Source organism: Gastrolobium bilobum, unplaced genomic scaffold (assembly GCF_033153095.1).
Source record: "Gastrolobium bilobum isolate Gb01-03AN ecotype WA unplaced genomic scaffold, APGP_CSIRO_Gbil_v1 utg11002, whole genome shotgun sequence".
Taxonomy (NCBI): Eukaryota; Viridiplantae; Streptophyta; class Magnoliopsida; order Fabales; family Fabaceae; genus Gastrolobium; species Gastrolobium bilobum.
Window position 1 is genome coordinate 21,394 of NW_026899111.1, and position 60,178 is coordinate 81,571.

General features: G+C 33.0%; 8 protein-coding genes and 1 pseudogene across 8 annotated transcripts in view; 4 read left to right on the forward strand and 5 right to left on the reverse strand.

Moving 5' to 3' along the window:
- The window catches only part of LOC133287306 (protein LIFEGUARD 1-like), a 1,892-nt gene extending 376 nt beyond the window's left edge, over nt 1-1,516 (forward strand). Inside the window, exons 3-7 of the mRNA XM_061484879.1 lie at nt 103-199; nt 510-692; nt 943-996; nt 1,109-1,266; nt 1,418-1,516. Of these exons, the coding sequence (XP_061340863.1) occupies nt 103-199; nt 510-692; nt 943-996; nt 1,109-1,266; nt 1,418-1,516 (591 nt within the window). The remainder of the gene's footprint in view (nt 1-102; nt 200-509; nt 693-942; nt 997-1,108; nt 1,267-1,417) is intronic.
- Nucleotides 1,517-4,483: 2,967 nt separating this feature from the next.
- Nucleotides 4,484-6,360, reverse strand: LOC133287307 (uncharacterized). Its single transcript, XM_061484881.1, has 4 exons — nt 6,352-6,360; nt 5,149-6,084; nt 4,885-5,028; nt 4,484-4,723 (listed from the first exon to the last, which is right to left on the reverse strand). Exons 1-4 carry the CDS (start codon nt 6,358-6,360, stop codon nt 4,484-4,486), a joined length of 1,329 nt encoding a protein of 442 aa, XP_061340865.1.
- Nucleotides 6,361-11,147: 4,787 nt separating this feature from the next.
- Nucleotides 11,148-11,744, forward strand: LOC133287308 (uncharacterized). Its single transcript, XM_061484882.1, has one exon. It carries the CDS (start codon nt 11,148-11,150, stop codon nt 11,742-11,744), a length of 597 nt encoding a protein of 198 aa, XP_061340866.1.
- A 4,527-nt stretch (nt 11,745-16,271) lies between these two features.
- Nucleotides 16,272-24,786, forward strand: LOC133287298 (AT-rich interactive domain-containing protein 4-like). Its single transcript, XM_061484869.1, has 16 exons — nt 16,272-16,412; nt 16,517-16,718; nt 17,160-17,348; nt 17,944-17,997; nt 18,156-18,244; nt 18,669-18,945; nt 19,182-19,238; nt 19,552-19,583; nt 19,874-20,009; nt 20,417-20,590; nt 21,571-22,212; nt 23,093-23,230; nt 23,483-23,581; nt 23,972-24,072; nt 24,188-24,278; nt 24,407-24,786. Exons 2-16 carry the CDS (start codon nt 16,581-16,583, stop codon nt 24,527-24,529), a joined length of 2,340 nt encoding a protein of 779 aa, XP_061340853.1. The 5' UTR covers nt 16,272-16,412; nt 16,517-16,580; the 3' UTR covers nt 24,530-24,786.
- An 8,945-nt stretch (nt 24,787-33,731) lies between these two features.
- On the forward strand, nt 33,732-34,393 carry LOC133287357 (protein SENESCENCE-ASSOCIATED GENE 21, mitochondrial-like). Its single transcript, XM_061484949.1, has 2 exons — nt 33,732-33,853; nt 34,018-34,393. Exons 1-2 carry the CDS (start codon nt 33,816-33,818, stop codon nt 34,253-34,255), a joined length of 276 nt encoding a protein of 91 aa, XP_061340933.1. The 5' UTR covers nt 33,732-33,815; the 3' UTR covers nt 34,256-34,393.
- Nucleotides 34,394-37,405: 3,012 nt separating this feature from the next.
- LOC133287309 (uncharacterized) lies at nt 37,406-38,086 on the reverse strand (annotated as a pseudogene).
- Nucleotides 38,087-39,686: 1,600 nt separating this feature from the next.
- Nucleotides 39,687-42,201, reverse strand: LOC133287302 (uncharacterized). Its single transcript, XM_061484876.1, has 5 exons — nt 41,850-42,201; nt 41,059-41,211; nt 40,820-40,961; nt 40,233-40,474; nt 39,687-40,096 (listed from the first exon to the last, which is right to left on the reverse strand). The coding sequence occupies exons 1-5, from the start codon at nt 42,165-42,167 to the stop codon at nt 39,890-39,892; spliced, it is 1,062 nt and encodes a 353-aa protein (XP_061340860.1). The 5' UTR covers nt 42,168-42,201; the 3' UTR covers nt 39,687-39,889.
- A 2,177-nt stretch (nt 42,202-44,378) lies between these two features.
- LOC133287301 (uncharacterized) lies at nt 44,379-47,382 on the reverse strand. Its single transcript, XM_061484875.1, has 3 exons — nt 46,690-47,382; nt 45,760-45,923; nt 44,379-45,637 (listed from the first exon to the last, which is right to left on the reverse strand). Exons 1-3 carry the CDS (start codon nt 47,294-47,296, stop codon nt 44,552-44,554), a joined length of 1,857 nt encoding a protein of 618 aa, XP_061340859.1. The 5' UTR covers nt 47,297-47,382; the 3' UTR covers nt 44,379-44,551.
- A 2,260-nt stretch (nt 47,383-49,642) lies between these two features.
- On the reverse strand, nt 49,643-50,943 carry LOC133287304 (protein LURP-one-related 11-like). The gene is made up of 3 exons (XM_061484877.1): nt 50,710-50,943; nt 50,377-50,607; nt 49,643-50,168 (listed from the first exon to the last, which is right to left on the reverse strand). The coding sequence occupies exons 1-3, from the start codon at nt 50,941-50,943 to the stop codon at nt 50,034-50,036; spliced, it is 600 nt and encodes a 199-aa protein (XP_061340861.1). The 3' UTR covers nt 49,643-50,033.
- Between the last annotated feature and the right edge of the window lie 9,235 nt (nt 50,944-60,178).

The window sequence follows — 60,178 nt, forward strand, 5'->3', positions numbered from 1 at the left end:
TAGCAAATTATATTATTTCCAGAGAAGAAATAATAGACCAATTCTCATTCCATGCTTGTTCCTTTTTGTGCCTTAACTTTATTCTATTAACTTTGTTTTTAGGCCAAAGAGAAAAAACTCAAAAAAGAAGAGGGGGCAAAAAAGAAAGAGGAGGTTGGCCTTGCTTATATGAAACTCTCCTATTTGCTTTATATATATGGTAATGTGACAAATAGAGGTGTACAAAAGAATAAAAAAATTGAATTTACATAGACATGTCCTGGCATCACTCCTTCTAAACGAGCAATTTTTATTAACATATGTTGTTATTAGTTCACTCTCCATCAGCTTGAACGATTTGGGCTTAAAGTTCATACTGAAGTAAAGTATGTAATAGCGAGTTTGACTCTCATGTAAGACTAATGATATAATTTTATGTTAACAAAGTTTAATTTTGTATCCACTAATAGTAACTTCTTCCCTTGTGCTTGTTATTATTTGATATCATGCTTACCCATGGGTTCTGGCAGATAAACTACCAGAAGTTTTAGACTTCTCCAAGGATCTTGCTAACCTCGAGCTAGCTGCAAAGGTTTTGTACTCCTCCAAGGCTCTTCACTTCATTATGGTGATGGAAATAGTATATTTGTTAGAACTAACATCTATGATTACGATCCAGGTCCAGTTGAAGTTTGTGGCAGAGGAGATGCAAGGTATAAACAAAGGATTAGAGAAAGTTGAACATGAACTATCAAACTCTGAAAATGATGGTCCTATATCATAAACTTCCTACAAGGTATAAGCCCAAGAGGGAAAATAGAGTGGCCTGATTATAGTTTATTTTTATTATGTTATGGTTCAATTGACGTATTTGAATAATTTGAAACATGTTGCAGTCTTGATCCCTTTACTCAAGTACCAGCAAAAGCATCCTCATAATTATATCTTTCTTGGACTCTTCAGTCTTCACCATCTCAATTAGCTTCACTGTTGGAGTGACATGTGCTAACTTGGATGGTTCGTATCATTCATTCATTTTGTGATTGATTATATATAGGATTCAAAATCAGTGGATTCTGTTTGTGGTTGATCTGATTATATGTCTATTGGAATGAATGAATGCTTGCAGGAAAAATTGTTCTTGAGGCATTGATTTTGACCTCGGCAGTTGCTTCTTCTCTCACTGGCTATGCCTTTTGGGCTTCCAAGAAGGGCAAGGATTTTAGCTACCTTGGTCCAATATTGTTCACCTGCCTCGTTACCCTCTTCCTCACTGGCATGATGCAGGTTAGGTTTCACTCTCTTATTTCATCATCATTATGATTATGATATCTCTAGTTGAGTGCACTGCACCATATATGTTGTATATATGTGTATATATTGATGCTTGCAAGTTGCAACTTTTCTCTTGCTTAAGACTTGTTGTCCTTTGGTGCAGATGTTCTTCCCTCTTGGACCAACAGCCCATGCTATATATGGTGGAATCGGTGCTATGATTTTCAATGGTTATATTGTCTATGACATGTTTATGATATGAATAGTTTATGATATAGGACCTTATATCATTGTAGGATATGAGGCTACTTGTAAAACAGGATAACTTTCAAATTTTGGCCTGCATGAATAGTTATCAATTTTTAATAACTTTTAGTTTTTAATTTCATTTATACAACTTTTTGATTTTTTTATCTTTGAAAACCAAGTTCTATTTAGATATGTATTCAAATATTTGGAATGAATTTTTTTTATACTTTTGAATCTGCCTGATTTTTTAAAAGAAATGTAAAATTTTAAATGATTTTTTTTTAAAATTTTCAACAAATTTGTGGGGTCTTAAACCTCCAGAAACTGAAACGTTTGTGGGGGTCTGAAACCTCCGGAAAATATTTCAACAAATTGCGGCGCTGCACATAAAGACCCTACAAAATATGTTATGGCGTAGGTAAAACTGGGGGTCAATGAAGATGCCACAAATGTATTTTGTGGAGGTCAAAGTCCCCCACAATATGAAAATATGACCCCCACAAAATGCTTGAATTTTTGTAGTGACTCTTCAAGTTGTTTCAAGCTATTCACATAGCAAATCCTGCAGTAATGGACACTATAAGAAAATTGGTATTTGGAAGGTGTAACTTAGACGGTTTCCCTTAAACCGCCTCTGATTAACACATAGAGGCAATTTTTCAGAGGTGGTTGAGGTGTAATCGCCTCTAAATGTAACAATTAGAGGCGGTTTTAATGTAACCACCTTCGAATGGTAAATGAGGGTGGTTATTTTAATCGCCTCTGGTACACATTTGGAGGTGATTTCATGTCAACTGCCTCCAAATGTACATTAGTGGTGGTTAAAATAACTGCCTCGAAAGCATATTTAGAGGCGATTCATGGTCTATCAGTTAGTGAGATTGAAAAAGAGGGAGATCTCTTTGGTCAGCCGTTAGATCGTTCTCAAATTTGGTCAGTGTGTTCATATCTTGTAATACTTTAACCTGACCGTTCAGATTTTTAAGTTTAATCATCTGGTGTTATTTACAAAATTTTCAAGGATGGTTATTGCACGTTGAAAAAAACCATCTCATCCCACATTGGATGACCCTTGTTCCCCCTTCTCCATTACCTTTTATATAGCAACCCGAACTAACACACACATATACAAAATTCAATAAACTATTTATATTCAACTAATAGAAATTATATTAACTTTTAAAAATAATTTTAAAAAAAAGTTATACTAACTAATCTTTGTCAAAAATTATATTAAAAATAAAAATTTAAAAATAATAATATAAAAATATAAAAATAAAAACAATATTAACTTTTAAAAAAAATAATTTTATTATTAAAAATTTAAAATTGATATAATTTTAACTATTTGGAGGCGGTTACACGTTATTTGAAGGCAATTAATATAACCGCCTCAGAATGACTTTTGCAGGCGGTTAAAATAACCGCATCAGATTGTCATTTGTAGGCGGTTAAAATAACCGTCTCAGATTGTCATGTAGAGGCGATTATTCCAATGGTTTGTGAAAATGGCTGCATTTTTTCTCGCGACGGTGGTAAACGAGGCGGTTCATGAACCGCCTAACTAGGTATTTAGAGACGGTTTAAACTACCTCAAAATCCAAATGTAACCGCCTCTGAAAATCAATTTTCTTGTAATGAGAGATGGCTCACCATCTATTCACATATATCAAACTTTGCTATTTCAAACGAAATTATTTTTTTTATATTTGCACTTGCACACATTGGCAACAATATAAGTCGGCCGGTGAATCAATTGAAACCTTAAGTCTGCGATATGAGGCCTTTGAGACTCATTTGGAGGAGAAAAGGATGCATCTACAAGCAACCACGGAGGCACAAATCATGGTTGGTTCCTTCTTCCCATCTTGGTGGGAAAATTCCATTGAGGAGATGGCTTTGAGCGATTTTGAGAATTTCAAGACTTCTTTGAAACATTTGAAGCTTAACTTGGTTGCTGTAGCACAAGAGAAGAAATTAAATTCACTTCAACCACATGGGGAATCAAGTACAAGATTGTATTAGTTCCATGATTCTTAACTGTGAATTTTGATCGTTATTGATAACATATATAGTTAAGTAGATGTTAATTGAAGTTCAATATATTAGTCTTTACATTACTATGCCGAAACAAAAATTTAGTGACAATTTCATAATGTGGGTTATTATTATCTGAGTAAAAAGTTTTCATTAATTCAGAGTGCTGGAATTTTTTGTTTACCTCTCCAAAACCCAAGTGATAAGCATAAAACAAATAATTAAGAAGGGAGTAGGCTTAAATATATTTCCTTTTTTGAAATCCTTAATTAGCTATCTCTATTAATACATATAGAGCCACCTAGCTATCCAAAAGTTTTGTTTATTAACTGTTAACAAATTTGTCTTTTACATCAATTTCCCCGTTCCTAAAATTTATTTATTACCAGAATACATTAATATTTTATAGTTACTTCCGGTTATTACAACCCATTTCTTTGAAGAACAACCGGGGAATTAGGATTCTTTAAAGAGAGTAAATAATTAGGATGTCAAAGGATCGATTAATAATTAACTTAGAAGAATCGATTGGTGATATGAAAAAGGATGTTCAATCAAGGGTTTAAATCCATAACATAAAAGAGAAATTGAGGGAAATCGAATATCCCTAGCTGCTTTTCTTAATTGGCTAGTTACTTACTCATTATATTTTCCCTTTATTTTTTAATTTAAATTTGATTCTTCTCTCTTGATTGATTTTCCAACTTAAGCGTAAATAGTGAATTAGGGATTGAAATTTAATCCTCATGGGAACGATACTCTTACTCATTACACTTTATTACTTGTACAACCGGTGCACTTGCCGTGATCGCGATAACAACACTTACATAAAAGAATGTTTACTTTATAATACAATATTCAAGGTTGGAATAATATGATTGATCACTAGATTGCATATGCAAAAAAAAAAGCTCTGCATTATTCAAGATGTAGATAAAAGGAATTATAATGTCAATGTATCTTGTGGTAGTCGTTCTGCCAAATAGATGTAGAATTGCCCCATAGCTCCGATGGTAAAATCATTTTTGTATCTTGATTCTAAGGTCAAAGTTTCACCATCATCAATCTTGACAGTACCTGGTTGTGGATAACAAACAGACATTCCAACAGCATAACCTTCCTCATTTCCTGCTTCCTTTCCCGTTCCATATTTTGGTGTTGAAGTACACAAAATCCTTCCATCCTAAATTAATCAAAAAACATAAATTTTAGAAGTGAAGACAAAATTCAATAAATGTCTTCGTACAATTGTATGGATTATTAAGAAAATTTATGACTTTAATACAAATCAAGCACACAAAAAAATCTATCATCACGAGAATGATGGCGAATATTGAACTTCACCTGTCCATATAAAGTTGCATCAACAACACCGGTATGCATGTGAGCAGTGCCGTAGATGAGATAACCGCCTTTTTCCATTGGAATGTTTGCTTTTTGGACATGAGGGGAATTGCTATTACCATTTTTCGGAATCATATATTCAACCTGTAACAAATTGACAAATATTTTATACTCACACGATCCCAACAAATTAATAGATTTTGGAATTCAATTCACATTGAAAAGTGTAGTTAAAAATTAAGTGTATATTCATAAGTTATTTACCTTGCACTCATGGATTGTTTTGGAGCCATTCGACCTGACCTTATCGGTGGAATCAAGTATATAAACCTTAACAGGGACTTGGAATTTGTCCCAATCAACCCACCTTATTTTGTATCTCAAGGCAAGTCTTCTAGTTGGGGCTTGAAATCCCTCTCTCAATTTGCATTGTAAATTGTCATCACAACAAAAGACCCCTCCCTTATAATCAGGGTCCAATGGTTTGCCATCAGGACCCTTTTTGGTACTAAGGAATTCCTTTGTGATATTTATAAGGTCACATCTGCATTCAGAACAACCTCTCCTGTCTTGTACGCCACGTGTATCAATGGCCATGATGTTGAAAAACCATTTGTCTTCAAACCCATTAGGAATTTCTGCCGGGTTACCCACTTCTATTGCAAAAGGATCTAGAATGTTTGAGGTTGTTCCTCGTGATTCACCTCCCAAGCCCCAATAATGTGGAAGAACACCACCTTGGCATGTGCCTTGGTTTCTCACGAAAATGGATCTTTCCTTAAGACTCTTAGTTGATTTTGGATCTTCAAAGTATCTTAAAGCAAACCAATGATGGAGGTAAGTTTCATACAAAGGTACAGGATTCCCTTTTTCATCAATTAGTTCAGCATCGAAACTCTTAATACCAACATGACCTCTTGGGAAATCAATATCTACCATTTGTTTCTCGATAATTGATCCTGGTCTCATTTCAAACTTTTTAGACACAAAAGTTGCTGACTTGATGTGTCTTTTGGGATCCTCATAGTATGACTCAATATAACCTTTTTTAGGTTCATTAATTAACAAATTAGTTTCCTTCAAAGATGTCCTGAGAAGAGTTTCGGGATCCAATACATAGGATGAGTTTGTTGTGCTCGATAGAAACACTAGTATTGATGAGGAAAGCATCAACGCTTTAAACATAAACCTCGTGTTCACCTGTACATACGTAAACCATTAATAATCATCACTCATTTTATTTAGAAATAAAGCTTCTATTCTAATGTTATTATTTCATGTAACTTTATAATTAATAAACAATTCAAGATTCAAACATATATATGCTCAAAAATTGGATGACAAGAATTGCATACAACACTAGAATAGGAGGAGGGAATGACCATTGTAGAGAGTTGGTCTTTTCCGAAATTCCAAGCAACTTTTGAAATTGTGAAATAGCGGTTAGAGATAATTTTGTGTACATACGGAGGTCATGTCCGCTAGTTTTATAGTAGAACCTGGCAATAGCATATCTGGCGTGACTTAATGCCAATTCCACAACAAGTTGTTTTTACCGGTTAGTGGTTTGGACAAATTTTTATGATCAACCTGGGCAGTGGCGGACCCAGAAAAATTTGTTTATGTCCGCACATTTAGTGGCGGGTGCTCCCAAATTTTTTTTGTAAAAAAAGTTTAAGTTAACGCTTAAACTCGCTCATAATCTAGTTGCTTCCATAACAAGCTGCAGGCAATATTTTGACCCATCATTTTTTCTCTTAAATCTTACCAATCCTCCAAAACAAATATGAAAATATACTTAAGTACATCCATACATCATCATTCTATTCTATTTTATAGTGGTGAATAAAAAAGTCAACACTATTTGTACAGAAGACAAGCAAAATCACACTGAAGGCCTTGTCTAGAAAGGAAACAAAGGAGATGAAGAGAGCGTGAGAATGGGTACATGGTAGGGGAGGAAGAGAGCGTTGCTACGTTATTTTAATCATCTCCGTACGTTGCTAACTAATATAAGAATAAATATCATTTTTGGTCTCCAACAAAAAATTCGGTACTCACTTTAGTCTATTATAAAAAAAAATAGTTACCTAGTCCTTATGAAATTTAAAGTGAACTCATTTTAGTCTTTTTGAGTAACTAATTTAGGTCTTTTTTGAATTAGTGAGGAACCACGATTTTAACTAAATTGATTCACTTTGAATTTCGTAGGGACCTCGAGACTAATTTTTGATAAGAGACTAAAGTGGGGACCATGTTTTTTATTAGAAACTTAAAATGATATTTACTCCTAATATAAATATTGAATCAACATACAAATAAATACCTACAAAGCTAAAAAAAAAAAAAAAAAAAAAAATCCAAAATTTTATGTGGGCACTTGCGGACATTTGCCCATGGCTGGGTCCGCCAGTGAACCTGGGTATGCGACAATGCAAGCCATTAAACAACTCTCTAGTTATTTATAGGAACAACAACTTGATGGCAGTTGATAATTTATCTCAACAATAATAATCTATCTAGCAATTTCCTTTTTATGCGAAAATTTGTTAGAGATTTTTTGTTTTCCTTTTTCATTTTCGTTTTTAATTTCTGTTAGAGGTTATCACATGCCTATTCTGTCTCTCTCTCTCTCTTTTTTGAATATTATTCTCTCCTTACTATCAAGAGAATAGATTGTACAAATAAACCTCGTTTATAAAAGGGAAATCATTTTCTTATGTTGTTGGATATTGCTTTCTCATGTTGTGAGATATCGAAATTCGTGCTATTTTTTTTAAACATGTGGTGGAACCTACCACTTATTGTGTCTATAGCATAAGAGATGTTATCCCATGTGAAATGAGAAAAGAGAAACCCTTTATAAAAAGGGTAATAATACTTTTGTGCTGACAGAATAACAATGCAATTTATTCATGCACCTCCTCTAGAACTTAATATCCTTGTTATGATCACTAATGTAATGAAGGTTGGAATCTTCCAGCTAGGTGATAGTTAGTTATTATTTTTTTATTTTATTTTTTGGGAGTTATTCCCTTACTTTAAAATATATATATATATATATATATATATATATATATATATTTTTTTTTTTTTTCAAACATTTCGTTAGGTAATTAAAATAAGGGTTCATTTTTTCTATAGTTACTGCTGATAAATTATCTGCAGTAAACCCAATACGACGTTGTTTTGGAACGAAAATTATGATGTTTTTGTAATTTTAATTTATTTCAGGGTTATTATAATATTTATAATTATAATTTTTTAATTTTTCAATACCAAAACAATGTCGTATTGAAAATAAAGAGATATTTTATTCTGTCTACTCTCATTTTGCCTACATTTGCCTACTCCTTTCATTACCGTTCGATTACAATCTAATCCAACGGTCCGTATTTGCGAAATAAAATAAACCCTTTTTTTCCTTTCTCTCTCCTCACTTCCTCCCACACCCCCCCCCCCCCCCCCCCCCCCCCCCTCTCTTCCTCTATCCATACTGGAGACATTTTTTTTCCTTCATTCTTTTCGACCAAATCGATGAACCCAATACTTACATGTGGAACACCGTGATCAGAGGCTATCGTAAAGCCCAATTTTAATCGAACGGAAAGTTGTCTCATATATATTTAGCTTCATGTATATAAATATATATAAACTAAATATAAACCCAATTTTTATACCAGTGATTAATGTTTAGTTTATATATGGACCGTTCGATTAATGTATAGCTCCATGTATATATATTTAGCTTCATGTAATTATTTCTCATATATAATGATCCAACACCGATTATTATACCAGCGATGAAGGAAAAAAAAATGTCTCCGGTATGGCGTAGAGGAAGAGAGAAAGGGTGTAGAAGGAAGTGAGGAGAAAGAAAGGAGAAAAAAATTTATTTTATTTCTTAAATATGGACCGTTGGATTAGATTGTAATCGAACGGTAATGAATGATAGGGGTACGCAAATGTAGGCAAAATGGGAGTAGGCAGAATAACCTTTCCCTTAATACATATAGAGCTACCTAGCTATCCGAAAGTTTTGTTAATTAACTATGGGATAAGTTATTCTACCTACCATTTTTTCTGTCTACCTTTGCCTACCACTCTCCAATACTGTTAGATCAGAATCTAAAGAAGTGAGAGAAAGATAAATGTTAATTAAGATTCTAATCTAACGGTCTTTTATAGTGATAGGCAAAGGTAGACAGAAAAAATGATAGGTTGAATAACTTATCACATTAACTATTAACAAACTTGTCTTTTACATCAATTTCCTTGTTCCTAAAATTCTTTTATTACCAGAATACGTTAATCTTTTATAGTTACTTCCTGTTACTACAACCCATTTTAATTTTTTACAAAATGTAATTAGTTTTCACAAAGAACAATAAAACTGCAGGAAATGGATCCTCTAATGTGCTAAAAAAACATGATATGGTTATGTGAGAAGATCACAACCATACAAAGGTAAATCAACGGTTATGATTTCGTAACTACCTATTTTATTATTATTTTTCTCTCCTCCTTTTTTACCATTAATCTACCTTCGTATGGTTATGATTTCCCACATTACATGGTCATGTGAATTTTCACATTAGAGGATCCAGATCCGTGCACCAGAATTATTTTAAGGCATAATTTATAGAAATTACAAAATGCATACCTGATTAAAGGATCTATCTATCCTTGATAAATTTAAGAGATGAAGGATCTGCAGTATTAATTCACTCGATTTCTATTTTAAGGCATAATAGAAATTGATAAATGCATATCTTTTGATGGAGAACGACTGAAACGCATAAAACACTTCCAAAATCCTATCCTGTTGATTCGAATGAAAAGTTGATGGACATAAAACTCTTCATTCTTAATTTGTATTGATGTAAACCGCCTCCATTAATTATTATAACAGAATTTTGACTGGTTTCATTATTATTGATATTAATTATAATGACAAAAATAGAAAGTTGATTGGCTCTATTAATATTAATAATGAAAATTTTATTGGCTCTATTTATTAATAGAAATAAGGACAAATCAATTAACTCAATATATTATGGTTGACTAGAGTAATGCACGTGAGTTTCCTCTAATTTGTGCAAATTTGTAAGGATGGCATAAAATTTAAAAGGGAAACAAGAGATTGTACTCAATGTAATTAAAATCGAGATATTACTTGATATCGGTTAAGGGGAAAAAGACATGTAAATCGTGGAATTGTAATATGTATCCTAACTAACATATTATTGTTATCAAGAAAAAAAAAAACATATTATTTAAAATTCAAAATTATATTCAAATATATAAAATAACCGATTGAAGTTATTAACTGCCAAAAATAATATGCAGCAATCCTATTGGAATTTAATTTTTTTTTAATATTTTCAATTCCTCAATTTAGAAGAGAATCTAAACGAAAATATTAGAGACAAGATTGAGAAATAAAAAGACAAATTTAAAATATTTTCGGTTCTGGACGAACATTAGTCTGGATCTCTATTCTGGTTATCTCCTTTGTTATCTCTATCCTTGGTGTATATATGGGGCTAGCTTCTGAACAGTTACCTTTATTATGGAAGTGGTGGATACCATCATGGCATCATGGTAGGCTCACTTATAACTCCATTACTTGTAATACTGGCTGACTCAATCAACTGCTAACTCCACTACGTGTAATACTCACTGACATGACAAACCGCCTATCCGGGTAAAATATATCCGGGTTCCGTGTCCTTTACTCTTACGAGCAAGTACGGCTCACTGTATGAACCCGGAACATTTTCTTTCAATAATTTTTTATTATCATAATGCCTTATTTAACGAAGAATTTTATAATATAGCAACGGATAATTAAAAATAAAATTAAAAATTAAAAAATACAATAATTAAAATTTTTAATTCATGTATCGAAAAAAATTTAATTCACAGTTCATGCGTGCTGCGGTGTGTAGTAGTTAGTACAGAACGAATGATAATACTTTTTTACTCATGTGAGATTAATATTTATTTGAGATAAGTTATATTATCTATCAAAAGATATCCTCTAAAATCAAAAGATATAATTTGATAATTAAAAAGAAAAAGGAAAAAAAAGGGGAGATTGAGCGAGGGGTAATAAAAGGGAAATCCTCCAAAAATCTTCGCACAGTAAAAGTATTCTCGGAACTTCCTTTTCTTTGGAACATTGTCTGTCTTTTCTCTTTCCTGTTTTTCTTTTCTCAGTCTTTTCTTTCTTTCTTGTTTTTTTTTGTCTTTTGATAACAATGGATTCTTCCAATGTAAGAAAGTCAAACATACGAAAGGGAAAGGTTGAGATCAAGAAAGTGGAAGAAAAAAGCAAAAACTGCGCGACCTTCTCGAAATGCAAACAAGTATGGTTGTGGCTACCCGATCCGGACTCCGTCATCCGCCGCTACCACGGTGGCGCCGAAGGAGGCGAAGAAGGGTATCACAACCGTGCTGCTAAAAGGAGGTTTCAAGAGGGTGTCGAAACCCTAAAGCTGAAATATGAGGCAACTGAAGCTAAGTTGAAAGAAGAGAATATGCATCATGAAGATACCACTGAGGGAAAAAAGAATGGTTTGGTATTCACTGAATGGTGGGATCTCTCCCTCGAGGATATGGGTTTTGAACAAGTTGAGGAATTCAAGAATTGCTTAGAAGATTTGAAGATAAAACTTGTTGCTGCAAGGGAAAAGAAGAAGAAGAAGGAGGTTGATAATTCACTTCCACCATTGCCAGTTGCACTTCAACCATTACCAGTTGCATCATCACCGATGCAAAGCTTATCAGATGTGTCTTTCTTGAATGAGGGTTTCAATGGGTATGGTGTATGGAACTGTGTCATATTCCAGACTTAAGGTTTCAAGTACTGATTCTTGCTTCTTCCTTTTATTGGCACGGGCATATTGGTTGGGATCGGGATCCAAATTCAAATACCCTCTTGCTAGATAGCGTTGAATGACAGTGTCAGGGTTTGGGTAGCCACAAACATTGAGGTTATTTCCATTCTCAGAGTTGATGAGTACCAATGCTGTTTCTGCCTCGCATAGAATGGATAGTTCAGTGACTTTGTTAAAAAGTCCTACTTTGTGTTTGGAGAAGATCACGCTTTCCTTATTCTTTTCTTTCACTTTCTTGATTTCAATCACGCTTTCTTGATTCTTTTGCTCCACTTTCTTGATTTCAATCTTTCTCTTGCGTGTGTTTGGCTTTAAATTTGTTGCCGTATTTGCTTCAAAAAGACCCATTATTGCAATCTAAGAAATTAAAGAGATCGAAGAGGAATGAGAGACTTAATTATATATAACGAGAGTTATTTTAAGGCATAATATATAGAAATTACAAAATGCATATATATATATACCTGATCAAAGGAACTAAATTCAATGATCGAGATGAAGGATCTGCGGTCTGCACAACGTTAATAGTATATACGTTGATGAAGAACGAACGACCGAAACACACGAAGCGAAGCACTCCCAAAATCCTATTGATTCGAGTGAAAAGTTGATGGGCGGGCATAAAACTCTTCCTAATTTAAGCTATTAGGATCGATTGATTTTATGGTAAAGAGTTTGCGTAACTTGTAAGTTATAGGTCCATGCCATTATTTTATAATTTTTCCCCCCTTAATTTGTATTGATGTAAACCGGTTCCATTAATTATTATATCTGACAATTGACTGGTTTCATTATTGTTGATATTGATTATAACGACAATAATAATAAGTTGATTGGCTCCATTAATATTAAAAATGAAAAATTTATTGTCTATAGTTTTTAATAAGAGAAGAAGAATTATAATAAGATTCTATCACAACGGATAAGAACTAAGACATACGATAAAATATTCTTAAAATTAAATTATATAGAAGTCAAGTTTACTATTACATTTGAAATAGCATAGATTACATCATAATCTAAACTGAAAACAAAATTATTCTATCAATCATTCCATCGATCTCCTTACGGTCAAAGTCTTTAATCATAGTGTTTTACCCTAATCCAAAGTTACACATACCGATATGTTTATTCTCTAGAAAGGTTAGCATAAAAACAAACACATGTGAGATAATCACAGTAATATTGAGGTTTTCAAACTATAATCAATCCAGCCATTTTAGTAAAAAATATCATTCTCTCAAATATGTTTATATTAAGAAAATAATATCATGAATAATAAAGATAAGCTCAGACCTTTGTGAGTTCTTCATTCAGACATACCAAACCTTTGTAGGTTCCACATACAAACATATTCAAACCTTTGTGGATTTCTGCATACAAATATATAAAGGAACGTGTCGTCTTAAACTAAAATGACTAATGTTCAAATTCTGTGAGCGGCCAAATTTTATGAGTTCTGTATGTGAAAGGTTCTATGTGGAAGAGCAAGTCATGATAAGGCTTCCCTTTCCCTATAACCATCTGATTCCCTTGTGGGTCATTCAAATTAGAATCATTCAGTAAAAGTTTACATATCCAATAATGTTTATTTGGTACCAAAGGAATTCTTTAGTTCTGTAGTCTTGAATTGATTCTCATCATTCTTATAATCATTATGTTCATATTCAACAAATACATAATAACAAAGATAGAAAATAAAACAAAAGAGAAGAATAAATCCATAAGAAAATAATTTGACAGAGTAACGACACATTCATGGCTTTAAAAAAAATAATTTTAAAATATCAACTTTAAATAGATAAAAAAAGCATCAACATAACTTTTTAAAATATCTAAAAATCAACTTTAGAAAATAAAAGGAGAGAATGAGTTACTTTTTCTCAATATTATCTTCTTATTTTATTTTTCTCTTCATGTTCTCCTGTTTCCTCTGCTCCTCTCTTTTCTCTTCTTGGTTTACTCTCTTTTCTCTTGAATTATGGCTCTCTGTTTCCTTTCTTTTCCTTATTCTGTCACTCTCTTCCTTCCTTTCTTTTCTTTTTTCTCAAATTCTCCTTTCTCTGTTCTCTGATTTTTGTTCCCTTTTGCTCTCTGTTTCCTTCTCTCTCTCTCTCTCTCTCTCTCTCTCATTTCCTCTCTTTCTCTTGCTATTTTTTTTTTCTTTTCCATTGTCAGATGGTTATTTATATGTATAGATAATATGCTAACTTAATCACTATGTAAATAAAAAAATTCTAACTAAACAATCATTATTTTTCAGATAAAATCTTACTAAGTATCGTCATCAGATAAAATTTTTGAGTCTCCTTAGAGTGCTTACACGTGTTAATGATATAATTTTCTATACACACATACGACATTAGGTGCCCCAATTAATTACACAACACCAATTAACACGCGATTTAAGTGTTCACTTGTGATACAACATGACGCATCTTGCACTAGCTCCAATTTTATTTAAATTGTGTTTTATGTGTCAATTTGTGAGACATAGTGGTGGCTTTTGCGCCAAACTCTCCTCACAAAGTTTTTTGCACCAACCTGGCGCTTTTTGGGAAGAGTGACCATTTTGTCACGTTTGGCAAAAAAATTTATCAGACTGTCACGTTAACAGTAAATTTTGTCGAAATGTCACGCGGCATATTTCGCTACACTGTGTAGCGAAATATGTTTGCAAGTAATTCGCTTCACAGTGTAGCGAAATATGCCATGTCAGAATGCACACAGCAAAAGATGACACGTGTCAAGCAGGCAGAATTCAAGCATAATTCGCTATACAGTGTAGCGAATTTCTGCTGCTTGACACATGTCATTTTTGCTGACTGTGCAGCCTGACATGGCATATTTCGCTACATTGTGTAGCGAATTACTTGCAAACATATTTCGCTACACAGTGTAGCGAAATATGCCGCGAGACATTTTGGCAAAATTTACTGTTGGCGTGGCAGTTTGGTAAATTTTTTTGCCAAACATGACAAAATGGTCACTGTTCCCGCTTTTTGTGCGGTACTGTTCACATGAACAGTGTCGTCAAACAATACATTTTTTCTTTTTGCATTTATTTATTTATTTATTTATTTATATATATATATATATATATATATATATATATCATAATCCGTAATTCTTAAGATTTCGAATTAATAAAATAAAGATTGTAACATTATTATAAACTCGAGAAAATCTAGTTGATTCGACAAAATATTTAACTGTTTGAAATTATTAACTGTCAAAAACAATATGCAGCAATCGTATCGGAATTTTTAAGTTTTTTAATATCTTCATTCCATAATTTAGAAGAGAATCTAATTAGCGAAAATTCAGAGACAGATTGAGAAATAAAGAGATAAATTTAAAGTATTTTCTTTGGATAATTGTTTATCATCACAATTTATATTTAACGGACACTTTTATAATATAACCATTATAATTAAAAATAAAAAATACGTTAATTAGAAAATTTTAATTTCCAATATTATTCGTTTGCTACAGTTGATCGCTCCTAGGTCTTTATAATTCCCCTCCCTCCCCTGAGACTAATATTTATTTGAAACAGGGTTATGTTACTTTTATTTCATTGGAGGGATTAAATTAATGGCTTGTAAGCAAAGTTAATCCTTGTACTCAAAGCATTTAATGTACTTGAAAAATAGAAATTATGGTAAAAAAATTAAATAACAGAGAATATAACCTGACTTTATTTATTCAGAATATTATGAACATTTTCTGCAATTTATATTTCGGAGAAAGAAATAATATAAGGAAAATATAATTTTTATATAATATAAGAGAGTTTCTCTCTATTGCACACTCATGGAGAAATATGCTAGCATTTTTTATTTTTATTTTTTATTTTCAAAAAATAATAGACTCCACTTGAACTTATATGTGCATTTAATTGAGCTTGATATATGAGAAAAATTGAGCCCATAATACAAACTAGTAAAGAAACAATTTACTTTCAGCATAATTTTGAAAAAAAAAATAGATATAAAAAAAGGTTATATTTATCTCATTCAAGATAACGCATTTTTCTACATACGCATAATCAAAATGGGTCCCACTTTTTTTTTTTTTCTTCAATCATCTGTGGGACCCTCTTATAATTATAGTTGACTAACATAACATAATTTATTTAAAAGGAGAAGGATATTGTAACAACCAAGTTGTATTACTATCAATCAATCTCATCGTTAGATCAATTATGTTGATCCAACGTATGTTAATACAATTTGTCTAATTCAAATATGATTTATTTATTTTTTATTCATTTTTTTAATTCTTTCTATTATTTGAATAAAATATATTAAAAATATATTGAATTCTTGTTACAATATCCTTTCTAAATTTAGAAAAAGATTTCCCTAAAAAGAATTGCAACGACGTCGTTTATTAGAAAACCCAGCAGGAGAAGTTCTTCATCTTTTTATTTGTTCAATCTTTAACCTCTAATCCCAATCCCAATCCCAATATCGCATTAGGGTTTTCAGATTTGCAATTCCTTTTAGTTTCTCTCGACCTCGCCACCATTGAACCACCTCTTTCTCTCCATAGTTAACTATGCAAGCCAACCTCGCAATTCCTCCCTAGTTTTCGCGAAAACCAGCGATTCTGAGCGAAACGGTATTGGAATGTTGTTTTCTTTGGTGGAGGATAGTAGGAACTTACCGTCGATCTCTAACTATCACAGTGTGAAATTTGCTTAAATTGTTTTTTTTTATTTGCAGAAGCTATTTTGGTTACACTTTGGTTTCGTCAGTCTCTGTCTGTGTGGTGCTGCTTTTAGCTTGAATGATGTTTCAGTTTCATCCTCAAGGAGTTCCCAAACAGACTTGTACTCTGCTTGCTGTTACCTGTGTTGAGCACAAGCCCCCACAGAATCAGCGCAAATACCCTTTCCCTGAGTTGGTTTCTGCGGGGCGTCTCGAGGTATATAGAATTAACAAATGTATAGCATTGTCATGCAGGTTTCAGGCTTAGGCGGCGGCGGCGGTTAGAAATTTATGTAATGTATGTATTGTGTGTCACTTAGTTGTTGTTGTTTTTTTTTTTTTTTTTTTAAAACAAAAAATCAATTCAATTCAAAAGCTTAATATTATATTTCCTTAATACGCACGTAAGAGCTCATTGGCTTTGAACTTTGAAACATGGACAATGTATTGGGTCACTTATCAGCGCTAAGAAATTTCATAATTTTAAAAAAGGTTATTAATAAAATAGAGGGGATCGAATTCGTGATCATTTAGTCACGTAGACTCTAATAAAAATAAATTTAACCCAAAAGATTACGTCAGGTGAAGGCCACATTAATAATTTTATATTATATTTCTCTAATAGGAAATAACATGATTTGAATCATTTTTAATGCAGGTTCAAACTCTATGCAATCCGGAAAAGGAACAGTTTCAGAAAGTTCTAGAGTCGTATCAACCGAATTTTGTTTACTTACAGGGAGAGCAGCTAGAGAATGGGGAAGTTGGTTCACTGGTTTGGCAAGGTGTGGAATTATCCACCACTGAAGCAATAGCAGAGCTCTTCGGTCCCACATTGCCGACGGCTGTATGTATTCTGGATATTTAGTCACTCTTTTGTTATTTATATGTATTTTCTGTTGATAGGGCTGTAGGTTACACATATTGTGATCAGTGAAGGGAGGGAGAGTATGTAAAATTGCTACTTTCTATCTTGTTAATTGCTGGGTTTTGTTTTGGTGGAAAGTACTAACTACTACGGACTGTGAGAGAAAGAAGGAGAACGTTAAGAAATAGGGTTGCATACTGTGAAGAATGTTAGAAACCATGGTCTGTATTCCCTAGATCAGTTGTATTACAAAATTTGTACTGATGTAATATTGAACCAGTCATTGTGATATTTAGGCCTAATTAACAACATAAAGTGTTGATGGTTGAATGATTCATTACACAATGAATTTAAGAATTCTAGAGTGTGGAGATCTTGTGATGTTTGGACACATTGCTCAAGAAATTTACTTGTGTTTCTCAAAATTTTATGGTATAATCTTGCCTGTTGAAATTTACAACCTTTTTAAATTTATATAATCTGTTTTGATCTTGTACCTCATTGGCATTTCCTCCTCTCAGTTGGCATTGTGGGTATGTTATTTTGTCTGATGTGATTTTATTAATTTCTGCAGGTTTATTTAGAAATCCCAGATGGAGAAAGTTTTGCAGAGGCTCTTCATCTTAAGGTACTTTTTGTTCTTGGGAAAACTTTCAGGTATCAAAGGAGAACAAACTATCATTATTGGGTGATGACAAAAGACCATGTCTCACACTCAAAAGAATCCCTTGTAATCTGATAATTTTGTGGGAGAAATTGGCTCATTCAAGCTGTTTTACTTTGCAGGGAATCCCATATGTTATATTTTGGAAGAATAATTTTTCTTGTTATGCTGCCTGCCATTTTCGTCAAGCATTTCTCTCAGTGGTGCAGAGGTATAATATTGTTTATCTGATTGCACGTTGCAAGCACGTGGTGCACGCACACTATGAAATGGTCTTTTATGTTCTAAATCTTATTGCATTCTGATACAATTCATATTGATGTATGATTATGTCATGTGTACACGTTTGATGATGCATCCATTTAGTGGGTCATCTATGAAAGGAATTATTTCCTGTGAACTTGTCTAGTTCAAATGTCATGAAAGTAATCGATGAATATTTAACTAATCTTTTGTTTTGAATTATTAATGGTCAGAGTGTGCAAAGTCCTGTATGACTTGTTTGTCTATGTCCATCCAATATTTGAAACCTTTTCTTTTCATTAAAAAGAGGAAGAAGAAATCAAAATTGTGGGTTTTCTTAAGAATTTTGAGATATTACTGAACAGTTATTGGTGTTCACAAATTCATTGTAGTTCATCTACACATACATGGGATGCTTTCCACCTTGCTCGTGCCTCTTTTGAACTTTACTGTGTTCAGAACAGTCAAGTACTTCCTGTGGACAGCCATGATGCTACTAGTGAGATGGGGCCACACCTTCTTGGCGACTGTCTCAAAATCAATGTTGACCCTCCCGAGATGGGTGAAGAAGATGATGAAGAAAGTTCCTCAGACAGTCTTCCTGCTATAAAGATACATGATGATGAAGTGAACTTGAGATTTCTCATCTGCGGTGCACCTTCCACTGTTGTAAGCTTCTGTGGAAAACATGCATGTTTATGTAATGCGAATGTTTGTGTATCTGTCCCAGACTGACACACACCTCCCCACATGTGGGAAACTAAATTTTTCAATGTGGGACAAAGAAAGACTTGAAGCACACACATATACATAACAATGCATGCATGTGTAATTGCAGTCTCAATAAGCAGTCGGATCCACAGAGACATTATTTGCCAATTACACATGGGCTTGTTTCTTTTCAGGATGAGTCGTTGCTGAGATCTTTGGAGGATGGACTCAGAGCTCTCTTAACTATTGAAGTATGTTGACTGTATTGTTTGATCAGATTTATCTTGGATAAAATCCCATTTTAGCAAAATCTTAAGATATATAACCCATTTTTAATTTAAAAATGTTTACTGTTAATCTAAGCTGGACTGTATTATTTTTTCAACACTATTCAACGTGTTGGTCTTTCCATGGAAGTAATATAACATAAAGTACAACTCCCTGTTGTAATTTTAGTGGCCTTTTACCATTCTCGTGTTTGATAGCTTTTTACTTCAATTTTTTAATCTCTTCAAGATGGTATATCCAAAGGTTTTCTCAACTTTCTTATTTTTATCTTTTCAGATACGTGGTTGCAAGCTCCATGGCAAGTTTAGGTATGCTGATATAACTTGTATATGACTATTTCTTACACAGTTGATGACTTACTGCATGTTTGATTCAGCTAACTCTAAGGAAATATAATTATTTTGTTTCAAAAGCTCTCAAGAAGCTACAAAAAAAGCGACATATTTTCAAAACAAGCTAATTCAAACACACTTAAAATGGGTTTTTTCTTTATTTTATTTTTTTTAATTCCTTTATGTTCATTTATTTTTGATTAGAACTATGTTGGACATCTGAATATGTATTGCCACCATGTAATATATATCTTGCTCTGATACAGTGCCCCACCACCACCTCTTCAGGCAGCTGCTTTTTATCGTGGAGTTGTGACCATGCGATGTGATATATCAACTTGTAGTTCTGCACATATCTCACTTCTAGTATCTGGCAGTGCTCAAACTTGTTTTAATGATCAGGTATCCTCCAAATATGCATGCTACGATGGTTTCATTATTATTACAAAAACAAGCAATGAATGCTATTTGCACACGCTACTTAATTTTTTAATACCAGCCTTACATTTCTCTCACATAACAACTTTTTTTATAGGCATAGATATGCATTATGTTTCTTAACATTTAAGTAATTTTTGATTTTTTTTCTTAAGATATGTTATATGGCAATTTTGTCTCCATAATTTTATTTAGCAATTTTATTTTTTTGGAAATAATTTGTTCTTTGACTTTTTTCTTTTCCATTAAATTGTGTAATAACCATTTTAAAATATTAAGTCAATAGTTAAAGTGTAAGATATGCATTTTGCAAGTTTTACCTGTTGAAAGTTTTGATTCTTATTCTTTGTCCTATCATTTTTACTTCTTAGCACTTGGAGAATCATATAAAAAATGAGATAATTGAGAAGAGTCAACTAATTCATGTACAACTCAACAACGAGGGAGACAAACAGAATGTCTCTGAACCTCGCAGATCTGCTTCGATTGCTTGTGGAGCAACCGTATTTGAAGTTTGCATGAAGCTTCCTCTATGGGCTTTGCAGGTTTAAGTAATCCCCATTCCTTTTCACCTCATTTATTTCAAAATTATCTCTGTGTTGGTGTTGTTTTACTAGTTAAAATCAAGATTTCTGAATGAGTCTTCTCTTCTTGCTAGTTTCTTACTAGGGGATTCATCAATGTTCTAGTTCTATATGCTATGGCTTAAAAAAATTGGAAATTTTTAAATAATATTCTATTGGAAAAGAAGCAATGTAGTTGTGTTTGATACAAAGGAAAAGTCTCAGAATTGAACTTTACTTGAATTTCTGTAGAAACCTCTATTTTTTTTTTTAAATCTCATAGTAGAGTTTATAGGATGATTAATCACGAGATAAACATGATGCGGATTGAAAATGTTGGAGCAAGGATTTCTTGGATCAAGATAACAGAAGGAGGGCTATTTTATCTGAGAGGTCATCTCAAAATTTTGCTGGTCTCTTGGGGGAAGATAAAACCTAGAAGTTGAGAATTTATCCTACTTTACTGGTCATAATGCTTTTGATGTCAAATTTTGTACTAGGACTGATTAGAGAGTAGTTTTACCTCTGGATGTCTACTACTGTTGTCAACTACCCTGTACCATTGATTTTGCTTTCATCTGTCTTCCCACTTTCAAATGTGAGTACCATATTATTTAAATATGCTGTTGATTAGCTTTATTATTATAAGAATGGTTCTAAGATAATTGATGACTTGCACACCAGGCTGGATCAATATGGTTCTTACTAGAACCAACATTCATTGTCCTTGGTAATCAAACACTCAATTTGGACCAACCTGCTCAACTTGTTTCCAAATCAGATGATCTACATTTGCATGTTTAATAATGAATTGAAACAGGATGGTACCGAGGATTTTTGCCTATAAATAATGCCAAGTATAGTACCTAAAGTTTTGTATCCTATTAGAATTGGAGTTCTATAGGTTTAGGCATATTTGGTTGTTATTCAAATTTATAATTATGTCTTGTTACTTGCTTCAGATTTTGAGGCAGCTAGCACCTGATGTTTCTTATCGAAGTTTAGTTGCACTTGGTATTGCAAGTATTCAGGGTTTGCCTATAGCTTCTTTTGAGAAAGATGATGCTGAGCGCTTAATTTTCTTCTATCAAACTCATGAGAAAGATAGCTGTGCAGACAAAAACAATATAATTTTCAGCAGTCCCCCTGGTTGGTTCAAACCACCCCCTCCAACAAGAAATAGGTGTGAACCAAGCCATGGAATTAGCCCTGGCTTTCATGATGGTGTCTTTGCAGGGAAGGGTACTGTTCGAAAAGTAGATGAAGAGGAAAATGATAAAAAAATGGTGAATGGAATTAGCACATCCTTAACTCCAGCTAGGAAGAGATTAAAAGTATCTGCAATGAGGCCAATTCCTCATGTTCGTCGCCATAGAATGACACCTTTTTGTGGACCTTCTGAGACAAATGGTTTTGATGGTGCCCAAGTTGAGGCTAATTTGCCACTTCTTGCCCCTACAAAGCGTAGTAGTATTGGATCAACATCAGCAACGCAAAGAAAATCATTTTCAAGCTCAGCTCAGTCTAAGCAGGTTATTTCGTTGAATCCATTGCCTTTGAAGAAACATGGTTGTGGCAGAGGCCCAGTGCAAACTTGCTCTGAGGTGAGTTTTCCTTTGTCCATTGTTTTAAATCTGATTTTTAGTATCATTTTGATGCCTAGGTTGATACTTTAATCTCAAAAAAATTGCTTGTGCTGAAAATTTGATGAGTAGTGCACACTAATATAATTATCTTTAGCGTACCTGAGGAAAATAATTTCTTTTATTAAAAAGAAATCCTAACAGTCTAACACTTGTGATTAATTCTTTGACAGATATAACTTGAAGATTGTGCTTTTGGTCTTTAGTGTAGCATCGTGCTCTTAAAATAGAAACCTCTAAATGCTACATAAGTTGATGAAAATGGTTTGCTGTCGTTTAGCAAAAGAGAGTTCTGATATAATTAAATACCACATGATGTATAATTTTCATGCAACTACAGTACAGATGTAACTCAAATCAATTATCTTATTTTGGAAAAAGAAAGAAGAGTTCTGTATGTCTTGATTCATGAATTTTTCTGGAAAAATGAACTAGATTAAATTTTTGTATCAAAATATTTCTCATTCTAACTTAATCTCAACATTGATATGAGAATTGTAATGACTTATTTCTTTCACTTTCTCATTATTTTTATATTAACGATTTTTTTAATCCATATTCCATAAAAAAATGTTATCCTGAATACTTCTAAATCATACTGGGCTTGTCAATCTCTTTTGATGCAAACATTCAATTGGATTCCATATTCCATAAAAAGATGATATCTTTTTTCTTTCAATTGCTCATTTTTTTCCTGTTAATGATTTTTTTCAATGCATTCCATAAAAGGATGCTAACTTTAATATGACTAAATCGTACTGGGTTACTCAATCTCTTTATGATGCAAACATTCAATGAGAACTTATTCTTAAATTTCAAATAATTATAACTTGCTGTATAGGAGGAATTTCTTAAAGATGTCATGGAGTTTCTGATTCTCCGGGGCCATAATCGACTGATTCCTCAAGGAGGTCTTTCCGAGTTCCCTGATGCCATACTCAATGGAAAACGCCTTGATCTCTACAACTTGTATAAAGAGGTATGTTAGTGAAACTGTGTTCATTGAGAATAGGGTTTAAAGTTTCTCATATTATAGGAGATAAAGTTATCCCTATGTGTATGGAGGCTATGTGAAGAGAACAGAAAGAAAGAGAAAAACTAGGCTCCACACACTTTTATGTATGTGTAGGAGATAATTTTATCTCCTACATCATGAGAAACATTAAACCCTTGAAAATAATTATGGATTAGTGAAACCTTTTTTTTTCTTCTGAATTTGTTGGTATTTTAGGTGGTTACCAGGGGAGGATTTCATGTTGGCAACGGTATCAACTGGAAGGGACAAATTTTTTCAAAGATGCGCAATTACACAACAACCAATAGAATGACTGTATGTTCTATGCCTTGGTTATATCCCTTGTGTAATTCATTTTTTATGCTTTTGTTATATTGAATCTTGAATTACACTTTAAAGTTTTGAGATTGATAAAACAATATTAACTTATGGTGAAGCCAAAAAAACTGAAGCCGCTACAAAGACATAACTGTTGAGACATTCGCCCCCCCCCCCCCCCCCCCCCCCCTAAACACCCCACAGCAGAGGAATTGTTTTGGTATTGATCTAGAAAAGTTAAAATTGTACCAATAAGAAGTTCACCAACTAATTCAGAATTTATGTGATGACTGGATGCTTGTATATTATGTGAAATTAACTGGCAACTAAGGTATTTTTTTGAAATTAACTGGCAACTAAGGTATTTTTTTTCCATGTCTTCTACAGGGAGTTGGAAATACACTCAAAAGACATTATGAAACCTACCTTTTAGAATATGAATTAGCACATGATGATGTGGATGGAGAGTGCTGCTTGTTGTGTCACAGGTTTGTACTTCTTTTAAGTCAATGAAGTCATTCAATTACAGTATTGTAGTATGGTTTCCTGCAGATTGTGACCCCTCGTATACGTTTTCCTTAACATCTTTCTACTGTTCAACAGTAGTGCAGCTGGGGATTGGGTTAATTGTGGCATATGTGGTGAGTGGGCCCACTTCGGCTGTGACAGAAGGCAAGGTCTCGGCGCATTTAAGGTACTACTACATCATCACTTACAATTGTATATGAATGAGTCTTGATGTTATTTAGGGCAAAAACAATGTGTCTCTTTGCCTTTAATTATATTAATAAGGATTCCTTTTTTGATTCACAACTTCTGCAGGATTATGCCAAAACTGATGGGTTAGAATATATATGTCCTCATTGTAGTCTTACAAATTTCAAGAAGAAACAATGTGTTGCTAATGGGTATTCGCAAGGTTCAATGTCATCACGACTACTTTGATACAGACTCCTCCATCTCCTGAATAGCAGACGGCCAGTTTCTTCTTTTGGTGGATTTATCTGTAATCACTATGTTTTAGATAGATTAGCGAAATATAGGAATAAAAGAAGCGAAATTATACTCTCATCTTGCATGAGATTCAGCTCTCATGTTATATTCACATAAAAAAATGTCTTTTTTTTTTTTTTTTTAAATTGGTGGGTTTCACTTTGTTTGTCTCACAATATAAGATAACTTATCTTATATGTGAGAAGTAAAGCCCATAAAGGAAATTGAGAATCAGGTTTAGTCGATATAGATGTCTATTAGGCAGTGTTATTAAAATTAGCTACAAAATATTTTTTCGCAGTAGGTGAGATTCGAACCCAGCACATTGGAGGAGCGCCACTTGAATAAAATACACCATGTAATATATTTACTATATAACTATTAAGTTAATATAATTAATTCAAAAATTGCATCCAATGTGATTCGAACTCCTTCCATTAAGGATATACAACATAGCAAATACCATTAAATTACATCGGGTTATTGTTTAGATGACACCATTCAAAATGTTTATTATATAATTAAATATAAAATATAAATTTATATATATATCCGGTTCATGCGGTTCAACCCGTGATCCACCGGTTGAACCAGTGACCCGGTACCTTAGCTGGGTCAATGACCGATCCGGTTCTAATAACATTGCTATTAGGAGTAGGCTCTAACCCCTTCCACCTTTGTTCTTAAGGGGGAAAGAAATTCCTAATTTAGAGTATGGAACTCCCACCGCGTTCGAATACCGTCAAGCTCTCCATTGTGAGCAGTGACTTGGAAGTTTACTTTATTTATTCCCAGTGTCCTATTGTATAGAAGGGAAAATGTATAGTCTTATGCGCATTTTTATATGATTTAATTCAACAGATAATTTTTAAGTCTTTCTACACGCACGGACATACATGCATACCCAAATAAGTTGTTAGCATGATACAGGAAATTGTTTACACAAAGTTGAGTAGCGATCGTACAGAACTGTTGTTTATATATATATATATATATATAGAGAGACAGGATCATTTGACACCGGTGTCAAATTTAAAATTTGACACCTTATCTGAGAGCCGTTAGATAAAAAAAGATCAACGACTCTGATTTGCAAGCATGTAACACCATTGATCTTTTTTGATCTAACGACTCTCAGATGAAGTGTCCAACTTCAAATTTGACACCGGTGTCAAAGGATCCTGCTTCATATATATATATATATATATATATATATATATATATGTGTGTGTGTGTGTGTGTGAAAAAAATATTTCTCCGACAACCTAAGATAAGTTTATCTCCGGCTATCTCAAAAAGACGTTGTTTTGAAAAAAATATTTCTCTGACAATATAAGATAAGTTTATCTCCGGCCATTCCAAAACGACGTTGTTTTGTTTATTTATTTTTTTATATTAATTGATTCACCTTTGAATGGTTATGATTTTTTTTTTCTCTATTCTTTTATCACTATTAATCCATCTTTGTACAGTTATAATTTAGTAGTTGAAGATAAATTATTTCAAGTAGTTGAGGAATCATAACCATATAAAGGTGAAAATAAATACAATATTTTTATTTTCTACAATTAATTTTGAGAGCGAACTTCCTTTATCTCACACAAAACGACGTAGTTTTCAGGTGATTGTATCAATGCTTATATGCAGCTACATTACAAATTATTTTGCCATATATATATATATAGAAATATTTTTGCAGTTACTGCAGATAAGTTATCTGCATTTACTCCCAAAACGACGTCGTTTTGGTGTTGAAATATTAAAAATATATAATTATAAAGACTTTTATAACCCTGAAATAAATTAAAATTACAAAAATACTTTGATTTCCGTCCCAAAACGACGTCGTTTTGGGCTCAATGCAAATAACTTATCTGCATTAACTGCAGAAAAAATATATATATATATATATATATATATATATATATATATATATATATATATATATATATATGGGTAAAAGATTTCTTCAATCAATGGAGATAAGTTATCTCCGGTGAGCCCAAACGACGTCGATTTAGGGCAAATATCAAGGTATTTTTGCAATTATAATTTATTACAGGGTTAAATTAGTCTTTATTATTATAATTTTTTAATTTTACAACTCCAAAATGATGTCACTTTGAATTCACCGAAAATAACTTTATCTCCATTAACTTGAGGAATCTTTTACCATATATATATATATATATATATATATATATAGCTTGCAACTTCTCATGTCGTAGAAATAGTTAGAGATCTCTGACTTAGAGAAAAAGAGGTGGGGTCTACCTTGGGAAAAAAATAAAAAAGTGGCTATTACGGAAATAGAGAAGAGGGTGGTAGAAGAAAATAATTCTCTTGTTAAAGGAATATATCCATCGTGTTATAGGAATCAATCTTTTTTTTTCCTTTTCCTATTTAAAAAAAAGACGAAGTTATATAATATTAAAGAAAATGAGAGGACATTTTGTCCAATTAATTGATCTTGTTTTTTCCCTAAATGACAACAAATTTTGGTTATGTAACATGAGGGATATAATCTCCATATACGAATTTAATAAATTTATCTCCTATCCTATATATGTGCCCATTTGAAAAGAGAAGAGAGATAAAGAGAAAATATAAGTTTCATAAACTTTTATGTATGTATAGGAGATAAAATTTATCTCCTATAATATGAGAAATATTATTATATATATATATATAGGGTTTTATAATTCTCATGTTGTAGAAATAAAAAGAATGTGGGACCCATATGTTAGAAAAAATTATATGTAGGACCCATGTCTGCACGGAAATCGAAGGGTGTGTAGGAAAATTTGAATTCTCATGTTGCATGACAATTATAAAACCCATATATATATATATATATATATATATATATATATATATATAGGGCCAGGATCTTCTTACACCGTTGTAAGAGTTATTACTCTTACACTCAATCTTAACCATTAATTTTCGCATATCTAACGGTTATAATTAATAATTAATTAATGAGAATAATATAATTAATTAGAGTCGTTTGATGGACGGAAATCAACGGTTAAGATTGAGTGTAAGAGTTATTAATCTTACACTAGTATAAGTTGATCCTGTCTTATATATATATATATATATATATATATATATATATATATATATATATGGGAAGGTTATACTTACAACCTTTTTATTTTACAACTTTTTACAACCATATTTTAACACCGTTGATTTCCGCCAATCAACGGTTATCATTTATTGTGAATTAATAATTAATTAATGAGTTTAATTTGCGAAAATCATAACCGTTGATTGGCGGAAATTAATGGTGTTAAGATATGGTTGTAACAGGTTATAAAAAAAAAAGTTGTAAGTTTAACCTTCCTTATATATATATAGGGCTTATCATTTCTCAAGCTGTTTGAGATAATGTTATCTCCGGCTATTAAATCTCAACCATACAAAGATGGATCAACAGTGATAAAGGAAGAGAGAGAAAAAAGAAATCATAATTATTCAAAAGTGAATCAATTAATATAAGAAAATAAATAAACAAAACGATGTAGTTTTTGGATGGCCGAAGATATAGTTATCTCAAACAACTTAAGAAATATTTTTTTCATATATATATAAGGTAAGGAAAATTAACTCAGGAAAATTAACTCCATCCATTACTTTCTTCAGACTCACTGTTTGTAAATTACAAAATTAAAATTACACGGGGCTATTTGTCCAAAAGCCTATGTTAATGGAAGTTATTTACATTGAACCAATGATTAAGGTTTTTCTGCATACGATCTGATTCATCACAGAAAGGGCCGCTCCTGAATAAAGACGGAAAACTTTCTATAGTAAGGTATTACTTGGTACAAATTAGAATCAGTATCTGTGGCTTTATGGCTGTAACGCACTCTCTCTCTTTTTTCTACATTTTTAGTTAGCTGAGAATCACTTCTGGCTCTACTTTCAAGTCTTTATCATTCCGTCTATGTATTTTGCCTCCCTATGTGCAGGAGCCATCTAGGGAAATTTTTATGTACATTTTTTTTTCTCATAAATTAGAATTCATTAAAATAAAAACCAATTGACACTTATAATTTCAGTTCAAAACAATAGATCTATCGAGGGAAGAAATTATATAAAATATTTTTTCAAAACTAAATTAAGATTTGTAGATTGGCACATAACATACTTCCATTTGAAGAGAGTATTATGCTGAAGTTTTATTGTTTCGTAAAACCAAACATGTGGCTAATGTGAGACCATTAAAGTTAAAATTTTAAAAACTACCATAACCGAGAGAAAAGATGATAAAATTAAAGCAAATTTCTTTAAAATCTATCCAAAAGATTACACACGAAAAATATGGATAAATTTATTAAAAGAAACTACAAAAGTAAGAAAAGCAAGAAAGAAAATGAATAGAACTGGCCAGGATGCATTTAATGAGAAGACAAAATCACCAAAAAGGGAGAGAAAAGTAGGACAAACTCTGAAAGAAAAAAAGAATAAACATGCTTTTGCCATTTGCATTAGGAATATGTTCTTAAAGCATATTAAAAAAAAAACACAGCAAAAACACCTGTCAAAAAATATATGATTAATACAAAATATTGATACGAGTTGCACAATAAAAAAATTTATTAGCCCCCTTTCTCTAATTAGATAAAAAAAAAATCTAATTATATACTAAATTTAATAAAACAAATTTGGTTTCATATGACGTTATAGAGATGAGCCAGTAGATAAGTATTATAATATTACCAAATGATAGTGACTCATTTGGTAACAAGAGAGTTAAATAAGTGAAAAGAAGAGTGTCTCGATTCAACTCTCATATGTTACATTTGGGAGGGGTTTAAATATCTCTATCTCTCACTTGCCCCGCACTCCGGATTAGGCTCAGAGTTGAAGCTTGTTAGAATATCGGATGAGTCAACTCGCCTCAAAGAGATAATTAGAGTTCAAATAACTGTGGTGGGTTTACAGTTATTGGGTGCATGGCTTCTCCAGGAAACTTGGCCATGGTTCAGTTTTAATGGCTGAATTATGGGGCATCTTGACAGGGCTGGAATGGATCTGGCAGCAGAATATGAGGAATGTTGTTCTAGAGGGAGATTCACTGGTTGCAATTCATCTGATTACAAATGGAATGGGTGTGTTAGCTCCTATCCTTGCTTCTTTCTTGTTAATAGAATTAAAGAGCTGATGTTTAATCATTGGCATGTGAATATTTTACATACGCATAGAGAAGGCAACCAAGTTGCTAATTGGCTAGCTAAGCTCAGAGTTGATAATAGTTGGGATACTCATTGGTTTAACATTCCACCAGATGGGTGTAGGGACCTTGTGTTAGAGGATTGTAGGGGCTTGTCTATGCCCTGATTCGTTTTAGTTTCTTTCTGCTTTCCTTTGTAATCCAAAAAAAAAAAGGTTGGAATAACTCAAAAAAAAACTATAATATTAAGAGTTCAAATCCCCAAAAAAAAAATACTTGTAGGAGGAATCTATTTTGACATTTTAAATAAGAATTAGTCTAACATAAAGGAAGTTACTAAGAGTGATTTAATGGTTGAGTTAAAATTTAAAAAACTAAAGTTACTTAAAAATATATTTGTCCAGTCAAATTTCATGAATCCATTGGCTTAACCCACTCGCTTTTCCTGTTTTCTTAGGTTTTATTGCACGCGAAGGGTCATCTAATTGTTGAAAGCTTACATTGGATTTATAATTGCAAAAATTAAAGTTAAGTAGGTCGATTATTTATTAGTGGATCAAGATTGAAATGAGTATTTTCGTTTTTGTCAATATTTTATAGTATAGATATTATGCATACCTTTTTTCATACCTACTCTATCTACTCATCTCCAATACCATTATATCAGAATCTCAAGGAGAGAGAAATGGTGAAAGTTAGTTGACATTTTAATCTAACAACTAGGGGTGTTCATCAACCGATCCAAACCGATTCAAACTACGGTGACCGAACCGAAAAACCAAAAACCGAATAAATCAAAAATCAAAAAATCAAAAACAAAAAAAAAATCGCAAATTTTAATTGGATTGGATCAGTTTTTGGATTGGTTGATGAAAACTGATCAAATATATTAATTTTTCTCTACCTACTTAGGTCTTTCCCCAATCAAGCCCAAAAATTTCTAAACTCAAGACCCATTAATTCATTAGCTAAACCCAAGAAAAAATCTAGTCACAATTTATCAACAAAATTTTATCTGTGTAGAGTTTCATATCTCATTGTCAAAAATAAAATAAAATTATATTATCATTTACTGATGCTTTTGTATTTCAAAAAACAATAATTTACAAAGCCAATATAATACAAAAGTTGTTATTTACACAATAATCATGAAATAAATTTTATGATTTTCATAAAACCGAAAACCAATCCAATCAAAAGAAAAAAAATTGGATTGGATCCGATCAGATTTGAAAAAAAAATCCAAACTGAATGGATTATTACATGATCAAACATAAGGGATTGGATTGGGTGATTTTTGCTTCCAAAACCGATTCAATTCAGACCGCGAACACCCCTACTAACAACTAGTGTTGGAGATGAGTATGTAAGATAGACATGAAAAAAGATAGGCAAAATATCATATCCCATATTTTATTGAGTAATGCTAACATACCAAAATATTAGTTTTAAATGATGTAACGATCTAAGTTACAACGATTATATTATTAATCTAACAAGAAATTATTAATTCACTTTACACACCTTGTGATGTGAACAAATTCTTAATATTTATCTAATATAGATTAGGACCATAAAATAAGGAAATAAATCATTCTCACTAATATTTTAAGTATCTTATACATATAATTAATATTAATCCAAATTAATATCAATCAGGACTAATCGATATCAAATCTAGATAAATATTAATAAATGCCTAATATAATCTCCCCTTCAATCATATCTTTATTCATGAAATTATATCATTGCGATATTTTAGAAAAGATAGTTCTGGTATATACCATAGAATTAAATTCTTATATTAAAAACCAGATACAATATAGGGACAATTTATCTGACAGTATATGACTAATGTTTTCACAAAACATTATATTTACAATATATATATATATATATATATATATATATATATATATATATATATATATATATGTGGAAAAACATTTCTCAAGCAGCTTGAGATAAGTTTATTTCCGGCCATCTTAAAACTACGTCGTTTTATTTATTTATTTTTTTATATTAATTGATTCACCTTTGAATAGTTATGATTTCCCTTTTCTCTCTCTTCCTTTATCACCATGGATTCATCATTGTACGGTTATGATTTAGTAGCCAGAGATAAAATTATCTCAAGCAGTTTGAGAAACGATAAGCCCATATATATATATATGGTAAAATCATTTCTGCAGTCGTTTTTCATACAGCAAAGGCATGCGTATGATTATGATTCCGCACATTTAATGCTTTCATCCTTTGTATGGTTATGATTCTCCGCATTTAATGCTTTCAAGTATATATATGACAAGTATTTAATTGTTGCACGTACAGCAGCTGCAGAAATGTAAACTCATATATATATATATATATATATATATATATATATATATATATATATATATATATATGGGGTAAATATTTCTACAGCCACTTTAGATAAGGTTATCTACAGCTATCATTTTTAACTATGTTCTCTCGAGAGAATATAATTATAACAATAAAGTTGCTTTTTTTTTCTCTTTTCACGTCAGCAAACAAGTTCTGAAAAGTAACTGAGGAGAGAAAAAAAAAGCAACTTTAATGTTATAACTATGTTCTCCCGGGAGAACATGGTTAAAAATGGTAGCTGTAGATAACATTATCTAAAGTGGCTGTAGAAATATTTTTTCCTATATATATATATATAATATGCATTTTTCTCTCTCTTATCTCATCATTAACGAGTGACTGTGATCAAATAACATGAGCATATATCCACTTTTCCACATTAGAGGATCTATTTCTATATATATATATATATATATATATATATATATGGGTCAAGATCATTTTACACCAGTGTAAGTTACACTCTCAATCTTGACCATTGATCCCACTTATATCTAAGGGCTCTAATTTTTTAGCGAGTGTACAGTGACTGGATACAGAATTTGGTCCAGTGCACTATGTTCTCCCGAGAGAACACCAGGAGAACTTAGTGCACTAGACGGTCCTATGACTGAATTTTCATTTTTTCTATATATATATATATAGGGGCAGGATATTCTTACACCGGTGTAACAGTTAGAAGTCTTACACTCAATCTTGACCATTGATCCACTTGTATCCAATGGCTTACATTACTAAAAAATTAGAGCACTTAGATATAAGTGAGATCAACGGACAAAATTGAGAGTATAACTTACACTGGTGTAAAATGATTCTAACCCATATATATATATATATATATATATATATATATATATATATATATATATATATATATATATATATATTTTTTTTTTTTTTATGGGTTTAGTGAGTGTACAGTGATCGGATATAAAATTTGGTCCAGTGCACTATGTTCTCCCGGGAGAACACAGTTATAGTAAATATTATAACTATGTTCTTCCGGGAGTACATCATTATAATATTTAGCGAAATATGTTCTCCTGGGAGAACATAGTGCACTGGACGGTCCAGTCACTGAATATTCATTTTTCTTATATATATATATATATATATATATATATATATGAGTTTTATAAGAGTTATGTTGTAGGAAAAGTGATTGTGTAATTTTATAGAGATTCGTTTTGCGTGCCGTAGTTTTTTTTTTTTTTTGCTTCAAAAAGTGTGAGCCTCACAAACTATTGTGTGTGTAAGAAACTTTCTTGTGTCATGTTAAATGATAAATGCAAATCCCTATATATATAAAAGAAAGTTTACAATTAATGGATTCTTGCCCCTTTTTCCGCGATGACAAGAGGTTGTGTACATTAATTACTTTCTGAATTTGTTTTAAATAAAAGAATATTTTACAACAGACATTTAGTTAAAAGAACAACCAACGTCAAAGTCATAAGAGAATTATTCAAAATTCTATTATGGACTCAGATTCTCACATGTTCAAAGTCATAACTGCTTATCAGTTACGAGTTGCTAGAAAAATCACTTGGTTCATTTGCTTATATAAGACCCTCTCCTTCCAAACCAACCCTTCATCCCTTAAATCTCTACACTCTCTTAAACTCACTCTTTATAATTTCTCCATCTTTTATTTTCTTCAACAACATGGCTAACGTTCCAGTCAACCCTATTCTCCTTCTTCGGTTCAAAATCTTCATCCTTATTATTCTTTTTTGTTTTGCATGTCTTTCTTTGTTCAATTCTTTTCTTCTTCTTCTACTTCTTCTTCTTCTTTTTTATTTATATATTTTTGTTGGATACTATGAATTATATATGTCATGATAATGATGAAGGGACAATGGTGCAGGAAGCGGTCTTGTGCGGTTGTAGCGGAAAGTTTAAGGTTGCAGACGGCGGCAACAACGGTGGTGAAGTCGAATGAGAGTGAGTCAGCATCAGCCAATGCTTCTTCAGCTTCAAAAAAAGATGAAATCTTTTGGATGAGAGATCCTAAGACTGGAAACTGGATGCCAGAGAATCGCTTTGGTGAGGTTGATTCTGCGGACCTGAGGGAGAAGTTTTTGCCAAAGAAACAAAACCTTTGAAACATCTTAGGATATATGTGGAAACGTGTTTGGTCAAAAGAAGCTAGAGAACCTTGCTTTAGGTAGGAATACAATAATCTCGTTTCAGAACCCTTGATCAAACAGATATATTTTATGGGACAGAATATTTTACTCTTTTTTTCTACCTTAATTACTTATTTTCAATATCATTGGATCAGAATTTTACTATTTCTCTTTCCTCTTGAAATTCTGATCCAATAATATTATAGATGAGTAAAAAAAGTAGGTAAGAAAAAAAAAATAGATTGAATAATTTATCCCATATTTTACTATTAACATGCATTTCCTATCACTTTAGCTTTCGGTTATGAATAAATATTCAGTTCGGTGTTTAATGTTGATCTCTCTTTCTTCTACGTTTCAGTGCATGGCTAATTCTTTTCCTCCATTGCAACTCTATTTATTATTATTATTTAGTGTTTGTTGTGATATAAGATAAAATTATCTGCTGTAATCCCAAAATCAAAAGTATTTTATTTTGTGATTTGGATAAAAAAAATACAAGAATTCATATTGCAAGAAATAAAATTTCTAAAATACATTTTTTTTAATCCCAAAACAACATTATTATATGATAAATAATTTTCTCTCTAAGAGAAACACTTCAATATTAATAATAATAATAATAATAATTATTATTATTATTATTATTATTATTAAGAGGAGGAGGAGAGTAGGTTAGGAAGAACTGATTGCAGTACTTATAAATAATCTTTAAAAGCAATAACCGAATCGAAATTAAGACCTTTGTGCATAAGTTTGATCTCACAAATCTTGGTTAACATAATATGTTTGATCGCCTACCAAAACAAAGATGTTTTGGGGTTTGGAAAAATTAATGAAAAGTGTTTCAGTAAAAATTTATATAACAAGAAACAAACAAGAAATTTAAAATATCCTTCCTTAATTTTCTTAATCTCCAAAAATATAATAATTTTAAAGTTGATTAGATAACTTTATCTTAAGTTGATAGAGAAATGATAAACCCTAATATGTTTTATCAACAATGTTTCACACACACACAAAAATACCTCGCGCGAGTATATTTTATCTTAACCATTTACGTTTTTCTGTCTTTGTTTTTTTTTACTTTTTCGCCTATATCAATTATGCGTGTAATTGTTTATAGAGGAAACATTTTTTTTATTATTTATTTTCTTTTGTCTCATCCTTCACTCCATTATAATGGAACTTTTCTCTTTCGGTGAAGAGGACAACCAATGCTTCATAACAGCAAACCAAAAAAGTATCAAACGAAACAATGAAAGAAAGAAAACCAAAATTACTGTTTTTTTATTATTATTTCTTTTTTCTTTTGGGAGTGGGGATAATTTCAGGGTATATTCAAATAGTCTTAAAATTAGTAGCATCTATATACAAAAAATATGAAAGTTCATACCTATTAAGAAAAGAACCTCAAATTCAGTGTATAAATAATGAAAATTAAATAAAGGTGACTTTGCTGCATACTTAGTCTAGAAGCTAATCCAAGTTCAACCTAGATTTTATTGCACTGGAATCTTTACTAGAAACTCTAGGTTTTACGAGGCTCAGTCAAATGAAAAACGCTCAACACAACCGTTTCCATAGATATGTGTAAAAAATTGTGCAAAATCACAGTATATGAATGGATGATGACTTGACAATTACAAAATTTTACGTGACCCGGTGGCGCTGGGGTATGAGAGTGTTAAACAATTTATGAACGTATTATTATTTGCTCTGACGGGGTTAATCAGGTTGGCTTAATATAGTGTAATCCACCATTACCAATGATGTATAGAAACACATTTTTGGCCTAAACGAAACTCAATAGCAATGAGGAAAAAAGTTTTCACTTATAGATAACATCAAATCAGCATATCAAATAGCAATCCTTTCAATGGCGGAGCCGGGCTCTAATTTGAGCGCGGACCAAAAAATTATATGTATATTTATTTGTTTTAATTTTAGTTAGTTCATATCATAATATATTTAAATTATATTAAATATAGAACATCTGAGCAGACAACACCTACAATGTACGGACAAGCTTTTTTAAAAAAATTGCATGTCGAACACCGACACGCTCCGACGTGTGTCCGACACGTGGTCAACATTTTGGAACACGCGGTAAACACTCCGACATGTTCCAACATGTGTTTCCGACACGCGATCAACTTTTTTTGACACGCAGTCAACGCTTCGACACGTTCTTTTTAAGGTCTAAATTTTATTTTATTACCTAAAAATGAAAAATTAATTTATAAGTCAATTTTTTTTTCTGTTATGGAATTTAACATAAAAAATTAACAAGGTATGAAAAATTACTTTTGCTTTATATTTATGTTATGGAATTTGAATATTTGATTGGTTATATGACTTATTATGGACTGTTTTATGTATTAAATATAAATTATATTATATATATTAAAAATATTATTTAATATCATGATGTGTCATAACGTGTTGAAATATGATATTTTTTAAAAATAACGTGTCGGCGTGTCGTGTCGTGTCTCGTGTCCCGTGTCAGTGTCGGTGCAACATAGGACAGCACTAAGAAGAGTTATAATTTTATTAAATATTTCTTTATTTTACTAAAAATATTTATTTTTTATATATAAATGAAAATTGAACACATAACCTAATACAAGTTACCCAAATCTTTTACTAAAAATATTTTAAGTTTTAGATAGGGTCAATTATAAATTGTAGCCCAAGCCAAATTATAAATATTTTTAGCTCTACGATGCACGAGTTTTCGATGTGTCTTTCACCCACAATGTGATACGTGTCTTATTCTTGACAAATCATTAATACATACTTTATTTTAAAATGTATTTATTTTAAAATCAGGTGAGAGTAATTTGATAAAAGGTAAGACATATGTCATATTCGGAGTGGAATAGGCACCGAAAACTCAATGTATCCTTTGAACTATTTTTTTTTTTCGTAATTATAGATTGGTATTGCCACCCTTGTATTTCTAAGTTAAAGCTTAACAAACAAATTAAAAACTATCCCCACTATTATATTCAAGTTACTAACTCTCGTACTTGTTAGAAATTTGCTTCATTAAGACATACATGGTCTTGAACTGAGTTTAACATTTTGAAAGAATCGGAACAAAATTTTACATGGATGACTCTATAAGTATAGCTGGATGAGCTCATCACTAACAACTGATGGAGTAAGAACACCTAAATCTGTGAAAAGCAGAGTTAGATATTGAGGAGGAGTATAATCCCTGGCAAGAACATTCAACCTCAACCTTGGATGGAATAGGTACACCAAAATCAACTGGGCGTAAGGCAGGGGCCAAATCCTTTTGGTCAAGAGGGTAAAGACGAGCAAACTGCAGATTAACACATACATGACATGTAATTATAGATGATCCATTCCTAATTAATATAAGACTTGTGCAAAATGATGCAAGCATGCTAAAATAACAAATGAAATACTATATTAATTTCTTTAAGATGAAACTATACCTTGTAGCTTTCAGCAGCTACATAAACTGGCTTATTCATACTATTTGCAACCAATGCAATTTGGTAAGTCCCCATCCTGTTGATTATTATACCACCACTTTCAGCAACTCCATCTGCCCCCACAAATTCCGTGTCCACTTCATCCATAGTTTATGCCACTGCAGAATCTATTACAATTTTCACAGGAACATCAAGCTTGGCCAGCTCATTGGACAACCTTAAACTCGTTTGCAAAACCTTAAGGTGTTGGGTGAAGACTTTTTTTAACTGTTTAAATTATTCTCTAACACACTCCCTTACACAAGAGCTCTTTGTACTTGAAGCGTGTATATTGCATGTAAAGAACTCGTTACCTCGTGATCACTAAAAAGCTCTGATAAGATAACATGTAAAGAACTAATTTAACCCAAAATCTTAGACTTTGTTTGAGAGTTTTGAGGGGAAGGAAAAGAAATGAATGCAAGGGAAAGGAAGGGAAAAGAAGAAAACAGAAATGAAGAGTATTCCCTTCTCTTATTTGGGATTTAAAAAAATTGTAAGGAAAAAAAATAAAAGGTTATTGAAATATTTTTACTATTTTATCCTTCCTTAAATAATTAATATAATTATTATATTTTACAAATAAAATTATATATAAAATTTTATTAAAAAAATTATTTATATACTTTTCCCACTACTAAAGAAAGCATATTTTTGACAAAATTTTTACGTTTTAAACGAAGAAAAATACATTTGTGTCAAAAAAATTTCGTCGAAAGGTAACAATTTTTTATCCATTGAAATTTGACTGAAATAAATTTGCATCAAAATTTTCAGCAGAACATAATTCCTTCGAAATTTTGGACAAAATTTAGTTTCCATAAATTTTTTTGATGAAAATGATTTCTTAAATTTTTTCTACAGAAAAAATTCCATCGAAAGTTTGAACGAAAAAAAGAACTCAATCAAATTTTTTGACATAAATGTTTTCCGTAAAAAAAATATTATGAAAATTGTTCTGTCAAAAATTTTGACGAAAATATTTTCGTCCAAACTTTAGATGGAATTTAGATTACGTCAAGAATTTTGAAGGGATTTTTTTCGTAGAAATTCTTTATTGAAATATTTTTCGTCAAAAAATTTCGTTGAAAATGTGTTCCGTTGAAAACACTTCAATATAGAATGAAACTTTTCTCTTTCGGTGGAGAGGACAACCAGTGCTTCATACCCAGAAAAGTATCAAACGAAAAAAATGAAAGAAAGAAAACCAGAATTACTTTATTTATTTATTTTATTTTTCTTTTGGGAGTGGGGATAATCTCGGTATATTCAAATTCAAATAGTGTTAAAAGTAGCATCTATGTACAAATACTATGAAAGTTCATCCCTACTAAGAAAAGAGCCTCTCTTCTACCAAGATGAATCCTGATATCTTCTACCAAAAAAGAAAAGAACCTCAAATTCAGTGTATAAATAATGAAAATTAAATAAAGGTGACTTTGCTGCATACTTAGTCTAGAAGCTAATCCAAGTTCAACCTAGATTTTATTGCACTGGAATCTTTACTAGAAACTCTAGGTTTTATGAGGCTCAGTCAAATGAAAAACGCTCAACACAACTGTTTCCATAGGTATGTGTAAAAAACTGTGCAAAATCACAGTATAATATGAATGGATGATGACTTGACAGTTACAAAATTTTACGTGACCCGGTGGTGCTGAAAGGGGTATGAGAGTGTTAAACAATTTATGAACGTATTACTATTTGCTCTGATCAACAGGGTTTATCAGGTAGGTTAATATAGTGTAATTCCATCATTACCAATGATGTAGACACACATTTTGGGCCTAAACGAAACTCAATAGCAATGAGGAAAAAGGTTTTCACCAATTGATAACATCAAATCAGCAAATCAAATAGCAATCCTTCAAAACTGAGAAGATATCAAGCAGCACCATTGGAAAATGTAATTATAGATAGGTCTTGCCACCCTTGTATTTCTCAGAAAGTCAAAGCTTAACAAACACAATAAAGACTATCCCCACTTACATTCAGGTTGTTAACTCTTATACTTGTTAGAAAATTGTTTCATTAAGACAAACACGATCTTGAAATGAGGTGAACATTTTGAAAGAATCAGAACAAAATTTTACATGGACGACTATAAGTATAGCTGGATGAGCTCATCACTAACAACTGATGGAGTAAGAACACCTAAATCTGTGAAAAGCAGAGTTAGATATTGAGGAGGAGTATAATCCCTGGCAGAACATTCAACCTCAACCTTGGATGGAATAGGTACACCAAAATCAACTGGGCGTAAGGCAGGGGCCAAATCCTTTTGGTCAAGAGGGTAAAGACGAGCAAACTGCAGATTAACACATACATGACACGTAATTATAGATGATCCTTTCCTAATTAATACAAGACTTGTGCAAAATGATGCAAGCATGCTAAAATAACAAATGAAATACTATATTAATTTCTTTAAGTTGAAATTATACCTTGTAGCTTTCAGCAGCTACATAAACTGGCTTATTCATACTCTTTGCAACCAATGCAATTTGGTAAGTCCCCATCATGTTGATTATACCACCACTTTCAACAACTCCATCTGCCCCAACAAATACCATGTCCACCTCATCCATAGTATATGCCACTGCAGAGTCTATTACAATTTTCACAGGAACATCAAGCTTGGCCAGCTCATTGGACAACCTTAAACCCGTTCGGTCTGGTCTCCCCTCTGCAAATTTATAGTTACAAAGTTCAGATCACAAATTGCTAATAAGGAAAACAACAAAGACACAGACTTCACCCAAGAGCTTAAAATGGGATGACCAAGAAATTAAAGTCACAGAAAACTTAGCCCGCCATCAAATTATCAGGTCAATAGAATTAAGAAATACAATTCCAACTCTCCGGTCCAAAGCTTCTAAGAGCACGTTGGAAAGAATATTCTTATAATTATATATTGAGAAAATAGGTGAATTACCATGAATTTATAATGACTAAATGACAAGGTCTTGACTTCTGGTTTGAAACTAAATCTGAACCTGAGCATTTGAAATCAGAGTTTGAAGAGCAAAACCTGTGCAGAAGACCCGAAATAGTTTCTTATTTTGTGCAGCCAGTTTTAGGACTTGTAAGACAACTCTGGAAAAACCATGAACCAAAATTGTGCAACCATCAACTATAAAATCTTGACTCAGCATTGCAATAATTTTGCGAGCCTGCAAAATAAATCAATTCAGAGGCACTAATGTGAGCAAGTAACTGAAATTATGTTTGCCAATGAGCAACCAACTCATCTACAAGTACCTACCATACCTTGTATGAGATTTCCCCAAACTTCTCAGCACGTTCAATCAAGCGAGACTTTGCTGAATTGAAGTCTTCATATTCTAAAGCAGAAGTCCTAGTCACATATCGCATAAACAGATCACAGCCTGCTGTCAAAGAGATAGAGGTTGTATCCCACGACTGAAAAAGTAAAACCACATTCAAGTTAACAATCAATCACAAAACTCAAAAGTTCAAAAATTCTAGGATCTATTTTCTACTTTAATCATTTTTAACTTTTTTCCCACATCTAGTTTACACAAAATGAGGGCGAGCCTTGCAGTAATAAAGCTGCACATAAATAACTCAAATATTCGAATCCCGGAAACAACAGCTTCATTGCAATAATGCAAGAGTAACACTATGTACAAGGATTTCCTCACTCATACCCTCACAAGTTAGTTTCACATGAAGTTTTTTTTTTTTTTCCCAAATTTCTACAGGGTTCTTGCCAGATTAGTTTTCAGCATATTTATAATTAGAAATGAACAATAAACCATGTAGAACCCCAAAGAATAGTAATATAACAAACCCAATAAGTAAACTCTGAAACAAAAACAAAGCTACAAGCTACCACAATAACCTTACACCTGAAATTCCAGTTAACTCCATTGCAAACTCCACCCTACACACACCAAAAAAACAAAAAACAAAAACAAAAAACCAAAAACATAAAACATAAACATAAACATAAACAAAACATTGCAATAAAAAGTACCCATGGGATAATCGTAAAGACCCATTTGAGAAAGAGAAGAAAAGAATAGATATTTAGATACTTTAAGGGAATCGGAGGCCTTCTTGAGCTCGATCTCCAGCTGCATCATTGTTGTCGCCTTGCTGCTGCTAATGACGGCGGCCAATGCGCGAATGGCGGCCACCGCCTCCGCCAAATCGGGATGCTTCCGCCACGCGTTGAACTCCTCGATGACGGAGAAAGGCTTATCAATATCATCGCCGGAAATGGTGTCTGGTGGGTTGTTGTGGCTGTGGCCGTGGCCGGTGGCAGACTCAGCCTGAGCCAGCCACTCGCTGCTCACTACGCCAAAGTGCGCCGCCCTCGTCTCGTAATACGCCGATATATTGGCCTTCTCCATCGCCGGAACAAGCCTCCGCCCTTCTATAACGCCGTCGTTTTATTACTCTGTCTGGGTATCAAAGATGCTCTTCTCATATATTAAAAAAAAAAAGATGCTCTTCTCTCTCTTCCCACCACATTTTTGTATTAGAGTAAACACTTTTTTTAGTCCTGTCAATATCTACGAAGTCCTTTTTAGTCGCTGACAATAAAAAAGGACCAAATTGGTCCCTGAAATTACAAAAAAAGGACCATGTTAGTCCTTATGTCAACTCCCAAATATGTAGAGTGGCCATTTTCTTGTACTTTCAGGGACCAATTTGGTCTTTTTTTATTGTCAGGGACTGAAAAGAACTTCGTATATATTGTCAGGGACTAAAAATGGTGTTTACTCTTTGTATTATAAGCAAGTGGTTTGTCATTAAAGTGAAATGTTACGTTTTTATGAAATATTTGGAAGAGTAAATAATTATTTTGGTTCTTAGCAAATTTCACGATACCCGTTTTAGTTTCTAGTAAATAAAAACGCTAATTGTGATTTTTAAAAAATTCAAAATGAACTTATTTTAGTCTTTTTGAGGACTAATATGAGTCTTTTTTTAATTTATGAGGGACTACGATTTCAATTAAATGAGTCCATTTTAAATTTTTTAGGGACCACAATGAGTCTTTTTATTTGCTAAGGACTAAAGTGAGCATCTTGAAATTTGCTGAAGACGAAGGGTATTTACGCTTTTTGGAAACTACTATCTTAAAATTTAATAAAAAGCTATATTTTAGTGATAAAGGATTTGAGTACATTTTATCAAGGGGTTCGCCTTTTCTATGCTCAAAGTAGATAATTTATTTATATTAAATCTAAAATGATGTTGTTGTGTGACAGAAATTAAGGTATTTTTATAATTATAATTTATTTCAAGATTATAATAATCTTTTTTATTATAATTTTTTAATTTTTAACCAAAAACAAAATCGTCTTGGAAACGAAAATAGATAATTTATCTTTTATTAAATTATATGTTTAATTCTCACTTATATTCAAAAAATAATAATAAAAATTTTAGCATGCAAATTTTGTGTGTGTATTATATAGAATAAAATATTATGTTTTATATTTATTCTACCTAATTTTCTCTGATTCAGTTAAATCACAAGCTCAAGATTCTCAACCAATAATAATAGAGGACAGAGAAAAAATAAATTTAGGCTAAATTTGTAATATAATGATATTAGAGAAAAATAGTTAAAGTAAATATAAAAAAAAAGTAGATATAAATCTTATTTCATATATATATATATATGTGTTCATGATTATTATTTTTATAAAATTCACTTATTTTATGTATTTATGTGAAATGTAATAGGAGAAACTATTCCTAAAATAGATACAAATTCTTGAAACGAAAAGAAGACAAAAAGATCAAATGAGAGAATTCAATTCTCTTCATCTACTTAGTCATATTAGCTGTAAGAAAAAGATTAATATAACTCGCATTTATATTTAAAAAAATAAAAAATAAAAATTAATGTGTCTGTTTTTTATGAAAAAATTATGGAGTTTACTCTGTTATATGTGTCTCGTGTGTGGGGTTGTCCCTTTCTTGAGAAAATTATTCCTTACTAGGAGATGGGGGAAAAAGAGTGGAAGTAGAGAAATACGTAAAGTAATCGCATAGAAGTAACTATGCATGCTTATGGGTCGTTCTTTATATGCATATTATTTTTATTATTTAATTTACACCTATATTCTATTTCTGTGCGAAGAGATATACAAGCATTATCATAATAACATAAAGAGTTTAATTGTTGATGCACTTTTTTTTCATACAGGTGACGAGTGTACAGAAAACAAGATAAAGTTAACTGCCATCATATGATAAAAAAACTATTAAAATATGCGGCGGTATATATACAGATGTGCTTGATTAATATTATTCGAAGTTATTAAATTTGATGGATCAAGATCATCTGTCACTAAGTCTCAGATCATCAATGTTATGGTAATGTTTATTTTATAAACCTTATAGAAAAGTCAGCGGTGCATGAAATAAAAGAAATGTGGGAGAATTTTTTTTTTTTTTAAAAAAGTCCTTTTCTGTATAATTAACAGCTCAGTTAATTTTAATATTCAGAAAGAAAGTATGAAATGATTGTTGCAGGATGTAAATGGTAAATGGAAGTTAATACAAAAACCAATAGTTCAATCCCCGGCACAAATTTCTAACTCGGAAAAATTTAATTCTAGCCCATCTTAAGCTTCACATTGACAACTTAATTTGTTACAAATGATGGTACAAAATGAGTACAAAGAATATATGTAAGCTAAAATGGCATCAAAAAACTCAAAAATAATATGGAAAGAAAACTAAAATGTAAAACTACTTCTATAGCTGCCATAAAATGCTATGATTTGTGACACACCACAGCGGTGCAGGATAAATCACCATCTATACCCCACAAATTCAACTCTTCAAGCCATTTCTGAATTGAGTCCAGCCCCATCTCAGTTGACCAATATACCAACTTTTTATCCCCCAGAGAAGATTTACCAACATTTCCAGAGCCGATCTTCATCCCAAAAGAAGTCTCATCAACTCTTTTAATCCTCGCACCATTCTGTTCCAATAATTTTGTTACAATATACACAAAACTTGGGCCACCATGAGTTGGTGATTCTTTTCTTGCCAAAGAGTCTGCCAAGGCTGAAACCTTCGACACAAAGCCATTAGCCCAGATTTTCTCACTAGAAGATGAGCTTTTAGCATGTAAGAGTTCCAAGTTGTTTGCCACAAAGAAATCATCATTTGGATCTCCGGACTCAAGCAAGAGGTCAGAAGTGGGAAGCATGTTCCCCTCCATCACCCACGTGTTATACCTGTTCTCGATACACTTTTTAATTACATAGGTCTTTGCCAAAATACCCTTGATGGTATCAAAACTGGAACCTTCCGAAGGCAATTTATACGATCCAACACTACTTATAAATTGGTCCACGTTAATTACAGGATGTCCCCTCCTTGCCAGATCAAATAAGAAGTCAGATGGAGGGCTCATTAGTATATAATTCCTCATATTTAGCCTCTCAAAGTGGCATAGTAAGTTTCTAGCTATAGCATCTGATACCCCAAAAAGATTTACTAAGAAGACACTATCTCGTTTCTGCAGAGAGCGAAGCCAAGATTCAAGTTCTTCCAGGTTGCTCACAACCTTTCCAGGAAGTACTTCTCTGAAACAAAAATCAAACCATTTTAAACTACTCAAAGGCTGCATTTCCAAAATATTGAAGTCCAGAGATCTTTCCTCTAGTAATTGAGAATCAGGTCCAGCAGTTTTCCCGTAGTTTACTCCGGCATCTCTGTGAGAGACACTTAATGCTCTCTCGTGCAAAAAATTTGTGTAGATATTAAAGTAACCACGGGATTGAATAAACTTAATGAACCAAGGTGTCCAAATTCTCTCCCCCATCTTCTTATACCATCCTGTAGTCACCTGGACAAAATTTCAGAACTAAAATTAGGAATGAACTGAACTGCTGATGTATAAAAAGTCAACAAAACTGAGAATTAAATGAGTGAACAAGAAAAGTTTTTTCTTCAAAAAAGCTTTATTACCATCCCCTCAAGAAATGGCCTATTGCCCATCGCCTTGTTTTTGTCATACCACAACCTGAACTCTTTCCATGGCTTGGGAAAGAGAATTTGACCCCATGTGCCAACCAACTGGTATAAGAAAAGTCGTGTCTGGTCATCCAACTGTAATTTGTTTCCATGTTTACCTGCATCCAGAAATCAATTATATGATCAATAAACTGCATACAAATAATCAAAGCAGCAGGGTACAATTACTTAGGCAACAACATAACACATTATAAAAGAGGAAAGACACACAAAGCTGTTTAACAAAGAGCTTCTGCAGTTCTCTACTTTGTCATACCCATTTTCAAATCATAATAACACAATAAAGGTTCAACTTGGTGGCACTTTTGCCGCTCATTGACACTTAACACAGCCTTACGTATCTGTATAACGAATAGAACCAAAATCCTGAATACTAGCAACGAACAGTAACACAGACAACCCCATGTTCTCCATTCCATTAAAACATCAGCTTTTCATAGCACCAAGTTCTTATCTTTAAAAAAAAAAAAAAAAAAAAACTATCATCAATGCATGATCCTACTACCAGTACAATCGCCGGATCCAACAGTTGTTAAACTGCATGCATTAGCAGCTTCCTAGTTCCTTCCCCAAGTATTTGAAAAATGTTAGACAACTTCAGCTAAGTAATTCCATTCAAATATCAGAGAAATAGTGGACAATTAGCCAATCATACATGATACATCTAATTGAATGTTTTGTTTACTAATAGAAGCATCCTTGAAAGCAACAAAACAACACGTCATGTTCACACATGAAGTAACCAGATTCCTCTAATATATAAACTTCACCAACTTCAACAAAAACCTCCACTGAGTACTAACATTTCAAGTGGCAAACTTTAAAGAAAAAATAAATAAATAAATAAAACTAGAAAAATGGTACCTGGAACAAACCTTGCTCGTTGTAACGAAACTCCATAGATGGAAGGGCTATAATTGGAAGCATTGTAATAGAAATTCAAAATCAAGGTCTTAACGAACTCATAGTAAAGCGACGAAACCTCCAAATCATCCTCAACCACGAAAGCGAACTCGTGATCGGAACCGGGCCACCATGCCTCCAACCACTGTGCCTGCAAACCCACATTCCCGGTTCTGTAATGCACCACCTTTTCACCAAATTTCCAATCGAACCCATCAACGTACTCCACAATTCGATGCGATTCTCGAAGCTTCTGATCCACGTTGGAGGAATCGTTAGCGAGGGTGAAATGGTCAACGTAGAGGTGGAGGTGGACGCGGTCGCCGTTGTAATCGGCGGCGGCGAGTGAGCGGAGGCACCGAGAGAGGGAATTGAGGCGGTTAAAGGCGAGGACTTTGATGACGAAAGTGAATTTGGGGGTGGAATTAGGGTTGAGGTTTCGGAGAGTGAAATTGGGGTCGAATTCAGGGATTGAAGGTGAGAGAGAGGAATGGTGGAATGTGTAGAAGATGAAAGCGGCGAGGGAGATTATGATTAGTGGCAGGAAGTACCTTTTGGGTCCCACCATTTGTTAGGGTTTTCAGAGCTAAAAGCTTCATGCATAGCATTGCAAGTTCAACTAGGGTTTGTTAGAAGAAGGAGAGACAGATCTCAGTGAAAACACCAACGACAACTAACTTGTGAAACGACGCCAAAGCAGCCACGTCAAAACGGTATACCTAGTTGTTTTTTTTTTTCCTTCTAATTTTATTATGCATATATCTCTTATTTGTTGGGGGTGGCAAAACGGGTCGTCCCGCCCCGACCCGCCGCCAACCCGTCAAAAGTGAGTTAACCCGTCCTGTCCCGCCTCTTGAATTTGGATTGAAAATTTCAACCCGTCTCGTTTTATGATAGGTTGGTGGGTCAACCCGCTTAAAAAATAAAAAATAAAAAATAATAAAAAATAAAAAATAAATTATATTTTATTAATAGTATAATATTACTTATTTTCATATCACATTCCTCTTAGTTTTTTTTCAATCTTAAGTCTAAGTGTATGTTAATATTTAATCAGATATTCTTTACAAACTTGTTTTTATCTCTATAGATAAATTATCTTTGTCATAAATAAAATTTTTCTTCTATATTTTTTCTACAGAGTACTAAGATAACAAAAAAATGGATATCACAAAAGCTTAAAAACAAATAAAACACTACCTAATAGTAAAAAAAAAAAATTGACCCGACGCCACCAACCTGTTTTGACCCACAACCCAACGAGACGGGTTGGTGGGTTGAAATTTGTAACCCAACCCGCCCCGTTTAGAGGGTTGGCGGGTTGACCCGTATGATTCAATCCATATTGCCACCTTTACTTATTTGCCAGTAAGTAATTCGCTCATCGGGAAATATTTTTTTTTATTGATTAAAATTTATATTTTTTGCCAAAATAATATGGTGTGAAGCGGATAGGAGGGGAGATATTTTTTAAGGTCCAGGAGTATTCAAAATTACGTGCTTTCTCTTGTAAAATTAATTTTTCTTTTCTTTTTTATCCTCTCTATTTTCACAAAGGACCACTCAATCAATGATGGTCCCAGAGCATAAAAAATGCTCTCAATAGAGGGGTGTGTGTTCATGTATTGTGTAGGATGAAACAAGATTTATATAAAAATCAACATGCATTACAAATCGGCAATGTGAGATGTGCCGTTCAAGTTGTGCGTGGTGATAATGCGAGACTTACAATGCACAACTTGCAAGTTGTGATATATGACAAGTGCGCTGACTTTTTCACAAGTTATGTATTGCACTACATATTTGATAAATGTCTCATTATATTATTTTGATAATTAACTTCTAAATCAATGGGAAGAAAAATTCCCTTTTCACTTTAAATGAGTTAAAGACCCTCGTGTTTATACGTTATAAATATATTGAAATTGAAATTGCTTTGTTAAACTTTAAATTTAAGAAAATATTTTTTTTTTATGTTGCATAAAAGAAAATTATATCATGTATAGACAAAAAAAAAAGTGAAATCTATTTTTTATTCTCTCTTTCTCCTTTTTAAATTCTATCCACTTTTTTGTATATATATAAAATAATTTTATCTCATAAAATATACAACTATATTCTCTGATAAAGCTTTGGAGTAAATATACTGAATTGTCATAAAAGTAACCTAGGGAATGGAACTGGAGTGTGTCCCATGGGGATTTTTTTAATATACACCGGGTGCACCATTTTTTAGGTGCATCTTTTCCTAAAACGGAAAAATTTTCTTCCACTTAAACCATTCTCTTCTTTTCAAATTCTCCTTCTGTCCTTTTTTTTTTTCCATTTTAAATAAAGAACTTTGAAGTCCTGGCCCACATGAAATCAGCTCGTCCCATGTACCACTTAGTTTAGCTACAAAGTAAAATTCACTTGTTTTTGTTTAACTACTTAGGTATATTTGTTCAATGCAGCCTCAAGCTATGTAGCACATCATCTTTGGTAAAATCACTAGCAGTGTAGCCTTATCTAAACGGTTCTCTTATCAAATGTGCATAGGATATACATGATGCGGTTGTTTTTCAAATCAATACAGTATGTTGTATTATGAATGATACATAATATGTAATATACCTTACAAGTAAGGACTAAAACAAAAATCAGCTAGAAGTATGCTTAAATATTGTTATTCTATCTGGCCATTGTCTAGGCTTTACAGCTTTACGCAAGTGGGAACTTTGTAGGACAATGCTGTATTTTTTTATTTCAATTTAAAAAAAATTATATGAAGTAAAAAACTTAAAGGCAAGTCATGTGGTGTGAGACTTAATCACTTGATGATAGAGTATTGAAGAATAGGGAATCCAATTGCAAACGCCGAATCATCCCCAAACGGATACATCTCATAATTGTTAGTACAAAATAAAAAGGAATAACAAATTTGATTCAGCCAAAATCAAGTGGTTTCTAGGTACTAAAAAAAGGGTGGCTCCGCCACTTGACTCATTAAATTCAGATAAAATTTAATGGTTCCTGACTCATTAATTTTGCTAGCTCTGCCACTGCTTCTGAGTTATAGAATAAGAGGAAGCATTTTCCCCCAAAATTAAATAAGAACAAGAGGAAGCATAACATAAGGTGGAATTGTATTTGGCTTCAAAACAAAGCCATTTTGAGATTGAACATCATTGTTAGAGATGACAGTCACCAGAGTCATTTCCAAAGCTTAATCTTAAAACGGGGTCTTTTAGTAATACATTTGGTAAAGCTAAAAGACTTCCTCAAGATGCCAATTACCATTATGCACTCTGTTGCTTCCAAAATGCTTACATTTTACTGTTAATAAGACTGTAAGCTACAACAAGCCCCATAATTAGAGGAAGATCTGCATTTAGCTCCACCACCATTGTCAAAACATCATCTCCTAAATCAACTCCACAACATGACTTCTTTCTCCTCAGCTGCTTATAGAAAAAAAAAACACAAAATTCATGTAAAATTAAAACATGGATTAACGTTTAGATAAAGTTATCTTCTATAATTTCAAAACGACATCATTTTGAGATTGCAAGAAATAATTTTATCTCGTGTTGTAAGAAACGTAATTTTCCCTAAAACATATAAGTTCTTTACCAAACTTTGCAAACAAGAAGATGTAAGAAAATTTACCTCAGCAACTATCTCTCCAAACTCATCAGATATTTTGCAAGCTGACTTGCAAGTGCTGCTTTCTATTTTATGAGTATATGGTTGATTCTTGTCCAATCCAAGTTCAACTTCGTAAGTTGAGCCCCCTCTTGAGATCCTATTATTTTTACAAACTCGAAAGCATGGTCCTATGTGGTCATTCCTTGTGGCAGGGTATCTATAACCCTCCCAAAGCCTTGAAAACTTAATTTGCTACACACACACACAAAAGCAAGTATTAATGTTGAGTTAGAAAAACTTAAAACACTCTTAACTTCTAGGATACTTTTACATATAATTGTGACATGTGTTTACCTTTTTCAGTATAGTAAACAAAATATTGCCATTTTGATCCATTAGTTGAACTTCATCTCTATAGCTGCAGTTGTAGTTATCAACTCGATATGCAATTTGGCCATTTGAATCAAAGACAGTACATCCCTTTCCATTCAGTACCAGAGATTTCATCCATAGGGTGAAAGTCTCTTGCTTGGAAGTGAAATTGCAAGTAGCAGAAGAATGTAATGCTTGGGGATGGACTTTTCCCATGTTTGAAATAGTATATGCCATATAACATATCAAAGGGCTTTTATATACTAAATATTGGGTTAATCATAGCCACATGAAAATATTTAATCATATCATGATTAGTCGTTTAAAAGAAGAAAGTCTACAGTAATTATCTTCTTATGACAATTAGTGGTTTGAGATGAAGCAAAAGCATAAAATAATTAAACAAAGGGCACATGATATAAAGTACAATATCATGTCTACTATGTTTCTGTCCTTCTTCTTTTATATGATTTCTTGACCTATTCTTTAAAATTGAAGAAAGACTCAACAACTGCAACCGTAAGCAGTTTAATACTGATTCCATTGAACCTAATCAATATAGTGACTCTGCTTCATAGCATCTCGGCCTTTCAAATGTTACAAGAGAGGGTATTAAACCACTTGTTGGATCATGTATCATTAAACAATTTCTGTGGGTGGTATATATTGATTTGGTAAAAAAATAAGAGATAACATAATATAAAAAATTATATTTTTTAATTTTTAAAATATAGTACAAGTTTTGGACACAAAACAATTCTAAGATACAGTACAAGACTATATTTTTAGTACTCACTAGATCAGTTTACAAAATTTTACCTACAAACAGAAATAGATAAAGACTAATAACCTGTTTACCTTTGATTTTTCCAACTCTATTACAGGTGAAACAATACACAACACGAGTCGTAAAAAGTATTATAATTAATTTTTTGTGAGCCTATTCAGCACTAATGCCTATTAAATATAGATATTACAAAAAAATTAATCTTGTGCATTAATAATTAAACAGTTAACAACACAGAAAATCATCAAACAAGTTAACAACATAAAAAATCATAAATAACTCAACCACTTGTGCTATATTATTATGTATGTACTATTTCTAAATAGCATCCAATGCACCTTTTGTATTACTAGTTTCATCCGTGCATCCCTTGAATTTTTTTCTTTTTTTTTGGGTTATGTTATCTTGTTCCGTATATGATCTTATTCTAAACTCATAAGTTTATTAATTGGACACCATATTTAATTGGGACAGATTATTCTTACACCGGTTTAAAAATAAGAAATCTTACATCAAATTTTAGTTATTGATTTGGTTGAATCTAATTGCTCACATATTTAATAAATCAAAATCGTTAGATATAAATAAGATTATTGGTCAAGATTGAGAGTATAACTTACATCAGTATGCAAAAATTATAATTCTATTAATTTATAGCCAGCCAAAATGTCACGGAAGGTTTTGTGATAAGTTTATTAATTGGGTTTTAAGGAATAAGGCAGTCTTATATTCCCATATTCGACTTTGGACATTTTGTTCGGCTGATGAATGATGACCATTTGAATATGCCAAAAGAATTCGGTGTGAGGCATTGCACACATCTGATCTGACCCCTTAAAACAATGGTAATTATTCGTCCTAATATAAGCACACACTAAATGGTACCTCAAGTAATGTTTATTTTCTTGGCCTAACTCTTGTCTTTTTGGTTGTGAGACTGACCCCATCTCATATTTGAGTGGTTGAATACAGCCATTTTTGACTCACATGAAGTTCTCCAATATGATCATGTTGTCTGAAGACTACTTTCTTTGGTATATATGCAAAAACACTCCACTACCATCTTCGTAAGTGAGAACATCATCTCCTAAATCAACTCCACAAGTTGCGTTCTATCTCCCTTTAACTGGTCATGAAAATTAGTATCATTCAACTAGAACCATGAATTCTAGAGAACACAAGTTGAGTTTCATCACCACCCAAGCTCATAGCTGCTTTATATAGAATAAATATATCTTCTTGAGATATTCAAGTGTGATAAATCTCACATTAATTGATAATGGATTAAGTGAAAAGTATATAAGTGGAAGAACATATAAATCTAATGTCTTAAGATTTTGAGTTGAGATGTGGTGTCGGACTCCCTTGTTACCTCTTGGTGGTGGTCCCATGCCATAAGCTTCCCTTGGACCTGATTGTTGGAAATCGACAACACACAAATTGAAAACGGAAAACAAAAAGAGAGAGAGAATAGACACAACGATTTACCCTGGTTCACCTAATTTAGGCTACTACGTCCAGCTTGTCTGTATTATATTCACCTCACCGCCACTCACCGCCACTCGTTACAAGTCTTTCGGTTTACAAGGCAAATATAAATAGGATTACAAAACCCTAACAGCAGCTATTCATGGGCCCAAGCCCAAACTGCTAAGAAAATTACAATAAAACAGAGGCCCACAACAGTACCTAGCCTCTACGGGCCTGGGGGCAGCCCGCCCGCTCACTTGGGAGCGGAACCCCAGTTGCCTTTCTACTGATCCCGATAATTAGGGCCTTCATCAGCATACGAAGTATGAGCCATACCCAACACTGATATCATATCTTAATCCAAAATCTTAAAATATTAAGTTTATACTTCCTTCCATTTATTTCTTTTATGCTTAGTCCAGTCTTTTCCGACAAGAACTTCATCACTCACATTTAAATTTTATTGTTTCAATCTCATCCAATCCTTAACCAAGTGCGGCGTTCTATTTTTCAACACCTTAGGTAGCATTTTCTTTCGTCACTGACATTAGACATTAGTATTGATTAATAGGGAGACTAAGTCAAACGTTCACATTCAGGATAACATATTTTACCTTTTAATTCTAACTGTACTAATTATTTAACTCTGTTCTCACTCTGTTACTTTAAGATTACGCTTCTTTAGCTATACTCCATGGATCACAATTAATATCAACAAATACAGTAGCATCAGTGTCCACTAACCTTTTAGTGCAACTCTTTCTCTTATATAGATAGCATACTTTATTAGTCTGATTTGATTGGCTTTCGCTTGAATTAGGTGGTTCTTTCTTATGCTTAAATATCACCGGTGGCTTGGCTCAAATGGTTTCTTCCAAATTTGTATAAGGAATTTGTTATTTTGCACACATTTCATGCATGCTTTCTTAATAAGATAGTGTCATTAATCAATAAAACCTATTATTATTATTATTTTATGACAGGGCATCCACTTAGTTTGATAATAAGTCTTTGATACTTACATTATTTAATAATTCTTTTTAGAAGACCGTTCCGGATGGCCCAACAATACGGCGGCCCAAAGGTCCAAGCCCAATCTCATCAGCCTATTCATGTCAGCCCTACCAGCTCTTAGCCATCCTCATCCCCCAACGCAGCGACGTTCCCAAGGGCAAACACCAAAATATCCCGTCTTGGGACCCTAACCCCCAAATGTGACCGCCCCAGATACCAGAAGAGGAAGTTGCCCTTTGTCCCATGCTGACATCGTCAGGCACAAGGGGCATCGCTGCTATCATAACAGCACCTGTCACGCCCAGCAGTGTCTGCCACCAAGGCGGATCCCGAGGAGGGTTGACTCCCTTCTCACCAACCCACGCAAGGTTCACTTCACCTTCCCCTATAAATAAGTCCCCAGGACACACCAAGGAGGCATCTTATGTATCATTATTCTGCCCATTTACATTGAGTCACACATACACACACCTACCCCATTGTTGATTACTTGCTTCATACTTGGAACAGTATCACTTAGCTTGGTCATTACCTGTGCTAAGGGTATTATTCATACAGTGACTCCATCCCCAAAGGGAACATAGTGGGCTTATAGATCCCAACGGTACATTGGCGTCGTCTGTGGGAAAACTATAAACTTCTATTCTCATTCTCTTACCCACTAGTATAACAAGAAGAAGAAGACGCCACTATAGGGTCTACCCAATCCCTCGCCAAGAAGCGTTCGTGATCGTGTGCAACCGCCATTAGTCAAGAGAATACCCACAAATTAGACCTGGGAGCGACAAACACACAGTCAATCGCCAAACACTTCAACCGACGCCAAGAAGATCAACAAAGAGTCAAACTCCAAATCCTCCATATCACCCCACTCCTACTCCCCGGGCACCGGCATTCCCTCACCAATCACTCAATCAAAAAGCAACTCAAACATAAGAAACTTACCAGAAGAGTCAGAGGTTTCCGAAGAGCTTGATGTGTAAAAATCTGAATAGCTTAAAGAGGAAGGCCACCACGCAGGCGGTATTTTATACAGCCCCAGGTCCTCATAAATGGCATCCCACACGCCATACCTTGTAAGCCTACCATCCTCTGGGTGGTATCTACCTAAATGGTTGTCAATGGATTCGCCATATTTACGGTGATTGAAGGACTGGAAAATGTTGGGAATATGGCCACGAGAGGTACACAAGGCGACCAGAGACATAACACTCGGACGAGTTGTCCTTAAGAGGTGAGGCTTGTAACAATACTCTAATGGACGGTTCTGCGGCAAGCGATTAATAGAGGATAAAGGCCGAACTAGTCGCCCTGCCCCAAAATTTGAACGCCGCGAGACATGGCGACGCGAACCAGTCCTCTGATCATGAGAACGACCAGAAGACCAAGAATGACTCCTCCGTGAAGGGCGAGACCCAACCCCTTCACCTAACCCACTAGATCGTCGCCTTCTAGACCCAGTAGATTGGCGCCTACCAGATCTAGAAGCGCTCTCACCAGCCACCACCTGGCGCCTACCATTAAGACGGGAACCAGACGCCTCACCAGAATACGGAACCACAGGTCCCAAAGCCCTTTCCGGAAAGAGATGTTGAATCTCCTCTTCACTCAAACCCAGAAGCTCAAGGATATTACCATGGGGCAACTTCGAAACCCCATGAACTAAAGATCGATGTGGGGAAACACTACTGCCTTCCCCACAACGACTAGCAAGGTATTCCTATATAGCCGGACCCACTGTGCAGTCATCAAGCACGTCGAAAGCCTCATCAAACTCTTCCTCCTTAATATACAACTCAGGCAAGACCAAACTAGTCAAGTCCGTTAACTTGACCATCACAGGAAAAAGAAGAAGAGAAGCAAAGCCAAAGAAATTTAAAGGAATATCAAAGCTACAAGCCAGAAACACTGTACCTGAGATATACGTAGAGATGGAAGAAAGGAAGACCGGCACGACCACTTTCACAAAGAAAGAAAGCGCAAACAAGGAAGGCAGTAACACACAGAGCCTGAGATTTGTGAAGAAGGTCTTTAAGGCAGGAAGAACCTCCTTTAAATAGGGAGAGAAGGATCAGGATGGCGTACACGTGTAATGTCCCACCATCTCGACCGTAGGATGACACAACCGTAACATAATAGGCGGTTGTGATGAGGGACCTAGTGGTAATTACAGGGGGACAAGACACCCCTCACGTCGCATTAATGCGCCGTGCCTCGTGATGGTTGAGTGCCTGCAGTAATTGCAATGATGGAAGCATCCATCATTATGGCTCCTCGAAAACCGAAAAGCCACTTTTCCTGTCAGGAAAGGTAAAAGGTCCAAAAGCCCCCCTACAAATCAAGCTAACTGCCAAAGATACTAATGACACGAAACCCCACCTCGAACCGCCAAGGCTCAAGATACTTACCGAACCATCAAGAGACCCTTCACCACGCCCTTGCTAAACCACCCACATCGCCCCAAAGATGTCGCCCAACCCCGTTTAACTTGGCACCAACCTACGCTTGCTACTAAGCTAGGGGGGCTCATGTTCTGGATGGCCCAACAATACGGCGGCCCAAAGGTCCAAGCCCAATCTCATCAGCCTATCCACCTCAGCCCTACCAGCTGTTAGCCATCCTCATCCCCCAACGCAGCGACGTTCCCAAGGACAAACACCAAAATGTCCCGTCTTGGGACCCTAACCCCCAAAGGTGACCGCCCCAGATACCAGAAGAGGAAACTGTCATTTGTCCCATGCTGACATCGCCAGGCACAAGGGGCATCGCTGCTATCATAGCAGCACCTGCCACGCCCTACAGTGTCTGCCACCAAGGCGGATCCCAAGGAGGGTTGATTCCCTCCTCACCAACCCACGCAAGGTTCACTTCACCTTCCCCTATAAATAAGTCCCCAGGACACACCAAGGAGGCATCTTATGTATCGTTATTCTGCCCATTTACATTGAGTCACATATACACAAACCTACCCCATTGTTGATTACTTGCTTCATACTTGGAACAATATCACTTAGCTTGGTCATTACTTGTGCTAAGGGTATTATCCATACAGTGACTCCATCCCCAAAGGGAACATAGTGGGCTTATAGATCCCAACGGTATGAATTTAACAAATCTAATCTGTGAAATATATGATATTATTTTGATCATCATACATACCGAATTTTAGATAAAATAAACATTCATAAATATATATGTAACCTTATAGTCTAACTTTTACTTAATATTCAAAAAATATTATACGCCACAATAAAGTTGTGGATTGAGTTATCAACTCAATTCTAAATTGAACGAAATTTTTATGACTTTAATTTATGTAGTGATAATTTCTTTTTCTTTTTCTTTTTGATAAAAAGGAAGGGCTAAGCCCAAAACAAAAGAAAACAGAAAACAACAGAGCAAAAAGAAAGAGGACCAAGAAGAAATCATTTCAACTTGAAATCCCTAAGTTTGAAGACCCGTGTTGCATCAGTAAAATGTGTATGATAAAAAAAAATAAAAAATTATAGAAATATCTTTCATTAATTCATCTAAAATTACAGAAACACCCTTCATTAGTCAAAACGACGTAGTTTTTGGGGTAGCTGTAAATAATCTTATCTAAAGTGGTTGTAGAAATGTTTACTCCATAATATATATATATATATATATATATATATATATATATATATATATATATATATATATATATACATTACTTTAATTAAGTTAATTAATCATTTTCTTTTTAAAATTTAAATTAATTTGAATATGTCTTATCTCATATGAGGGGTGTTCATCAACCGATCCAAACAGATTCAAACCGCGGTGACCGAACCGAAAAATCGAAAACCGAATAAACCGAAAACCGAAAAAAAACCGCAAATTTTAATTGGATTGGATCGATTTTCGGATGGATTGATGAAAACTGATCCAATATATTAATTTTCCTCTACTTACTTGGGCTTTTTCCCAATCATAGCCCAAAAATTTCTAAATCCAATGCATGTTAACCCATCAACTACACCAAAGAAAAAACCTACTCACTGTTATCAAAAAAAAAAAAAAAAAAAAAAACCTACTCACATCTCATCAACAAAATTTCATCTGTGTAGAACTTCATATCTCATTGCAAAAAAAAACTATATTATCGTTTACTGATGCTTTTATATTTCAAAAAAATAAAATTTACAAAGCCAATATATACAAAAGATGTTATTTGCACAATAATCATGAAACAAATTTTAGGATTTTCAAAAAACCGAAAATCGATCCAATCCAAACCGAAAAAAATTGGATTAGATCGGATCGGATTTGAAAAAAAATCCAAACCGAATAGATGATTAAATAATCAAACCGAAGGTATTGGATCAGATGATTTTTGCTTTCAAAACCGATCCAATCCAAACTGCAAACACCCATATCTCATATAAGTAAATTATAAGCATATAATTGTATATTTTTTAAATTTCATTAAAACTTCTTAATTTGTATTAATATTAATAATTATGTAAACATAAATTATAAATGAATCAGACTTTTTTATATTATCTCATGGGTATTGAATTGGTAAAGAGGAAGAGAAAGTGCTTACCAAAAAAAAATAGTTAAATTTTTTATTTTATTATCCATTTTTATATACAATTATTTTATTATCTTTAAAAAATAAAACAAAAATGATATTATAAAAATAATAGATATTGTTTAGATAAATATCTGGTATCTAAGATAGGAGCTCGTTTTTTTGTGCTCTCCAAGCTTGTCTTCATATTAAAAAAAATTATTTTATTTTTATAAAAAGAACCATCAAATAATATTGTCTTCATGGAGCCTATTAAAAAAATCCCTAAGATAGGAGATTATTTATTGTGATTCGAGTTCACCATTTTTTAGATGGTCCCTTAATGTAAGTGACAAGGTAAAATTGAAAAGAAAAAAAAAATAACAAGAGTAAAAAAGAAAAAAAAAATGATGTTATGAAATGAAGCACCAGATTATTAAATGATCAGCACCATAAAAAATAGAGTAAACACCATTTTTGGTTCCTCACAATATCTACGAAATCTTTTTTAGTCCCTGACAATAAAAAAGGACCAAAGTGGTTCCTAACAGTATGTAAAAAAGACCACGTTAGTGACGGAGGAGTTGACATAAGGACTAATGTGACCCTTTTTTCATACTGTCAAGGATCAATTTGGTCTTTTTTTATTGCTAAGGACTAAAAAAGATTTCGTAAATATTGCGAGAGACAAAAAAATATGTTTACTCTAAAAAATATTACCCTAAGATAGATAGTTAGATAGCCTTACTTTTTCACTTTTTTCTGATTAATTGACATATCTGATTCGCTGTACTTCTTTCCTCCTCAATTTTTAAGCTGCGATGTGGCATCTAATGGGAAGTGTATGTGTTCTTTTCCTCGTTTGTCTCCTATCGTTAGATTGAAGTAGGATTAATGATCTAAGATATAACATCTCTCTCGTATATAGAGAGAGAGAAAAAAATGTATCATTTTAAAGAATATAAAGTTATGTCATTTTAAGTGAGAGAAAGAGATAGATAAAGGAGAAGAGAAAGTGGACAAAAAAATATAAAGGTGTGGGTCTCACCTTTTTGTGAGAGTAAAATGAAACAAGTTGTGTCATTTAAAATGACAAACATTTTTCCCATATACACACACACACACACACACACATATATATATATATATAGGGGTTTGATTTTCTCATTGTTGCATGAGAATTGAATTCTCATATTATGACTCAACTAGTGATGGACCTCATATTTATTAAAAAATAAAAAAGAAAAGAAAATCTTTGCACCCATATCGAAGGGTCACAATATGAGAATTGAATTATCATGCAACATGAGAAAATATTTTTCCATATATATATATATGGGTTTAACGTTTCTCAAGCTGCTTGAGATAATTTTATCTCCGGCTACTAAATCATAACCGTACAAAGATGAATCAATAGTAATGAAGGAAGAGAGAGAAAAGGAGAATCATAACCATTCAAAGGTAAATCAATTAATATAAGAAAATAAATATACAAAACGACGTAGTTTTGGGGTGGCCGGAGATAAACTTATCTCAAGTTGTCGGAGAAATATTTTTCCCTACATACATACATACATACATACATACATACATACATATATATATACCTTTTTCTCCTTTTAAAGGAGAAAATTTTTCTC

Coding starts and splice junctions, on each gene's coding strand:
- LOC133287307 (XM_061484881.1), bottom strand. Junction 5,029..5,148: donor AAACAATCCATGAGTGCAAG/GTAAATAACTTA, acceptor AATTTGTTACAG/GTTGAATATATGATTCCGAA. Junction 4,724..4,884: donor ATGCAACTTTATATGGACAG/GTGAAGTTCAAT, acceptor TGATTAATTTAG/GATGGAAGGATTTTGTGTAC.
- LOC133287308 (XM_061484882.1), top strand. CDS start 11,148: ATGGATTCTTCCAATGTAAGAAAGTCAAACATACGAAAGGGAAAGGTT.
- LOC133287298 (XM_061484869.1), top strand. CDS start 16,581: ATGATGTTTCAGTTTCATCCTCAAGGAGTTCCCAAACAGACTTGTACT. Junction 18,946..19,181: donor GCGGTGCACCTTCCACTGTT/GTAAGCTTCTGT, acceptor GTTTCTTTTCAG/GATGAGTCGTTGCTGAGATC. Junction 23,582..23,971: donor CAACAACCAATAGAATGACT/GTATGTTCTATG, acceptor TGTCTTCTACAG/GGAGTTGGAAATACACTCAA.
- LOC133287357 (XM_061484949.1), top strand. CDS start 33,816: ATGGCTAACGTTCCAGTCAACCCTATTCTCCTTCTTCG. Junction 33,854..34,017: donor AACCCTATTCTCCTTCTTCG/GTTCAAAATCTT, acceptor ACAATGGTGCAG/GAAGCGGTCTTGTGCGGTTG.
- LOC133287302 (XM_061484876.1), bottom strand. CDS start 42,167: ATGGAGAAGGCCAATATATCGGCGTATTACGAGACGAGGGCGGCGCAC. Junction 41,212..41,849: donor AGGCCTCCGATTCCCTTAAA/GTATCTAAATAT, acceptor TTACTTTTTCAG/TCGTGGGATACAACCTCTAT. Junction 40,475..40,819: donor ATTTCGGGTCTTCTGCACAG/GTTTTGCTCTTC, acceptor ATAAATTTGCAG/AGGGGAGACCAGACCGAACG.
- LOC133287301 (XM_061484875.1), bottom strand. CDS start 47,296: ATGGTGGGACCCAAAAGGTACTTCCTGCCACTAATCATAATCTCCCTC. Junction 45,924..46,689: donor ACGAGCAAGGTTTGTTCCAG/GTACCATTTTTC, acceptor TTCTGGATGCAG/GTAAACATGGAAACAAATTA. Junction 45,638..45,759: donor GGCCATTTCTTGAGGGGATG/GTAATAAAGCTT, acceptor AATTTTGTCCAG/GTGACTACAGGATGGTATAA.
- LOC133287304 (XM_061484877.1), bottom strand. CDS start 50,943: ATGGGAAAAGTCCATCCCCAAGCATTACATTCTTCTGCTACTTGCAAT. Junction 50,608..50,709: donor TGTTTACTATACTGAAAAAG/GTAAACACATGT, acceptor GTGTGTGTGTAG/CAAATTAAGTTTTCAAGGCT. Junction 50,169..50,376: donor TTGGAGAGATAGTTGCTGAG/GTAAATTTTCTT, acceptor TTCTATAAGCAG/CTGAGGAGAAAGAAGTCATG.